We start from the raw sequence: 72,089 nt of genomic DNA on the forward strand, positions 1-72,089 counted from the left end.
TACAAACGATCTGCCATTTTGTATTCTCGTTGTATGTGTATTTATCTGCGCATGCGTATATCCCTGTGTGTCTATTTTTAGTAAGTGTGTGGGAGGAATGTGCCTGCAGTCTCAGTACCCCTTGTTTGTACACGTTCGTTTAATTTACTTTTATTTATTTTATTCATTTGTTTATATCTGCTTACTTTACTCTTCTTTCGCTTTTGTATTAATTTAATTTAATTTATTTTGTTTATGTATATAGTAATTTAATTCCATTTATTTATCTGTGTATTGTAATATTTTCATATCAATATCAGTTTATGGGGATCTTATTCTGTCATAGGTTGTGGAATGTGTGTGGTGGTGTGCTAGCCCAGCGATAATAATATTTAATTCTAAAAATATAATAGGTTTTTTTTTTTTAACATCGAATGGCTAGGAAGGGCCATCTGATTAAAATAGGAATCAAAGGTAAAAGTGGTCGAAAAAAACTGTGAATCGGAACATCGGCGGTATCTTACTAACATATGGAATGGACACAAAAAATCATTTGCTTATCAAATTGCCAGTTATTTGCAAGGTTTGCAATACAAGAGAAATAACCATTAAAATTTCGTTTTGGGAGTTGGTTAACAAGATTCTTTATGCGAGTTCGTGTGTTGAAGCATATTCTGTTGTGTCTGGGGAGAGTCATTCTCTTTTAGGGCATTACAATTTAACACACTCACCGGTAAAATTTCTACTCATTTCCTTCTTTATATTTCTAAAATTTTCGTTGCGTCTTGCAACTTTTTCGATAGTTTTGTTTGTGCGCATGTGTGTTGGTCAGTGTGTGTGTGTGTGTGTGTGTGTGTGTGTGTGTGCATACACATCTAAGTAAAGTGTGTGTATATACATGGTCATGTGTTTTAGTCTTCATTTGTGTATCTGTGTGTATGTGTGCTTGTCTGTTCATACAACCTATGTACCTATCCGTGTGTATGTTGTTCTGTTTACTTTGTATTCCCGTTGAATGTGTATTTATCTGCGCATGCGTATATTCCTGTGTGTCTATTTTTAGTAAGTGTGTGGGGGGAATGTGCCTGCAATCTCAGTACCCCTTGTATGTACACGTTCGTTTACAAACAAAATGCGTGGCACATTCGGCAAGTGTCTTCTACTATAGCTTCGGGCCGACCAAAGCCTTGTGAGTGGATTTGGTACACGGAAACTGAAAGAAGCCCGTCGTGTATATGTATGTGTATATATATATATATATATATATATGTGTGTGTGTGTGTGTGTGTGTGTGTGTGTGTGTTGTGTGTGTGTGTGTGTGTGTGTCTGTGTGTTTGTGTGTCTGTGTTTGTCCCCCCAACATCGCTTGACAACCGATGCTGGTGTGTCTACGTCCTTGCAACTTAGCGGTTCGACAAAAGGGACCGGTAGAATAAGTGTTAGGCTTACAAAGAATAAGTCCTTGGAGTCGATTTGCTCGACTAAAGGCGGTGCTCCAGCATGACCACAGTCAAATGACTGAAATAAGTAAAAGAGTAAGCAAAAGACAAATGATAGTTCTAGTTATAGTATCTAAATATCAAGAAATAAAAACAAACTCGGTGGTCGTGACTGTAAACCTTCTTAATTATAATGTTTACGTGATCAGACTTTACCTAGGACTGTATATCGACAACAAAAATGATATCAACAACAACCCCAACATATACAGGCATTCGTTATAAATAATTATTTTATTCAACATAAACACTTATATCCTTTACAACGTGCGTGACAAGAAACACACACGCTACCTAATGACTTCAATTCAAGAATCAAATTTCAAAAAAGGTCAACTAAAACATTCAGACGCATGCTACGGTTATCTGTTTATACCTTTAAAGTGCTATTTTCCCCATTATTTATATTTTTTTATTATCGGCACGCTTTAAAGCTAATTAAAAGTTTTGTAGAACGCGGTATATGAAAAAAAAACGGAATAGAAAGTGACTATAGGGAAAATATTCAATCACTTTAAAAATAAGTGTCTGCAAATTTAAGAGAAAACGAAATATAAATCTTAATAACTGCTTATAATATTTGTTTCTGCTTTAGGCACACGGTCAGCAATTTTGAAGACAGGAGAGGAAATCTGTTGAATATTTCGGCCCTAGCACTTGACCGTTGCTTCTCATTTCTTGATTTAAGAGGGATAGAAAGTAAAACAGACTTCTATGAAAGTTGAACTCAACGTAGAGAACCAGCAGTAATACCTATTTCTTTATTACCCACAAGGGGCTAAACACAGAGGGGACAAACAAGGGCAGACATAGGTATTAAGTCGATTACATCGACCCCAGTGCGTAACTGGTACTTAATTTATCGACCCCGAAAGGATGAAAGGCAAAGTCGACCTCGGCGGAATTTGATCTCACAACGTAACGCAGACGAAATACCGCTAAACATTTCGCCCGGCGTGCTAACGTTTCTGCCAGCTCGCCGCTTTAAGAGAAAACTAAATATAAATCGTAATAACTGCTTATAATATTTGTTTCTGCTTTAGGCACACGGTCAGTAATTTTGCAGACAGGAGAGGAAATCAGTAATACCAGCAGTAATACCTCAAAGCATTTCTCCCACGATCTAACGTTTCTGCTAACTTCCTACCTTGATAATTGCATATACTAAGGTGTAGTAGAAGGGATCTTTACCTTTTGACCAACAGATTTAAAAAATAATTTTTTGTAACTAAACACTTTCAAACTTCGGACACTGGTAGAATGTGTCACATAAAACATCTTTTACTCTTAGTATTTTTGAGAAAAACTTATATTTACGAAGTTATTTCACGTTAAAGTAGTCGTATTTCGGTGATTTCAACCAATCAATGACGTGTATTCAGCTGAATAAAATTACTGCCGATGTTTGTCAGCAACAACTATCGGCGGTGTATACACAGAAAAACAAATCAGAATGGTAATCTGTGTCTCATAACGCCCAAAGTTTGAAGAAAAGTTCAGCCATTTTACATACATTCTGGGGGTAAACAAATAGGAAATAACAGTTGCTACCCAAGGACAAAAATCGTATTACTCAGTGTAATGTTAGGTGGCGACAACGACCTTTTCAGATTATACGTTTAATAACGATGTGTGGTCAAAGGAAAACTGCAGATATACAGTCTACTAGAAGCACTCGACACTTTCCAACTTAAATATTCTTAAAGCTTCTTGAGAAAGTATTCAGAAAGATATCCTGGAACAAACGTAGTATGCACACGTACACAAACACACACACATATCTATACACACATTCTTCCCTTCTGTTTTGTGGTTTACTACTCACTTTAGAAAGTCCCTCCTCCTATACCTTTTTTGTACCCATCCCTTAATACCACTCTAACATATCAACCCCGCTCACACACCTCACACATATTCATTACTTACATTCTTATCTCTCCCTACCCTCCCCTACTCCTTTCCCATCCGCCCTCTTAATAACTTGACCACCAAAACGCCTTTTTTCATTTTTTTACTTTTGTTTTCACTTCCTTACACTTTTTCATTTTCTCTTCTTGTTTTCATTTTCTCTTCCTCTTTCCTTCCTTCTTTTCCCACCTTTTCCTTTAACCTCTATTCTTAATATACACATCTCTTCTCCTCTCCCTATCCACTTAATACTATCGCTGCATTTTCAAATTTTCATTCACACCACAAGACCCCTTTGAATGAACAGCACATGGAATCTACGTCTCCACACTTACCATCTGTGGAATTTACATACCCCAAACAGGAAGCATTTATACCACTTCTACACACAACTTTACTTGGATATTGGAACTGCAACTATAACATTTTTATACATTTTTATTTTTTATTTTTATTTTATTTCTTCATTCATTCTCCTAGTTAACCATCTCATATCGTCTCTGATGAAGGGATATCTCTAATATCCCAGAAACAGCTGTAAGACTTACATTTTCTTTATAAATGTTCTGAAAACTCCACACAGCCTTGGCGTTGTCTTATTTTGTTTAAGAGTCAAATCGGAGAATAAGGGAAATTATAGAACGAACACATCTAAGCAATCAATACAAATTCCAGAGCATAATTTAAAACACACGTGGCTCAAATCAACGGGACTCACATTTAATGGCGCTTTTTAGGGCGTACCACAAGTACTTATCGATGATGGCTCCTGCAAACGCCCTTTTCACTAATTCTCTAATCCGTTCAGGAGCAACAAGTTTAGCTTCCACTAACCGGGGCCCTGTCCACAAAATTTATCTAAGTCAAGCTTACAGATCACAAACTTGTGATCCGTATAGCTGACGATCTGAAAATGTGGATAACTAACGCTAGATTTCTCAGCTAACCTAATAATACTCTAAGTAGGATCTGAGAGACACGGAGCTGTTTGTCCATGTCCACATAGGAGCATTCTGGTGATCGATTCTAAACCTGTCAGGCAGTTGAAAGCGATTGAGAGGTTAGTGAGGCAAGTATTCCCTTTTCTATTTCGAACTGAGCCAACACAATCCACACGTGCAACTATCATTGTGTTAAAGTCACCAACTAACACTAACGTGCGCGACGTCCTACGGAAAGGTTCTAGGCGTCTGAAGTAGTCGGATTGCCCTGTGACGTTTGGGGCATAAACTGCAACCAGTCGGAAGGCGCTGCCATTGCTATGTGTCGCGTCCAGGATGACCAGCTTGCCTTTTTGGTCCACAAAGATTGACTTGATTTCTAACTCCAGGCCTCTCCGGAATAAAACCTCAATATCTCTGCCTCATCTAGGCTGGCTTGGAGATATGTAGATCTCATAACCATCGGAGAGGGGCGAAAGAGCTTGTGACCCAGTCAGCCTGGTTTTACTGGTGACTATGACATCGAAATCCCATTACCTGAGATTGTTTAACAAGCGCGCTTGCTTCCAATACGATCCCAGGCCACGCACATACACACTGCCAGGTTTGAATGCAACCATGATGAGTAGATTTAATTACTTACTTGGTGATGGGGAGGGGATATATCTTCCCTTTCCGTTGTATCTTGTGTTGAGTTTTGGAGATTGAAGAGGGGTGTGGACTTATCCTCCCCTTTCTTGTGGCTTGTGGGACGTTATTAATTAAGTTCCGGTAAATATGTTTAGTGATATTTAATTGTATTGTTCCAGTGTAATTGACAATCGAGTTTTATTAATTGGGTGTCTTTAGGAATTCATGAATGTGAGGAGGTGGCGTTGAAAGGTGATATGCGAGGATTTTTATCTCAATTTTGCTAATTGTGTGTTCTTTGTATTGATTGCCGTGATGCTGATGACAGATTCTGGAGTATCAGGTTCAGATTTGGGGGTGTTCAAGACTAAATGGATGTAAGTGGTGCGAACGGTGAACATGAATGTGGCCAACTTGAACGTACTACCGTAGTCTCCTGCGTGAGAGCAGTACTGGGTCGTGGCTTGTGGGGTCTCCACGCTCAACATTTCATCTTGTTGTCTCATCATTATATCATTATACCATTAATGTTTATCTTGTTATTTCTTTTTGTTTTTCCATCCGCCCATTCAACCCCTTGTAGACCCCTAATTGTTCTTGTCTGATCTGCATTGTCCCTCCATGTCGGCTCTAGTGGCTAATAAAGAATCAAATTTCGATCGAACAGACATATTTTTTCTTCTCGTGAGTTTTGTTTATATAAATTGTGTTATTTTTTGTGAATTTTGTGTGCGATCGACTCTGAACCTTCAGACCAGGAGAACTGTCAAGTCTATAAATTGCAGCTTTAAAGGGCGAAGTGATGTTTTGCGCTTTTTCTCCTGTAATTTATTTACGCATTTTTGAAATTATGGCTTCCAGCTAAAACACTGATAGAACACTCAGTATCAACAAACTTACCGAGGTGTACCGGGTTGAGTTTGTTGAGTTTGTACCGGGCGTCGTCATAATTTCAAAAAATGTATAAATGTATTGCCTGAGAAAAAGTGCAAAAGATTTCAATTCGCCCTTTAAAGGGGGAATTTCTAGAATATTAATACATCGTTTCACGACGGAAGAGTCCATCGTATAGATAGATAGATAGATAGATAGATAGATAGATAGATAGATAGATAGATAGATAGATAGATAGATACATACATACATACATACATACATACATACATACATACATACATACATACATACATACAGACAGACAGACAGACAGACAAACAGAAATATATATATATATATATGTGACCTCGTGTGTACCGTTGGCGATTTTTTTTCCTCTATCTTCCCTTCTCTGGATCTTTCCTTCTCCTATGTTTCCGACGAACAGCTCCGCTCGAAACGTTAAACCCTCCTTCTTTCCTTCTTTCCTGAGCGTCCAATAATACTATATTTGTTCCACGTCCTCGCGTTGTTATGTTTTTTTGTGCTTTCTTGTTTGGATTAACTTTATATATATATATATATATATATATATATATATATATATATATATATATATATATATATATATATATATATATACATATATATAAGTTAAATTAGAGATAAAACCACTATTAGGCAAATCAAACAGTGAAAAACATAAACCAAAACATATAAATAGAATTGATCAATATAAAATTGTTTAAATTTAAAGTTAAAAAATTAAAATTATAAATTTATACAATTATTAATTGATTTGCCTAATAGTGGTTTTATCTCTAATTTAATTTATATTTATACTGTAAAATTAGATTTAATCCTAATCTAATTTTTCCCTGTAAGTTTGGATTTACTCCCTAATATTATTATTATATACATATATATATATACATATATAGAGATATACGTGAGTGTATGCCTGTGTGTGTCTATGTATATATGTATGTATGTATGTATGTATTACGTATGTATGTATGTCCACGTAAGTCCAAATACTTCAATGTATGCTGGGAGATTTTCTTAGCCCGTTTAAATCGCCAAAATACACTGATAGTTACTACAGAAATCAACCATCCGAAGGCAAACGGGCTAAGAAAATCTCCCAGCATACATTGAAGTATTTGGACTTACGTGGACATACATACATACGTAATACATACAAGTCGACCTCGGTGGAATTTGAACTCAGAATGTAGTGACGGATGAAATGCCGCTAAGCATATCATGAAGCGTGCTAACGATTCTGCCAGCTCGCCGCCTTGATTCAATTCCTAGAATCGTCTGCCTTTAGGTTCTGAGTTCAAATTCCGCCAAGGTCGACTTTGCCTTTCATCCATCTAGATCGATTAAATAAGTACCAGTCACGCATTGGAGTCGATGTAATCGACTTATTCCCTTTGTCTGTCCTCGTTTGTCCCCTCTATGTTTAGCCCCTTGAGGGTAATAAAGAAATAAATATTTAATTCTAAAAATATAATAGGTTTTTTTTAACATCGAATGGCTAGGAAGGGCCATCTGATTAAAACAGGAATCAAAGGGGTCTATAGGTAAAAATGGTCGAAAAAAATGCAATAAATTATTGTTAATCGGCGCAACGGCGGTATGGTATCTTCCTAATGTCTGGCATGTACACAAAATCATTTGCTTAGCTAAGTTTTTTGTAACGCATACAACACAAGGGAAATAACCATTAAGATAATCAGCTAATAATGATCTCCCTTTACTCGACGAATTTATCCATTGCCTTTGAAACATTAGTTCCAATACAGTATTTTGCCCGACATCTCGTTCACATATTGTATTATAAAAGTAGCTGTAATGTTTGTGTTATTGAATCTGCTACAAATTACTAAGATTGAGCATGAAACCATTGTTGCTGCATTGGTAAAAGGCAAAGGGCTCAAACACAACTGAGGAGAAACTTCATGGAAAAAAAAGCTCTGCCCTCTATCTGATGGGATTGCAAAGGAGTAATTCACTTTGAATTGTTACCACCAAATGCAGCAATCAATGCTCAAGTCTAATGTCAGCAATTAGAGCGTTTGAAACAAGCTTTGAAGACAAAAAGACCCGCTTTAGTGAATCGAAAAAGAGTGATATTTCATCAAAACAATGCGTGACCCCACATTGAAAAGATCACATCAGAGAAGATCGAAGAGCTTGGTTGGGAAAAAAATTCTTTATCCACCTTATTCTCCCGACCTTGCTCTTTCAAACAACCATTTGTTTCGTAGGTTACAGAATCATTTGGGGGAGATAACTTTCGCAAGCCAGGAGGAGGTCGAAACTGACATTTCAGAGTTCTTCGCTTTGAAACCAAAAGAGTTTTACATTGATGGGATTAAAAAGCTTGTAAATAGATGGAAGGAAGTCATAGATAATCAGGAAAAGTACATTGATGATTAAATTTCAATTAAGTATAACCTTTGATCACTTGTTTTCTTTATTCAAAATTCGGACAGAACTTATAGGAAGACCTGATATACATATATGCGTGTGAGTGCGTGTGTGTCTGGATACTAAACTGTATCATAATGTATATATTTAACGATGCATGTCACCATTATTTAGTATTTAGAAGGAAAACCTAATGATATACAAGTAAGACATAAGTAACCAAAATACACGTTTATTAATCTTGGTAATTTAATTTAATTATTACTACATTTTTTTTATTTTCTTAAGGGCCAAACTTGCTATAGCCTTTTTGTCAATTTTGCCACTAGCCAAAAGTGGAAATGAGAGAAAATATAAAATGTAATCAGGATGCATAGATACACAATCAAAGTTATCTGGATCCGGCATTGAATCCGTACAAAACTTTTTCAATTCTTCTTCATTGAACTCGTGATTTGGCCGAACGGTAACGCACGCGCATACACGTTCTCCTACCGCCTGGTCAGGGATTGGCACAACAACCACAGCATCTACACTCGGATGACGTCCGATGTAATCTTCAATATGTTTAATAGATAGCTTTACTGTACACTTCTTAATAAAATCTGTGCTTCTTCCAACCATTATGAGGTCACCATCTTCAGTTAAGTAACAAATATCTGATGTTGGATACCAACCATTTTCTAAGCATGAAGTACCATCCAGATGCGTTTTTGTTACCCATTTACTTCGAAAATACAAATAGCCTGTCTTTCCAATATCCACAACTCTCTTCTCCTCGTCAACAATTTTGATTTCTGTTCCTGCAGGTGGTCGCCCGAGCATTCCTTGTCGATGTTCTGAAATATTTTCTGGGGTAAAAATTCGAAGAGATATGAGGAAAGCTTCAGTACTTCCATAAGCAACTAAGAAACTATCTGCAATTTTAAACGTATGTTCTATTTCATCTCGGGTAATCACATCTCCACCTGATATTACCATATTAACTCGGAATTCGCGATCGCTAAGTCGTTTCAAATCCTGTGGCGAAATACCAACTAAGTTGCATTCTTCACTCTGCCATATCTTTATAACAAAATCGAGGTTCTTCGGATCATTCAACATTTCTACGTCTCCACCGACATGCACTGATCCTCTGGTTAGCACAGACAAAGGATATCCTCCAATATATCCCATTGGACGACTATTAAATGAAGTAAAATAAGAAGTCTCCTTAAAATCTGAATCTGGCAAGTTTAAGTAATTAAAATGGCTGTGACAAATACATTTAGGCACACCAGTGCTTCCTGAAGTCTGATTGATGGAAGCAATATCTTCCGGGTCAATGTAAGGAAACTCAACCTCGTCATCGTCGCTTACTTCTGCCATCAATTTAGCAGCAGATAAAGCATTGGCTGGCCCATGTGTATTGGATACATCAATGGCAAATCTCAAATCGGGACACGCTTCGCTAGATACTTTTCCATTATCGCTTATTTGTGCAATGGATAAGAAACTGTCCCAAATAGATTTGGATCCAAATACAACAGCACTACATCCTTTTATAATAGATTTCATATCTGCTAATCCAAACATTAATCGCATAGAATATGCTCCCGTCATCATGATTCCAATATCGTAGCTCATCCATTCTACACAGTTAGGAACACAAAATGCAATCTTGTGTCCTTTTTCAATGCCTAGTTTCATCAAAGCCTTTGCGAACTTCACAGCTCCATCGTACATCTCTTTCCTGCAAAGAAAAGTGACATATTTAACATATATGCTCCTAAGTACATAGTTGCATAATATAGTAGTTTTTTACATTTCTATATCATATTAAGAAAGTGCAAATAATAGTCTAATCTACCAAGAGAAATCTCAGCGATTTTTATCATGTGGTATATATGGCCAAGGTAGTAAATCCTGAATTCACCACCACCACAGTACACTTCGACCCTCTTTGCAATCAACTGAATATACACACATGTGTGTGTCTGTATATATGTATGTCTGTAGCTCTTATCTCATGCTTGTTTCACTCACTGGACTGCAACCATACTGAGGCATTTCCTTGAAGTTTATCAAATCGGAACAGTTATTTTTCTTATTCAATCCGTCATTTTGCCGATCCGCTAGTATACTAGGACGTAAATATATCAATACCGGTTGTCAAGCAGTGGAAGAAACAAACACAGACGAAAATACACATGCACACACGTACACACGCATACATGCACATGCGCACGCACACACACACACATACACACACACATTGACACACATTCATATATGTGTCCTTTTGCCGAGTGAGCCTCAGCCATGCTATTGAGTGCTCTTTTTTCAGTCAGTTGATATTGAGCAGATAGATAGATAGATAGATAGATAGATAGATAGATAGATAGATAGATAGATAGATAGATAGATAGATAGATAGATAGGTCTGAAGGTCTTCCGTACAGTTTCCGTCTACTCAGTTCACTCACAAAGCACTGGAAAGTCCAGGGCTACATTAGAAGACACTTGATCAAGACTAAACCGGGTTCTTAACCACAGAGACCTGCCTGCTATTATATACATACGTATATATATATATATATATATATATGTATATATATATATATATATATGAAAGAAGGTTTGAAAATGCAATTTTAAAAGATGTTTATTTACTTTACCGGTTTCACTTTTTAGAAAAGATTGTCAAAAGTAACATGTAAAAGTTTGGTTGTGTTAATTATTGGTTGTCACAAAATGCTACAATACATGCTTTGGTAACAAGAACATGTTAAGAACATAAAAAAGTTTAACAAGTTCATAAAAATATTGGGCACAAAAGATTACAACATATATATACATTCTCAAGAAAATGTTAAAGACAGTTTCCAGAAGGAATTATTAAAAAGTTCAGTAGAATATTGGTATTGTATCTGTATATACATATACGCACAGAATATGGTTGTCACAAAATACTACAATACATATATGCATTCTTTGGTAACAAGAACATGTTCTTAAGATGTCCTGAAAATTTGACACAGCCTTGGTTTTGTTGTCTCATTTTATTATTATTATTATTATTATTATTATATATATATATATATATTATATATATATATATATATATATCTATATATATATATATATATATATATATATATATATACATATTTATATATATGTACAGTTACGTTCCTAGACCACCTGCGAATATTGGACGTAGTTCATAAAAATACCAATAATGTCAAAATATGACCTCATATATGTGTGTGTATATATATATAATATATATATATATATATATATAATATGTAGAAAAATACAAACTGGGACATGAACTAAAACATTTAGAAGACGATACAAAAAACACGGACGGGACATTCGAAGCCTTCAATCTTCAGTCAAGAACCGGATCATCCTAGCAATTTCAGCTGATTAATCTTGAGATCGCTCCGATCCGGCCAGCCCCAAGGAAAAACTAATCTACGAGCATTAGATTTCTTGAAAGAAGGATCGAATGTATACGAAACAGGGACAGAAAAACGGACGATGCCACACGAATATAAAATACAAAAAACAATAATGATAAAAACAGGACAAAAACAGTGGGTGTCTTACGACTAATAAATAGTACAACAAGTTTAGCTGGCGTATTTGGAAAAATGCCTTTATCGGCAGACGAAGGCAACAGATGTTCTCACGGCAGTGGTCGGAGGCCAAAAGGCTGATTTTGACCAGCGGTCACGTGAGAGAAGAGAGAGAAAAGAAAGGGGGCAAAGGAAACAAAGGGAGAGAGAAAGAGGGACGAAGGCAACAAGGGGGGGGGGCGGGAGAAGAGAGAGAAAGAAGGAATTAAAGAGGGGAGAAGAAAGAGTGCGTGCCAAGGAGGGCTAGTGAGTGCAAAGTGAGAAAGATAGAGAATTGTGAGAGAGTGGGGGAAGAGTAGACCAAAGAATCAGAGGCGAGAAAAGAGAAAAGGAGGAGAAGTAGAGAGAGAGAGAGAGAGAAGGGGACAGATCAAAGTAGAGTGAAAAGTGTGAAAGGCAGAGAAATGTAGGAGAGAGAGACAGTGTGTAGAGTCGTACCAAATTTACAGGAATATGTACTTACATAAGGCCAACGAGGGTACGGACGTCGCTATGTATATTATATGTAGAAAAATACAAACTGGGACATGAACGTAAAACATTTAGAAGACGATACAAAAAACACGGACGGGACATTCGAAGCCTTCAATCTTCAGTCAAGAACCGGATCATCCTAGCAATATATATAATCAAAATAAGCAACAAGAATATCTTCGGTAATTTGGTACGATCGTTTCACGCTACATCATTTTGTTAAACATTATAAGTATTACAGCAGTTTTAAAATGTTGAGTAATCATCAGCCATTTATAGAGGTTTTCCATTAATACATATTTTCATATTAATTTATAACATTGTAGAGAGGGTAAATATATAGACAGAGATGTCGATTTGAATTTTAAGAACATTAAGGTAGTAGAATTTATCTTCTGACTGAACAATATTCTTTAAGTTATTTTGAACTTTATGATATATATATATATATATATATATATCATATGTAATACTAATTTAATAAAAAAAAAACAAAGTAAAATGTACGGTTACATTCACCAGTCTCTATATATATGAAGCTGAAGTTGTCTGTGTATGGCAGGTTTGGTAGCCTTCAACTAACACTCCGAGACCCTGCGGCACAAGTTGACCAAAGTTGAGAGTATGATAGAATGCTTGCTCTTCCTTCCGTAGAAGAAAAAATCCAAATCGGACCAAGTTAACACCAAAAATTATTTACATCAAAAAGGTGCTTTTTTTCTATGAAAATCCCTATTTTTTACGATTTTTTTACTGCGGTGTCGCCATTTTTCGGTGTATTTCAACCAGAAAAATGTTCACTTAAAGAGAATAACAAGCTGTATAATGTGAAATTTTTGCTTTTCTTCAAAAATTCCAATTCTGAAGGTTCGAAACAAACCCGAGCGACGCCGGGCGATACTGCTAGTAATGAATAATATTGATTTACGACGATGATGATGAAAATAATGGAGGTAATGACTGCTCACCAAAGAAGATTTAAAGCTCTTCGGGTGTTTTAGTAGGTGTCGTATCTTCGTGGAAGGCCTTCTTCGTGGTCTTGAGAAACATTGTGATGGGAAGTTGCTGTTCTTGTTTCTTCGTGTTGGTGAGGAGAGTTTTATATATCTGCATGGCAGCATCGATGGCATTTTTTTTAAATTGGAGAGACCGAAGCATATAGGGATCCTATGCTTACGTCTTCCCTCGCAATTCTTTTGCTGTCCTGAAAAGGTCGGACAGACCATCGATTGCCAGGCCCCCTCCCCATCCTCCTATTTCTCTGGAACTTGTACTTCCTTCACTGGCATACCTCATTAACTCCAACAAATCTTCGTCCGCCGGGTTTCAGAGTGGGCATCGATGAGGTCGTTGACCTCATCTTGCGTGATGTCCTCAAAACGTTCGCCACCAAGTACCTTTACCAGTTTCAATGTATTGTAGACAGCCTCATACCGAATATCTTCAGGTGAGCAGCTCTCGTAGTCCGGCATACACTCTGGCCACATCTTCCAGCATGCGATGGGAGTTCCTTTTTTCATGTCTTTAAGGGCAGCGTGGATGACTAACAGGCACGTTGCGATCGTAAAGTTACAGCAGTATTCCTTTAACTTGAAATTCTCGTTTGATTCCGTTGCGTCCTCAAAATGTTGGAGATTTCCGAGTGCAAAATGCTTTGAATGCATGGATCACGCCCTGATCCATAGGCTGGATGTGGAAGGTGGTTTTGGCAGGCAGGAACTTGACTTGGACTCACTCGTGATTCAAATCGAAAGAGTGATCACCAGCATTATCCATAACAAGCAACACCTTGAATTCCATGCATACGTTTTGTAGGCATTCCTTGTCTTTAGGAATGACGCATTGGTGGGACCAATTCAAAGTTAGACTTTTGGTAATCCAGGCCTTGGGAATGTGCATTCAGTGGACAGACAGCAGATTTTTTATTCTTATTTTGGAAGGCCCTCGGATTCGCGGACTTGTAGATAAATCCTGGTTTTATCATGAAGCCATCAGCATAGCCACACATAATTAGCGTCACTCTGTCCTTCTGTGCCTTAAATCCTGGGACTCTGGCTTCGTCCTTCATGACATACGTTCTGGAATGTATCTTCCTCCAGAACAAGCCAGTTTCGTCCATATTGAAAACCTGTTCCGGCTTGTATCCCTGGTCCTCGATGATCTGCTTGAAGGTCTCGAGGTACTTCTCAGTGGTTTCTTCGTTGGCTGATGCTGTCTCTCCATGCAAGGAAACGCACTTTATTGTAAATCGTTTCTGAAAATTATCAAACCATTCCTTGCTGGCTTGAAAATCTTCGGGCTCCGGTGCTGTCATTGGTCTTGGTTACGGTTCTTCGGTGCCTTCTGCTCCGTTTTTTCTGTCGAACTGCTGGTATAATTTCAGCGCTTTCTCGCGAATGATGTTACCATCCAATGGGATTTTTCCCTCTTCCAGTGCTTGATCCACAATGCCAAGGCAGATTCCATCCTAATGAAGTGCTTATTTCTCATTATTGTTATCTTTTTTGGCACTTTCATAGAAACTTACTGCTACGGTATTCCTGATCGCCACCACATTCTTCTTTATATAGAGTATGGTGTTTTCATTGACAACATAATACCGATCTACTGCAGCATAACTTTAACTTTCCCGGAAAATATGCAGCAGCTATACCTTCTCACGGAGTGTCATAACCTTTTTCTGGCGCTTAGGTTCCCTGCCAGAAGCCTTAGAAAGTGTAGGGCGTTTGGGCGGCATCTTAGAGCTTTAATAACACGCTGCAAAAAACACAGCACTCAACAAAATACTCGAGATAGCTACTGGATGCAATTTTACCAAAATACCTACAAAATCCTCCTCCGATGGGAGATTGAGAAGAGATTAAAAATAATCATGGTTTTGAAAATTTTAATTTGTATTACCACTAGATACAGTAATCTATAATACACCAAGAGAAAGAGAGCAGCAAGTAACCTATATATATATATATATATATATATATATATATATATATATATATATATTGGCCTGCTCGCTTAGCCAGCAGGGTGGCGTCATTTGAAGGCTAAAAAAATATGCGCAGCGCATTGTGACCAGCGATGTGTAGCAACATCTGATAACCTGGTCGGTCACGGTGATCACGGTGATATATATATATATATATATATAATATATATATATATATAGAGAGAGAGAGAGAGAGAGAGAGAGAGAGAGAGAGAGAGAGGAGAGAGAGAGAGAGAGAAAGAGAGAGAGAGAGTACATATATAAAGTATATATATATATGTACTTTCATTACAATGAGAGGTTGTTTTTGAGAGACAAATTCAGCGAGAGAGGGAGAGAGTGTGTATGTGTAAAGCATAGATAGATGTCGCTATACTAATTAGCAAGCTTTGATTGAGAGCAGGAATAAGAGATACAGTGTACCTGTATCTAAAACAATCAAGCGACGTGATGCGCGGCCATTCTAAATGAGAGGAAGCTTCAACTGCGAAGGGGCGTCGAGTAAACCGGAAAATATGGTATATTGTTATTAACAATTGAAATGTGTGAAAAAATATGCACTGCCACGAAAAATGCCATAAAAAATTGCGGTCGATATTTACGATTCCGCAAATATGCGGTGGTTTCCGCGAACAATTGCTAGTTCCGCGAATAACCGGGAGCGCGAAAGTTGTTAACAGCAAACATCTAAATTTATCGTTTGGTTCCTTGGAAGCAGCTCAAAATACACAACAACTTTGTAATCCCACCAAATTGACAGCATGGGATTTTTTTAATGCAATTTAGCTTTCGATGTGGTTAGTGCTAGTTCATTCATTACGCTTGGACCACGATCGTTTTCGATTGAAGTTATTATAGACAATCCATTTTTCACCACCACTGATGATTCATTAAAAAAAAAAAGGTCGATTTCATTGCATTCGAGATGCATATCGAATATATTGATTCATTGTGTTAAGTGAATCTCTTTCAATTTATACTGAACTTAAATATCGAGCCTCTTAACGCATCCAAGAACTTTTTAAGTGATTTTCAACCGTTGTTTGTGATACACTTAACCTCTCTGCAATCACTCGCAGTTATATGAGAATCAAATTCAATTATGGCTTTGATTCGGTCATCATCAACTTCAGTAGGTGGACCAGAACGTTGATCATCTTTGAGTAAAAAATCTCCAGAACGGAATTTTTAAACCATTTCTGACATGTGAGTTCTGTTAATTAATCAACACCATACACTTCACATATCTCTTTGTGAGCCTCAGCAGATTTCTTGACTTTGCGGAAATAAAAAAAACAAAGTATGGTGAGAATGTCCGTGTTTGCACTCCATGTTAAAATTGACACTGAACGGCTGGAAACAAAATTACGCGAAATTTGCTTCTAAAGTAAGCTAAAAGTAACGGCAATCAAATCTCAAAAGGAAACAATCATAGCTTTGACAAAAGTCATACAAAAAATCGTAACTCTATCTATTTGCGAAAAATGAAATTACTTTCTTGCCAACCCAATATATAAACTTGAAGCAATCCAGCGAAGATACGCGAAACATATAAGCTACTGGGAAAGACTCAAGAGATTGAGACTCTATTCCCTAGAGGGTAGGCGTGGAAAAAAGGCCATAATGTGCATCTTGAAAATCCTGGAGGAACTTTCACAAACTTTGACATTGAGAGTTACACTAACGCTAGAACTAAGTGCCACTGCATAATGCCAAAGACTCTAACTTTGCCATCAAAATATAGGATAATACATTACCCAATCTCATTAGTAAATGAAGGCATCAAAAGAGCTAAGGAAATAGATATACAAAGGTTAAGGAAAACTAGCCGAAATACTAAACAAGACTTTAAAATACTCCCGTACATCACACATAACCCCAGAAACAACGAAGCCTTCAACATCATCACCCAAAACCTTCCCATCCTCACAGCAGACAAAACAATGAACGAAATTTTAAGCTCATATAAAATTATAAAAAGCAAAAAGCAACCGAAGTCACTGAAAAAAATATTAACCAGCGCTAGACTTTACTCACTAACAACTGAGCCAAAAGTGACAAAATGTAGACGTTCTAACTGTGGAACATGCCCCCACCTTCTGGAGGGTTCAGAATTCCAATTCAAACAAGGAGAAATATTTAAGATCAAATCAAATTTCACCTGCGCCTCAGCAAATGTAATCTATGTCATGACATGCATAGGATGTGGTAAACTCTATATTGGACAAACAGGAATTTCGCTCCGTCAAAGAATCACCATTCACAAAGAGCAAATCCGTCACCCACAATACAGACAGTTAAAGGTGAGTGAACACATAGAAAGATGTGCCAGGAATCTTAATCCCAATTTCCAAATATTTCCCTTTTACCAATGTTCACAGAACACCACAATGCAACAAAGGTTGAATAAAGAGGCATTTTTCATCAATAAATTTCTCCCCCAACTAAATATGAACACACAACTCAATACAGAACGTCACTAACTCTTCAATTGAAACCACTAAACCCTATACACTTCCTACACCATTCACATATCTAAATCTAGAACTACTTACCTCCCTTACAAATAATCTTTGTTCTCAGGAACTATTAGACCTGACACCGTGTATTAACCGGTGTTGTTCAAACGATGAATAGATTTGCGTAAACCATGGTCCGTTTTGTTCTCTTACTTTATTATCATCTTATAATCATCTCATGATAATGACTTTTATGGCTCGTATTAAAACCTCAGTCAATCCAAATGTATATATTTGTCGTTACCTGTCATAAATAGCCTTTTTTATTTGCAATGTGCATTTTCGTTGATTTTTCTTATTTTACCCCTATATATATATATATATATATATATATATATATATATATATATATACATACATACATACATACATACATACATATATATATATATATATATATTATATATATATATATATATATATATATATATATATATATATATATATATATATAATACAAATAAGAAAATGGAGAAACAATTTAGTTGGTTCATCGGCTTTCGGATATTAGAATGTTTACTTTTTTTTAAACAAAAACGAGAACCTTAATAACATACATACATTATAGTTCAATACATATAAGATAAGAAAACAATTATAAAAATCTTAATATAAATTATTGAAATCATTAAGCTAATTAGAAGATATATTAACCTCGTAAAGGGGTGATTAGATCCAAGAATACAATAGTTCAATGCCTTATATCTTTGGGAAATAAATTTCCCTAAATCAATAGGTATATATTAAGCATATAATCCATATTCAATCAAGAGGAGAAAATGGACAGTTAATGTTTAATAGTTATTTATCAATAAACTGATAATAATTCATTCCTACACTTGTTTCAATGTACTCATTCAATAAATGACAAGTTTACGCAATAGACCTGCATTTATAAGTTATGAGCAAAATATCATCTGGGAAATATAAGACATTAAGAAATTACATGCTAGCCAATCCGTTCTTTTCAGCAGACTAAAATATGGAATTGTTTTATATTTTATTCTTCAGTTTATGCGTGTGAAAGCTAAAATTTGGATGTTAATTTTAACCTTGTAACTGGTAAATATGAACTCTTCCACAAATCAAATACGAATTCAAGCTATATTAATTTCGGAAGTAATCACCCAGGATTGATTCGAAATACTTTAATTTCTAATATAGGGAAAAGAATACCAAATTTATCTTCGGAGTAAGGGATTTTTATGAAAAATAAAAATTATTATAATATAGCTCTAGCTAAAGCAGGATATAGAGATAAAAAAAAAGTAGCATCGATCCAATGATAATAATATAGATGATAGAATTAATCATACGACAAGAAACATCTGGAAATAATAGTAATTCGATTAAAAGTAAATCTACGAGTAGAAATAAACAGAGAATTAATAAAATAGCTAACAATGAAATAATAAGCAGTAACGATAAGCTTGAAATAAATAAACATCAACTTAGAAATATAGACTATAATATAGAAAGAACAAATATTAAATATCCTTATAAACCTATAATAAATAATACGCAGCTTAAAAATAATTATTATTTTTATACTGACAAATACGCAAATAATAAATCTGTAATTGACTTGAGTACTTATACCCTTGATAAACCTTGTAAAATTAGTAATATCAAAAGTAAACCATATACTTCTCTCATAATATTTACGAAATCGAAAACTGAATATAAATACTCAAAAAATAATCCTAATTAATCTAATAATATTTTGTTTATTATTCCATATGCAAAACAAATTTTTAATATTTTAACCAAAGCTATATGCAGGTCTATTTACAAACATTTTGATTGAAATAATAAATATAGCGAAATTATAAATATATTAAGACTGGTTATTGTCTAACTCGTAACCTGTTCAGAATTATATCATTTATTAATAACAAAAAATTGGATAATTTATACAGTATTAGTAATGTTATTTATAATAACACTTCACAACACCAACAAGATTTCAAAAACCTAATATAATAACGTTAACGGTCATACACACCTTATTGATGAAAGGGAAATAACCCATATTAATTTCCTTCCTAATAATATTTCAAATAAATCTATACTTAGAGATGTAAATGAAACCTGTGACTGTAAAGTTAAAATCAATTGTAAATTTTAAAATTTATGTAAGAATGATAACTTAGTTCACCAAAGCATAGGAGAATCACAAGGAAAACAGTCCTACTATATAGGGTCAATAGTAAATAGAATTAAACTTACGGTCGCCAATCATTTGCATCGCTTTAAAAGTAGACAAAAAATGAACAATACCGGATCACGTAAGTTCATATGGGAATTAAAGGATAATAATATTGAATTTAATCTTAAATGAGAAATTCTTAGTTTTGTCCAAACATACAAAATCTCAAACAAACGATGTGAGTTGTGTACAGAGGAAACATACAAAATTCTTATGTCTAAGAACCATCTTTTCAACTTAAAGAATGAAAAAAATTGTCTTCTGTTCTCGCCGCGAAATGTGTTTTTACTAAATTTAATTAAACTATAAAATTGTTATAAAGTAATACAAAGTTCCTCTTTATTGGATGAATTTTCTGAATCCATTGAGGTCATAAGTTTTCGTAAAGAATAGGCTTAATCTATATTCATAAATAACAGAATATTATATCTCTTATAATAATGTGTCTATATGTATGTATTTATGTATGTGTGTATATGTATATATATGTATATGTATATATATATATATATATATATATATATATATATATATATAAATGTGTGTGTGTATGTATGTATATATATATATATATATACATAATTTAATTGTAACATATAGATTATATTAACATATATATTATATTTAATTTCATAAATAATTTATCAATAATCAAACTCGTTTAATTGTAAACTCATATTCAACTATATATATATATATATATATATATATATATATATATATATATATATATATATATATGAATATAAGCATACATGTACACAAACACATAGTTTTACGTAAATAAATTAGATCGTAAGATTATACAGTACCTCTTCTTGTCTTCATCGCGGCATCATCTAGTCAGGCTAATTGCCCGGGACTGCCTGACTACCTCTCTTCATCCCTCCCAATCTTTCATTAATGTGTTCAGGTCTTTAACTTGGAATCCAGCATGTTCTGCAAGCTGTTCTATATAGGTCTTTCGGGGTCTTCCAACCACTGTGGTACCATGATTTGGTGTCCACAGCAACACATTACTCACAAGTTCTTTACTTCTCCAACATTGAGAAAATAACATCTAGAATAATAGTTGCCAATTTCAACGGTAAACCTTCCACTAAAGTCTCCCGCTGCTACAGCCCAACAAATGTCAGCGATTTATCATCTCTTGTACGATTTATAAGAAAACACAACATCCTCAACATTGGCGGAGATATGAATGCACAATAGGCCATGATAAATACCCCATCATAAATACTCGTTCCATCAAAACCTCAAAGTGAAATGGAGAATACTTAGAGCACTTCTTGGTAGAAAACAAACTTCAATGCCTGAACACTTTATTTTCAGAAGCGATCGGGAAAGAAGTGGACCCATACTTCCCCAAACGGATTCAAAGTTCAGCTATACTATCTTGTCATGAACATAAATTGGATTAACAGCTGCCACAACTGTGAAGCATGCAACACTTTCTTTGGTGTATCATATGACCATCGAGTAATAACATCTAAGCTTCAGGTATACGATAAAAGCAACCTCAAGACCGCCCTAAAACTGGCATATTCTGACATACAACGAGAAAGTCCGAAATGATTTCGCGATCAAACTCAGAAATCGCTTCCATGCGATACAAGATTCAATCGAAGATCATACCCCAAACTAACATATCTTAACTTCGTCCAAGGTCTTTATGACGCTGCTGAAAAATGCATCCCTTTGAGAACAAAATTGAAATGAAGAGCCCCTTGGGAAAGCGACACAGTGCTTGCAAAAAGAATTAACATAAAGGAAATAACCAAACAGTACAACAGAATCCTACGAGAAGAAACTTAAACAGAAAAACGAAGGTACTGAAAGAACCTGACGTACTATATCAGATGAAACAGCAAAAATACATTCAAAGTCAAATCGACAAAATCAAAAACGCAGCAGACAACAAAGCGTCTTCTTTGACGTGGCAGACAGTAAACGAAGTGAGTAGTCGGGAGAAATCTTCCAAAGAGACGTTGAAAGCCTCTAGCCCACAGGAGGGACTGAGTAAGTGAAAAGACCATTTTCAAAACCTTCTTGGGAAATCACTGAATACATCAAACCAGCTCATCCATCGTATAGTTGAGGAGGTCCTGGATATCAAGCAGGGGCCCTTCTCGATATAAGAGCTTGAAGTCGAACTGAGGAAAATCAAAAACCGAAAGGCTGCAGGATTTGATGACATCCCTCCTGAAGTCTGGCGATTTCAATGACATTCTTCTCAAAACGTGCAACTCAGTATATCATCAAAGCGAGATAAAAGTCTGAACAGGAGGATGTATTCTGCCTTTCTCCGCTAAAAGGGAATCTGGGCCTTGCCTTAAACCACAAAGGAATTACATTAACACCAATTGCAGCGAAGATTTACAATGCATTGCTACTCAATCGAATCCGACCTCAAATTGAAAGAGTTCTTAGGAAAAATCAAAATGTATTCGGGAAGAGCCGCTTTACATCAGGTCAAATTCTCATAGTTAGGAGGATGCTGGAAGAGGTACGAGCCAAAAACCTTAATGCAGTTTTGTACTTTGTTGATCACATTATTAATTAAATTATACGAAAATTAAAACCAAATACCATTGAGTTGAATGTTGTAATGATCACACACACACATGCGCACAGAGATTCACACACACACACACACACACACGCACACACATATATATATATATTGTTCAAATGTACAGAAAACTAAAGACAATGACAGGTGAGAGAACAACAAGCAGCCCCAGAACAATGGAGAAGTCTTTGGCAGAAAGGGATAAGGGGGAGAAATGGAAAGACAGCTAAAAAACGGAAACAGCAAAAATTGTTTGTTGAGATTAATTGTTCAACATGATGAAATGACCCGAAGAAAGAGGTTGAGTGAAGGGGAGATAATAAGAGTGAATGTATGTATGTATGTATGTATGTATGTATGTATGTATGTATGAATATTTGCATGTACGTATGTATGTATGTATGTATGTAAGCATATACACATATAAATATATTTAACGAAGCATGTCGCCTTTATTTAGAAGGAAACCTTAGCACGTTAACATGTTAAACATGGAAAACTAAAATACACGTTTGTTAATCTTGGTAATTTAATTTATTACTACATTTCTTTAATTTTCTGATAGGCCAAGCATTTTATAATCTTTTTGTTAAACTTGCCACTGGCCAAAAGTGGAAATGAAGGAAAATATAAAATATAATCAGGGTGCATCGATACACAATCAAAGTCATCTGGATCCGGCATTGTTTCCGTACAAAACTTTTTCAATTCTTCTTCATTGAACTCGTAATTTGGCCGAACGGTAACGCACGCGCATACACGTTCTCCAACTGCCTGGTCAGGGATTGGTAAAACAACCACAGCATCTACACTCGGATGACGTCCAATGTAATCTTCAATAAGTTTAATAGATAATTTTACTGTACACTTCTTAATAAAATCTGTGCTTCTTCCAACCATTATGAGATCACCATCTTCAGTTAAGTAACAAATATCTGATGTTGGATACCAACCATTTTCTAAGCATGAGGTGCCATCCAGATATGTTTTTGCTATCCATTTACTTCGAAAATACAAATAGCCTGTCTTTCCAATATCCACAACTCTCTTCTCCTCGTCAACAATTTTGATTTCCGTTCCTTCAAGTGGTCGACCCAAAATTCCTTGTTGATGTTCCGGAATGTTTTCTAGTGTAAAAATTCTATTAGTTATGTAGAAAGATTCAATACTTCCATAAACAACTAAGAATGAATCTGCAACCTTCAAAGCATTTTCTATTGTATCCCGGGTAATGATGTCTCCACCTGACATTATCATATTGACACGGAAATCGCGGTCGCTCAGTCGCTTCACATCTTGTGGTGCAACATTAACCATGTTACATTCTTCACTCTGCCATATCTTTATAACAAAATCGAGGTTCTTCGGATCATTCAACATTTCTACATCTCCACTGACATGCAATGATCTTCTGGTTAGCACAGACAAAGGATATCCTCCACCATATCCCATTGGCCGACTGCTAAATATGACAAGAGAAGTGTCCTTAAAATCTAAATCCTTGTTGTTTAAGTATTCAAAATGGCTGTGATAAATACCTTTGGGCACACCAGTGCTTCCTGAAGTCTGATTGATGGATGCAATATCTTCTGGGTCAATGTTAGGAAACTCAACTGCGACATCGTCGCTTACTTCTGCCATCAATTTAGCAGCAGATAAAGCATTGGCTGGTCTGTGTGTATTAGACACATCAATGGCAAAACTCAAATCAGGACACGCTTCGCAAGATACTTTTCCATTATCGCTTATCTGTGCAATGGATAAGAAATTGTCCCAGATAGATTTGGAACCAAATACAACAGCACTGCATCCTTTTATAATAGATTTCATATCTGCTAATCCAAATATCAGTCTCATAGAATATGCTCCCGTCATCATGATGCCTATATCGTAGCTCATCCATTCCACACAGTTAGGAACACAAAATGCAATCTTGTCTCCTTTTTCAATGCCTAGTTTCATCAGAGCCTTTGCGAATTTCACAGCTCCATCGTACATCTCTTTCCTGCAAAGAAAAGTGACATATTTAACATGTATGTTGCTAAACAAGTAGTTTCATGATATAAGTTATTTACATTTCTATATTATATTATGAAAGTGCAGATATCTTAGATGATAATAGTTTAATCTACCAACAGAAATCTCAGCGATATCAATGTTCAAGATAGTAAATTCTGAATTCACTAACACCACAGTAAACTCCCCACCCCTGTACTCTTCGACTCCACCCTCACCCCACGCCCTCTAACCAACTGAACATACACACATGTGTTTGTTTGTATGTATGTATGTATGTCTATAGCTTTTATCTTTTAGTTTTTTCAGTCATTTGAAAGCAACCATACTGAGATATTAGCTTGAAGTCGATAAAATCAGCAACAGTACTGTTTTTATTCAATCCGTCTCTTTGCTGATCCGCTAGGTCACGAGGACGTAAATAATTCAACACCAGTTGTCAAGCAGTGGAAGAAACAAACACAAATGAAAATACACAGATACACACACACACACACACACACACATATATATATATATATATACACATATATATATATATAATGTGACCTCGCGTGTACCGTTGGCGATTTTTTTCCTCTGTCTTCCCTTCTCTGGATCTTTCCTTCTCCTATGTTTCCGACGAAGAGCTCCGCTCGAAACGTTAAACCCTCCTTCTTTCCTGAGCGTCCAATAATACTATATTTGTTCCACGTCCTCGCGTTGTTGTGTTTTTTTGTGCTTTCTTGTTTGGATTAACTTTATATATATATATATATATATATATATATATATATATATATATATATGTGTGTGTGTGTTATTTTACCCGAGCCAGCCTAAAGATTTCCTGGCTTTAAGTGCATCGGGAGAGGCATCACTGGAGGCCCAGCCTCCCGGGTTCAGTTACAAGGCTTAAAAAAACTGAAGGTAGCTGCAAAAAGTGTGTAAATCTGAGAATAAAATCGATAGGACATTTCAATGCAAATTCTCGTATAAATGTTATTTTCTGCCATAACTTTTAAAGTTTTCAACCGATTTTCTTGAAATTTTATACACAAATAGAATATGCGTTAAGGATGAGTTGAGACCAATAAATTGTTTTACGCTCTTGCACAAAAATTATGACGACATGGGTTCACTACCAGAAACTGGTCATTTTTGCACCATATTGGTCCTACCCATTAATATAGTTTTTAATTTGACGAAAAATGCCGAAATTCGACGAAAAATGTTTCATGGGTACAAACAGGCATCTTATTAACGGTAATTTCATTAGCATTTGCTAATTCTGCATTTCAAAGTGAATTATATAGGTAAGTACATATCATTTCTCAAGCATTCTCTATTCAGTATTTCATGCATAACCATATATATATATATACTGACAATCAAACTACATTTATACACACTACTACTTATATACAAGGTTCAACTTATCATTACAGTAGCCCCCCGGTATTCGCAGGAGTTATGTTCCTAGACCGCACGCAAATAATGAAAAACCGCGAATATTAAACGTAGTTCATAAAGATGCCTATAAATGTCAAAATATGACCTAATATATGTATATATATATATATATATATATATATTATCTTGTCTAGTTTCAGCTCACGAGCTGTAGACATGCTGGGGCATCATATGTAATACTAATTTAATAAAAAACAAAGTAAAATGTACGGTTACATTCACCAATAATGAATAATATTGATTTAAGACGATGATGATGAAAATAATGGAGGTAATGACTGCTCACCAAAGAAGATTTAAAGCTCTTCAGGTGTTTTAGTAGGTGTCGTATCTTCGTGGAAGGCCTTCTTGGTGGGCTTGAGGAACATTGTGATGGGAAGTTGCTGTTGTTTCTTCGTGGTGGTGAGGTGAGTTTTATATATCTGCATGGCAGCATCGATGGCATTTTTTTTAAATTGGAGAGACCGAAGCATATAGGGATCCTATGCTTACGTCTTCCCTTGCAATTCTTTTGCTGTTCTGAAAGGGTCGGGCAGACGTTCGATTGCCAGGCCCCTCCTCATCCTCCTATTTCTCTGGAACTGGTACTTCCTTCTCATCTTCACTGACAGACTTCATTAACTCCAACAAATCTTCGTCTGTCAGGGTTTCAGAGTGGGCATCGATGAGATCGTTGACCTCATCTTGCGTGATGTCCTCAAAACGTTCGCCACCAAGTACCTTTGCCAGTTTCAATGTATTGTAGACAGCCTCATACCGAATATCTTCAGGTGAGCAGAAATCGTAGTCCGGCATACACTCTGGCCACATCTTCCAGCATGCGATGGGAGTTCCTTTTTTCATGTCTTTAAGGGCAGCGTGGATGACTAACAGGCACGTTGCGATCGTAAAGTTACAGCAGTGCTCCTTTAACTTGAAATTCTCGTTTGATTCCGTTGCGTCCTCAAAATGTTGGAGATTTCCGAGTGCAAAATGCTTTGAATGCATGGATCACGCCCTGATCCATAGGCTGGATGTGGAAGGTGGTTTTGGCAGGCAGGAACTTGACTTGGACTCTCTCGTGATTCAAATTGAAAGAGTGATCACCAGCATTATCCATAACAAGCAACACCTTGAATTCCATGCATACGTTTTGGAGGCATTCTTTGTCTTCAGGGATGACGCATTGGTGGGACCAATTCAAAGTTAGACTTTTGGTAATCCAGGCCTTGGGGATGTGCATTCAGTGGACAGACAGCAGATTTTTTATTCTTATTTTTGAAGGCCCTTGGATTCGCGTATAAATCCTGGTTTATTATGTGTGGCAGTATTGCCACACATAATTAGCGTCACTCTGTCTCTCTGTGCCTTAAATCCTGGGACTCTGGCTTCGTCCTTCCTGGCTTACGTTCTCGAAGGTATCTTCCTCCAGAACAAGCCATTTCGTCCATATTGAAAACCTGTTCCGGCTTGTATCCCTGGTCCTCGATGATCTTCTTGAACATCTCGAGGTACTTCTCAGCGGCTTCTTCATCGGCTGATACTGTCTCTCCATGCAAAGAAACGCACTTTATTGTAAACCGTTTCTGGAAACGATCAAACCATCCCTTTCTGGGGTTATATATATATCGCTATGGGCTCCGTGTGAGCAATCATCTAAAAGTTTTTTGTGCATTTTGATGTTGACATAAGTTCCTTGCTTTTCCTGATGAGAAAGCGGCATAATGTACTCCTTATTCCTTCGCAATTAGGAATATGCAGCCTTCGAAACATATGTCGAAAATAAAGGAATTTTGTTAATTCGTCGTTCAGCTCCATTCTTTCATATATTTATATTTTTAAAATATATATATATATATATTTATATATATATATATATATTTATATATATATATATATATATATATATATTATATATATATATATATATATATATATATATATTATATATATATATATAAATATATATATATAATATATATATATATATAAATATATGTATATATATAAAAATATATATATAAATATATATATATATAAATATATATATAATATATATATATATATAATATATATAAAAAAAGAATAAACAAAAACAACAAAAACAAAATACAAATTACATGAACATATATAAACAGAAGATACAAATATTACAGGCATCCCCCCACATACACACACTAAATAAACATAAACGCACATAGAGATATAAGCATGCGCAAATGAAGACATACAATAGAAATACAAAATGGCTGACGGTTAGTAAGGAGAGACACAAATAAGAAAGAAGAAAACAAAGGACCACTGATGCGGTCACAGGAGTGTGACGAAAGAACTCTGGCCGAAATAAGATTAAGATTAATGTAAAAAATAAATAACACTGAAGCAAAATAACACCAAATATATAGTGCGTGTGTTTTTATTGGCTAAACTGGCATAATGACCATTCCGAAATATAACAATATCTGTTACAACACACGACTTCACATAAAAAATCTTGCACAACAAATATTTAAACGTATATATATATATATTTATATATATATAGTAGGTATCCGTTGGTCTCGAGAGTCCATGGATCTGCTTCCGAAGAATTCGTGTCAGCTGCTGATGGTGGTGCAGCGTCTGTTGTGGCTGTACATACGAGAATGGCAGTCATGCATACAGCGACTGCATTTGAAGGAGCTCTCTGACGGCGCTACCGGTTTATACTTCCGTTAAGTCCTTTTGTTTTTGATGGCGATTTCCTTTTTGTCTTCTGCTCGCTTGATCCCCTCGCAGTATTTGTCTCCAATATCAGCGATCATTTGGGCCCTCCTCCCATCACAGGACGTCTAGATCAAGTGACTTCATATCCCTCCTACAAACGTCTTTGAAACGAAGATAAGGTCGTCCTCGTGCTCGTATGCCGGTGACCAATTTCCCATGCAGGAGGTCTTTTGGGATCCTCTCATCAGGCATGCGATGTATATGACCGAGCCAGCGCAGACGACACGGCTGGAGCAGGGTGAGAATGCTGGGTATCCTGGTGCAGCTGAGGACTTCGGTGTTGATGATGTGGTCGGTCCACTTGTTATCCGAGATGCGTCTCAAATTACGAAGGTGGAAGACGTTAAGACGCCGCTCCTATCTGGAGTAGAGGCTCTATGTCTCACTGCCGTAAAGAAGCGTACTAAGAACGCACGCCGTATAAACAGCAATCTTAGTGTTTGCAGCCAGTTTTCTATTTTTCTAGTCTCTCTTTGTGAGCCCGGCAAATATGAAGGACGCTCGTTCAATTCTCCCTTTGATCTCAGGGTCCATGGAGAGGTCGTCAGTGATGGTAGGTGAATTCATGGACTACTTCCAGCTTGTAGTTGTTGATGGTGATGGTGATAGTGATGGTGGAGAAGGGTGCTTAGCACCTTGGCCCAGCAATTTGGTCTTCTTCAGACTGATAGGCTGAATTCCTGACAGACCTTTGAAAATTTGTCCACGAGGTGTTGTGTATGTATGTATGCATATATGTATGTATGCGTGTGTGTGTGCGTTCTTGCGCCATTCGAACAATATGGCCACTCCATCTCATTTGGGTTTTCCGAATCATCGCTTTAATTGAGGTGATGCCAGCTGACGCAAGGACATCTGTTTTGGAGTAAAAGAACTCTATTTAATGTTTAAAATGCGATGAAAGCATTTTTGGTGGAATTGTTCTAACAGTATGAAATGTCTTTCATAACAAGTCTACGTTTCAAAAGAATACGGCAGGGATGGTAAGACAAATGATTTGTAAAGAGCCAATTTTGTATTGTTATTTACATGTCCTTGGCGCCAAAAGCGTGACGCCAAACCAGCAAATGCTTGTGCTGCACTTTGAATTCGTAGAAGTATTTCCACCACCTATAGTGCCTATATGTTATTCCAGAAGGTCTACAAATCTAACGGAGGCCTCAAACGACATTTTAAGATCTAAAAACATCAGAACTTAACTACAGCTCTTGGTGGCCCAAATTGGATAGACAATCTATGTAGGTGTCTTTTCAAAACATTGTCCGGTTTAAATAGCCACATCAGATGACATGATGGTTCAAAAGTGTAGGTGAAGTATAGGTAAATGTATATTTTAATATTTAAGTGTAATGAAAACATTTTTACATTAATCTGAAAGGTTACTCCATAATTCTGAAAAGTGTAAATATGTTATTTTTAAACAAAAATAGTGACTTCGAAGAGTTGGACTACCCAATGATGGCTTAGCTAGCCGAAACTTCGTAGTCACTGTGAATCCTATTCTTCAGTTCTATATTTAAGAGATGATGAATTATGTACATTATTTACAACTGACGGATATTTGTCCTCATCTTGTTTGTTGTTAACACACCGTTTCGGCTGATATACCCTCCAGCCTTCATCGGGTGTCTTGTGGAAATTTAGAACCTGGGTTCTCATTCCTAAGGTATTTTTCGATGTTATTATTATTATTATTATTATTATTATTATTATTTTATTATTATTATTATTATTATTATTATTATTATTATATTATTATTATTATTATTATTATTAATCTAATATTCTCTTATCCTTCATTAATACCGGTTCCCATATGCTGTTCATATCTGCACTCGGTCTGTTTAGGAGGTTGTGTCCTAGCATATTTGCTGCTTCTTTTAGTTTTCGTATTTTCCAGTGGTGTTCTCTGTCTATTATTTTAACTTCATCCCACAGGAAGAAGTGGTCTCCATTTTTCCATACATGATCAGCTGTACCCGATTTATCAATATCTCCACGTGCCACAGCTTTGTGATGTTCCTCTACCCTTATTTTGAGGGGGCGGCATGTTTCGCCTTTGTATAACCTACCACAACTGCATGGGATGGAGTACGCGCAGTTCTTAGTCATATTCTCTTCTATTGGTGGTTTTACTCGAAGGAGATATTTGCGAAGTGTTGTATTACATTTGAATACTTTCCTGATGTCATATGGGCCGCATATCTTTTGTATCTTTTCGGAGAGGTCTTTCACATAGGACAGAGAGACTGTGGACAGCTTATTGGTTTCACCTTCTCTTTTCTTCATAATTGGAGTGGAGAGTATGCTTTTGGGATTGTTGTTGCTTAAAAGATTGTTGTTGAGCTTGATCATTTCTTCGTAGTGGGTATCACGATCGCTACTTATATTCTTTGCTCGATGTTTTAGGCACTGAGCAATCCCTCTCTTTACGCTATATGGATGGTGGGAGTTGAAGTTGAGGTATCGTCCAGTGAAAGTCGGCTTGCGGTATACGGATGTCCTGAATCCATACTTGGTGCGTGTTATTAATAAGGCCAGGAATGCTAGCTGATGGTCTTTTTCCTCTTCCATTGTGAACTGTATGGATGGCTTTATTGAGTTCACATGATCTAACAGCTACTATTCTTGATGAATAAACACACACAGACACACACACAAATACTTACATATCTGTGTGGTATTTTGTATCGTTTATTTGTTTCAAGGGGCATCACCTTCGAGATTATAGTCTTAATCGAATGAAATATATGTGTGTGTGTGAGTGTATGTATGTATGTATGTATGTATGTATGTATGTATGTATGTATGTATGTATGTATGTATGAGTGTATATATGTATGTGTCTATATATGTATGTAAGAATAAATGTATGTATCTATGTATATATGTATGTGTATATATATATATATATATATGTGTATATATCTATGTATGAATGTATATATGTAAGTAAGCATACACACATATAAATGTATATTTTTAACGAAGCATGTCACCTATATTCAGAAGGAAACCTTAGCACGTCAACATGTTAAACATGGAAAACTATAATACACGTTTGTTAATCTTGGTAATTTTTACTTATTACTACATTTTTGATATTTTCTTAAGGGCCAAACTTGCTATAGACTTTTTGTCAAACTTGCCACTAGCCAAAAGTGGAAATGAAGGAAAATATAAAATATAATCAGGGTGCATCGATACACAATCAAAGACATCTGGATGCGGCATTGTTTCCGTACAAAACTTTTTCAATTCTACTTCATTGAATTCGTGATCTGGCCGAAGGGTAACGCAGGCGCATACACGTTCTCCAACTGCCTGGTCAGGGATTGGTACAACAACCACAGCATCTACACTCGGATGACGTCCGATGTAATCTTCAATAAGTTTAATAGATAATTTTACTGTACACTTCTTAATAAAATCAGTGCTTCTTCCAACCATTATGAGATCACCATCTTCAGTTAAGTAACAAACATCTGATGTTGGATACCAACCATTTTCTAAACATGAAGTGCCATCCAGATATGTTTTTGCTATATATTTGCTTCGAAAATACAAATAGCCTGTCTTTCCAATATCCACAACTCTCTTCTCCTCGTCAACAATTTTGATTTCCGTTCCTGCAACTGGTCGCCCGAGCATTCCTTGTTGATGTTCTGAAATGTTTTCTAGAGTAAACACTTTGTACGATACCGTGAAAGATTCAGTACTTCCATAAACAACTAAGAATGAATCTGCAACCTTCAAAGCATTTTCTATTGTATCCCGGGTAATCATGTCTCCACTTGACAATAACGTAGGGACACGGAAATCGCGGTCGCTAAGTCGCTTCACATCTTGTGGTGCAACACCAACCATGTTACATTCTTCACTCTGCCATATCTTTATAACAAAATCGAGGTTCTTCGGATCATTCAACATTTCTACGTCTCGCTGACATGCAATGATCCTCTAGTTACCACATTCAGGAGATATCCTCCAATATATCCCATTGGCCGACCACTAAACATGATAAGACGAGAACTCTCATTAAAATCTGAATCAGGTGAGATTAAGCATTCAAAATGGCTGTGACAGATACCTTTGGGCACACCAGTGCTTCCTGAAGTCTGATTGATGGATGCAATATCTTCTGGGTCAATGTAAGGAAACTCAACCTCGTCATCGTCACTTATTTCTGCCATCAATTTAGCAGCAGATAAAGCATTGGCTGGTCTGTGTGTATTGGACACATCAATGGCAAACTTCAAATCTGGACACGCTTCGCAAGATACTTTTCCATTATCGCTTATTTGTGCAATGGATAAGAAACTGTCCCAAATAGATTTGGAAACAAATACAACAGCACTGCATCCTTTTATAATAGATTTCATATCTGCTAATCCAAACATTAATCTTATAGAATATGCTCCCGTCATCATGATTCCAATATCGTAGCTCATCCATTCTACACAGTTAGGAACACAAAATGCAATCTTGTCTCCTTTTTCAATGCCTAATTTCATCAAAGACTTTGCGAACTTCACAGCTCCATCGTACATCTCTTTCTTGTAAAGAAAAGTAGTATATTTAACATATATGCTCCTAAGTACATAGTTTCATAATATAGTATATTGTATATACTTAATATTTCTGCATTTCCTTGAGAGGACTCAGAGCATCTTTGTTGATAATTGACTGATCTAGCAAGCAAAACTAACCAGAAATTGATGTAGATATCCTCAATCTGGAGTCTGCCCCAATGTATGCACAATAACGGACTCTGCTACAGACATCTAAGATGCCAGATGGTGATACCTGTTTCAGGATTAAATCTACGGTCAAGTAGAGTGTTTCGAGATACAAAATAAGAACGCAAAAATATATTTACAGAAGAAATCCTGCAAGATATGTGAGCCAACATTTTCCCAGTTCTACAAATCTACCACCAGGGACTGAAACCTTTTACTAATCTTGGAAGGATGATAATCAACTCAATCGGATTTGAATTCAGAAACAGAAAGTAGCAACAAATACCACGAGATATTGCTTCCGTGACAGTAAGTAATACATAGTTCAAACGTACAGAAAACAAAAGACAAAGACAGATGACGGAACAACAAACAGGTGTATTACTTTAATGCATGGAAAGATTGGATAAGTCTTTGACATTACGGGCCTATGTTCATATATATATATATATGTATGTATGTATGTATGTATGTACGTATGTATGTATGTATGTATGTATGTATGTATGTATGTATGTATGTATGTATGTGTGTACCTAGGTATGTATGTGAGTATCTCGGTATGTATGTATATATGTATGTGTATATGTATGTCTATATATCTATGTATGTATGAATGTATATATGTATGTAAGCATACACACATATAAATCTATATTTAACGAAGCATGTCGCCTTTATTCAGAAGGAAAGCGTAGCACGTTAACATCTTCTGATTGATGGATGCAATATCTTCTGGGTCAATGTTAGGAAACTCAACTGCGTCATCGTCACTTATTTCTGCCATCAATTTAGCAGCAGATAAAGCATTAGCTGGTCTGTGTGTATTGGACACATCAATGGCAAACTTCAAATCAGGACACGCTTCGCAACATACTTTTCCATTATCGTTTATTTGTGCCATGTTAAACATGGAAAACTATAATACACGTTTGTTAATCTTGGTAAATTAATTTAATTATTACTACATGTTTTTTATTTTCTTAAGGGCCAAACTTGCTATAGTCTTTCTGTCAAACTTGCCACTGGCCAAAAGTGGAAATGAAGGAAAATATAAAATATAATCAGGGTGCATCGAAACACAATCAAAGTTATCTGGATCCGGCATTGTTTCCGTGCAAAACTTTTTCAATTCTTCTTCTTTGAACTCGTGATTTGGCAGAAGGGTAACGCACGCGCATACACGTTCTCCAACGGCCTGGTCAGGGATTGGTACAACAACCACAGCATCTACACTCGGATGACGTCCGATGTAATCTTCAATAAGTTTAATAGATAGCTTTACTGTACACTTCTTAATAAGATCTGTGCTTCTTCCAACCATTATGAGATGACCATCTTCAGTTAAGTAACAAATATCTGATGTTGGATACCAACCATTTTCTAAACATGAAGTACCATCCAGATATGTTTTTGCTATATATTTGCTTCGAAAATACAAATAGCCTGTCTTTCCAGTATCCACAACTCTCTTCTCCTCGTCAACAATTTTGATTTCTGTTCCTGCAGCTGGTCGCCCGAGCATTCCTTGTCGATGTTCTGAAATGTTTTCTAGAGTAAACACTTTGTAAGATACGAAAATAGATTCAGTACTTCCATAGCCAACTAAGAAGGAATCTGCAACCTTCAAGGCATGTTCTATTGTTTCTCGGGTAATCATGTCTCCACCTGATATTAGCATATTGAGACGGAAATCGCGGTCGCTAAGTCGCTTCACATCTTGGGGTGCAACTCCAACCATGTTACATTCTTCACTCTGCCATATCTTTATAACAAAATCGAGGTTCTTCGGATCATTCAACATTTCTACGTCTCCACTAACATGCAATGATCCTCTGGTTACCACATTCGAAGGATATCCTCCAATATATCCCATTGGCCGACCACTAAACATGATAAGACGAGAACTCTCATTAAAATCTGAATCAGGTAAGTTTACATATCCAAAATGGCTGTGACAGATACCTTTGGGCACACCAGTGCTTCCTGAAGTCTGATTAATGGATGCAATATCTTCTGGGTCAATGTAAGGAAACTCAACCTCGTCATCGTCACTTATTTCTGCCATCAATTTAGCAGCAGATAAAGCATTGGCTGGTCTGTGTGTATTGGACACATCAATGGCAAACTTCAAATCTGGACACACTTCGCAAGATACTTTTCCATTATCGCTTATTTGTGCAATGGATAAGAAACTGTCCCAAATAGATTTGGATCCAAATACAACAGCACTACATCCTTTTGTAATAGATTTCATATCTGCTAATCCAAACATTAATCTCATAGAATATGCTCCAGTCATCATGATTCCAATATCGTAACTCATCCATTCTACACAGTTAGGAACACAAAATGCAATCTTGTCTCCTTTTTCAATGCCTAGTTTCATCAAAGCCTTTGCGAACTTCACAGCTCCATCGTACATCTCTTTCCTGTAAAGAAAAGTAGTATATTTAACATATATGCTCCTAAGTACATAGTTGCATAATATAGCAGATTATATATACTTAATATTTCTGCATTTCCTTGAGAGGACTCAGAGAATTTTGTTGATAATTGACTGATCTAGCAAGCAAAACTGCCCAGAAATTGGTGTAGATATCCTCAATCCGGAGAGTGACCCAATGTATGCACAAGAGCGGACTCTGCTACAGAGACCTAAGATGCCAGATGGTGATACCTGTTTCAGGATTAAATCTACGGTCAAGTAGAGTGTTTCGTGATACAAAATCGGAACGCAAAAATATATTTACAGAAACAAATCCTGCAAGATATGTGAGCCAACATTTTCCCAGTTCTACAAATCTACCACGAGGGACTGAAACTTTTTACTAATCTTGGAAGGATGATAATCAACTCAATCGAATTTGAATTCAGAAACAGAAAGTAGCAACAAATACCACGAGACATTGCTTCCGTGACAGTAAGCAATACACAGTTCAAACTTACAAAAAACAAAAGACAAAGACAGGTGACGGAACAACGAACAGGTGTATTACTTTAATGCACGGAAAGATTGGATAAGTCTTTGACATTACGGGCCTATATTCATATTTATATATATATATATATGTATGTATCTATGTATGTATGTATGTATGTGTGTATATATCTATGTATGTATGAATGTATATATGTATTTAAGCAGACACACATATAAATGTATATATTTAACGATGCATGTCGCCTTTATTTAGAAGGAAACCATACCACGTTAACATGTTAAACATGGAAAACTAAAACACGTCTGTTAATCTTGGTAATTTATATTTACTTATTACTACATTTTTTATATCTTCTTAAGGGCCAAACATTTTATAGTCTTTCTGTCAAACTTGCCACTGGCCAAAAGTGGAAATGAAGGAAAATATAAAATATAATCAGGGTTCATCGATACACAATCAAAGTTATCTGGATTCGGCATTGTTTCCGTACAAAACTTTTTCAGTTCTTCTTCATTGAACTCGTGATTTGGCCGAACGGTAACGCACGCGCATACACGTTCTCCAACTGCCTGGTCAGGGATTGGTACAACAACCACAGCATCTACACTCGGATGACGTCCGATGTAATCTTCAATAAGTTTAATTGATAACTTTACTGTACACTTCTTAATAAAATCTGTGCTTCTTCCAACCATTATGAGATCACCATCTTCAGTTAAATAACAAATATCTAATGTTGGATACCAACCATTTTCTAAACACGAAGTACCATCCAGATATGTTTTTGCTATATGTTTACTTCGAAAATACAAATAGCCTGTCTTTCCAATATCCACGACCCTCTTCTCCTCGTCAACAATTTTGATTTCCGTTCCTGCAATTGGTCGCCCGAGCATTCCTTGTTGATGTTCTGAAATGTTTTCTAGAGTAAACACTTTGAAAGATACCAAAATAGATTCAGTACTTCCATAGGCAACACAGAATGAATCTGCAACCTTCAAGGCATGTTCTATTGTTTCTCGGGTAATCATGTCTCCACCTGACGTTATCATATTGACACGGAAATCGCGGTCGCTAAGTCGCTTCACATCTTGTGGTGCAACATTAACCATGTTACATTCTTCACTCTGCCATATCTTTATAACAAAATCGAGGTTCTTCGGATCATTCAACATTTCTACGTCTCCACTGACATGCAATGATCCTCTGGTTAACACATACAAAGGATATCCTACAATATATCCCATTGGCCGACCACTAAACCTGATAAGACGAGAAATCTCATTAAAATCTGAATCAGGTAAGTTTAAGCATTCATAATGGCTGTGACAGATACTTTTGGGCACACCAGTGCTTCCTGAAGTCTGATTAATGGATGCGATATCTTCTGGGTCAATGTAAGGAAACTCAACTTCGTCATCGTCACTTATTTCTGCCATCAATTTAGCAGCAGATAAAGCATTGGCTGGTCTGTGTGTATTGGACACATCAATGGCAAACTTCAAATCTGGACACGCTTCGCAAGATACTTTTCCATTATCGCTTATTTGTGCAATAGATAAGAAACTGTCCCAAATAGATTTGGATCCAAATACAACAGCACTACATCCTTTTATAATAGATTTCATATCTGCTAATCCAAACATTAATCTCATAGAATATGCTCCAGTCATCATGATTCCAATATCGTAGCTCATCCATTCCACACAGTTAGGAACACAAAATGCAATCTTGTCTCCTTTTTCGATGCCTAGTTTCATCAAAGCCTTTGCGAACTTCACAGCTCCATCGTACATCTCTTTCCTGTAAAGTAAAGTGACATATTTAACATATATGCTCCTAAATCCATAGTTTCATAATATAGTAGATTATATATATTTAACATTTTTGCATTTCCTTGAGAGGACTCAGAGAATTTTGTTGATAATTGACTGATCTAGCAAGCAAAACTGCCCAGAAATTGGTGTAGATATCCTCAATCTGGAGTCTGCCTCAATGTATGAACAATAACGGACTCTGCTACAGACATCTAAGATGCCAGATAGTGATACCATTTGGAGGATTAAATCTACGGCCAAGTAGAGTGTTTCGAGATACAAAATCGGAACGCAAAAACATATTTACAGAACAAATCCTGTAAGATATGTGAGCCAACATTTTCCCAGTTCTACAAATCTACCACGAGGGACTGAAACTTTTTACTAATCTTGGAAGGATGACAATCAACTCAATCCGATTTAAATTCAGAAACAGAAAGTAGCAGCAAATACCACGAGGCATTGTTTCCGATGCTTCAACTTCTCTACCAGTAAGCCTCCTTTATAAACAATGTACATCGATTTCCATTTCTAATAGACCATAAGTACGCCAAACATTTAAGATGAGCGTGACTCGAGTATGAATGTTTATGCTTCTACACACAAGAAAATATATTGGCATACAAACACAGGTACAATGAACGTTGCACGTCACCTGCTCTGTCATGCGTTGCCTGATCAATAAGTATCAAGTCTTGCTATAGTAACGAAGCTGAAGAACGCAGAATAAAGCTACTTAGCACAGAATGACCTTGAACTCTGCTGCGCATGTGCACTAAGTTTTAACATACTAGCTTAGTTCCTGTTTACAACAGTTCCTGGAAGGAAAGTGTGTAGTGTGTGATCGTCGCTCTGACCATGATAGAGAAAGTTGAGCAGAGAATCTGCATCAAGTTTTGCCAAAAGCTTGGTGAGACCTGCTCAAAGGCCTACGCAAAGTTTTCAAAAAAGTTTTCATCGTTCTCGACACAGTCAAAGAGATCTTATTCAACTGAAACCCGAGTGTCTTTTTGGTCTGCTGAAAACAGTTTTCGCACAATCTTGGGAGATACGCGTATCATACCCAAATCGTCGGTGATAACGGACTAAACTGAACCGTAACTAATCTACACAGCGCCCCATAACTCATGGATGGTGATTCGATGATTTTCCCTCAAAGCTTCACGCACATTTGCGATATTTTTCTCAGTTCTGCTGGTCTCCCAGAACGTTCATCAATATCGACATTTTTTCGGCCATATTGGAAACGTCTGGAACACTTGTACACTCGTGTGCGGCACATACACCCCTCTCCATATACCTTTTGCAAATTTTGTAGATCTTGAGCGGGTTTCGCCATAACAGCTTCATCCGACATGGTCAATGCGAATATCACACGTTACACACCTAAGATCCATGGTGGTAGAGTTGGAAAATGTAGAAACTCCCAATGGTAATCCATTTGGGTTGATGGTTAGGTGGATGAGGATAGATACCTAAGGTTCGAGGAAAAGGTAAGAGAGAGATGACGGCCCATAAGTGGTGGAAGTTCAGTCAGGTAGGATCAAACTGTGATAAGCAGGTGAAAGTATGTAATACATAGTTCAAATGTACAAAACACAAAAGACAAAGACAGGTGACGGTACAACGAACAGGTGTATTAGTTTAATGAACGGAAAGATTGGATAAGTCTTTGACATTACGGGCCTATATTCATATATATATATATGTGTGTATGTATGTATGTATGTATGTATGTATGTATGAACGTATGTATGTATGTATGTGTGTGTGTGTGTATATATATCTATGTATGTATGAATGTATATATGTATGTAAGCATACACATATAAATGTATATATTTAACGAAGCATGTCGCTTTTATTTAGAAGGAAACCTTAGCACGTTAACATGTTAAACATGGAAATCTAAAACACGTTTGTTAATCTTGGTAATTTTTACTTATTACTACATTTTTTTATTTTCTTAAGGGCCAAACTTGCTATAGTCTTTCTGTCAAACTTGCCACTGGGCAAAAATGGAAATGAAGGAAAATATAAAATATAATCAGGGTGCATCGATACACAATCAAAGTCATCTGGATGCGGCATTGTTTCCGTACAAAACTTTTTCAATTCTTCTTCATTGAACTCGTGATTTGGCCGAAGGGTAACGCACGCGCATACACGTTCTCCAACGGCCTGGTCAGGGATTGGTACAACAACCACAGCATCTACACTCGGATGACGTCCGATGTAATCTTCAATAAGTTTAATAGATAATTTTACAGTACACTTCTTAATAAAATCAGTGCTTCTTCCAACCATTATGAGGTCACCATCTTCAGTTAAGTAACAAACATCTGATGTTGGATACCAACCATTTTCTAAGCATGAGGTTCCGTCCAGATGTGTTTTTGCTATCCATTTACTTCGAAAATACAAATAGCCTGTCTTTCCAATATCTACAACCCTCTTCTCCTCGTCAACAATTTTGATTTCTGTTCCTGCAACTGGTCGCCCGAGCAATCCTTGTTGATGTTCTGAAATGTTTTCTGGAGTATAAACTTTGTACGATACCGTGAAAGATTCAGTACTTCCATAAACAACTATGAAATAACCTGTAAGCTTCAAAGCATTTTCTATTGTATCCCGGGTAACCATGTCTCCACTTGACATTAACATAGGGACACTGAAATCGCGGTCGCTAAGTCGCTTCACATCTTGTGGTGCAACACCAACCATGTTACATTCTTCACTCTGCCATATCTTTATAACAAAATCGAGGTTCTTCGGATCATTCAACATTTCTACGTCTCCACTAACATGCAATGTTCCTCTAGTTACCGCAGTCAAAGGATATCCTCCAATATATCCCATTGGCCGACCGCTAAATGTGATAAAACGGAAACTCTCATTAAAATCTGAATCAGGTAAGTTTAAGCATTCGAAATGGCTGTGACAGATACCTTTGGGCACACCAGTGCTTCCTGAAGTCTGATTGATGGATGCAATATCTTCCGGGTCAATGTAAGGAAACTCAACCTCGTCATCGTCACTTATTTCTGCCATCAATTTAGCAGCAGATAAAGCATTGGCTGGTCTGTGTGTATTGGACACATCAATGGCAAACTTCAAATCTGGACACGCTTCGCAAGATACTTTTCCATTATCGCTTATTTGTGCAATGGATAAGAAATTGTCCCAAATAGATTTGGATCCAAATACAACAGCACTACATCCTTTTATAATAGATTTCAGATCTGCTAATCCAAACATTAATCTCATAGAATATGCTCCCGTCATCATGATTCCAATATCGTAGCTCATCCATTCTACACAGTTAGGAACACACAATGCAATCTTGTCTCTTTTTTTAATGCCTAGTTTCATCAAAGCCTTTGCGAACTTCACAGCTCCATCGTACATCTCTTTCCTGTAAAGTAAAGTGACATATTTAACATATATGCTCCTAAATCCATAGTTTCATAATATAGTAGATTATATATATTTAATATTTCTGCATTTCCTTGAGAGGACTCATAGAATTTTGTTGATAATTGACTGAACTAGCAAGTAAAACTGCCCAGAAATTGATGTAGATATCCTCAATCTGGAGTCTGCCCCAATGTATGAGTGTTTCGAGATACAAAATCGGAACGCAAAAACATATTTACAGAACAAATCCTGCAAGATATGTGAGCCAACATTTTCCCAGTTCTACAAATCTACCACCAGGGACTGAAACTTTTTATTAATCTTGGAAGGATGACAATCAACTCAATCCGATTTAAATGCAGAAATAGAAAGTAGCAACAAATACCACGTGGCATTGTTTCCGATTCTTCAAATACTCTACTAGTAAGCCTCCTGTATAAACAATGTATATCGATTTCCGTTTCTGATAGACCATAAGTTAAGTACGCCAAACATTTAAGATGGGTGACAGAGGAAAATACGTCACTCGTGTATGAATGTTTGTGCTTCTACACAAAAGAAAATATATTGGCATACAAACACAAGTACAATGAACGTCGCACGTCACCTGCTCTGTCATGCGTTGCCTGATCAATAAGTATCAAGTCTTGCCATAGAAACGAAGCTGAAGAACGCAGAGTAAAGTTACTTAGCACAGAACTTTGCTGTGCATGTGCACTATCCTCTGTATGCTTTACCTTTATTACTATGGCAACAATTTGTATACTTACTAATCAGACTTCGTATTTTGGGTTCAAATATTTCATTCACTTTTGCATATACTTACATGGTTATTTGGTGCCTTTTGAATTCTGCATCATAGCAAACAATTGTTACTCTGTCTGGATATTTTTCAGCTCTCTTACGCAATCTTTCAGGAATCGTCTCATACGAAACTTGCGAATCCTCTTTTGTATGAAGGTAACTCGACATTTTGAAAAACCACAAACTTCACGTTTCTTATTTCTATCAACTGGTGTTGTTCTATAACCAGACATGAAAAAAAAAAAAGAAAACAGGAACTATTAATACGAACCATTTTAAACAACCATAAAATTTATGATTTTATTAATTTCTAAACAATCAGAGACAAATCATAAATTTAAGCGTCAGTAAGAGAACATTTGACTTTCCTCATTATGGTTATATCATCGTAATAAGAATGCAAAATACATTTCTTATTACATAGGAGTAAAAACTAAAATGTTGACTTAAACAAATAGAAACTTCTTCTTTTAATTAAATGCCAACAGAAGCAGTACCTACAGAGCACCTTCACGTACATTACAATGTCAGATCAGAACAACCGCCTAAATACACAATTGAAATATTATATTAATGTTTTATATCCAAAGTAGAAGATCGCATATTTTGGCGAATGGGAAGCACTGGAAAGCATCGAAATTGGCTCCTTCCTTTTTTTTTTGTATGAATCTAATATTTATTTTTTCGGAAACAAGGTGAAATGTTAATTCATTTCCAGCAGGATTTGTCCTGAATTTTATTTTTGCATGTATATCGTGAAATATCGTGTAGAGAAAATACCAAAGAGTACCATCCGCATGAAGCATACCATAGCTGAAGAAGCCGGGGTCTATGGTACTTAATGTATTGGATAAAAATATCCTCAGAGTGGCTGTGTGGTTATTTGCCAACCACATGGTTCCGGGTTCAGTCCTACTGTGTGGCACCCTGGTCAAGTGTCTTCTACTATAGCCTCGGGCAGACCAAAGCCTTGTGAGTGGATTTGGTAGAGAGAAACTGAAAGAAGCCCTTCGAATATATATATATAATATATATATATATATATATATATATATATATATATATATATATATATATATATATATATATATATATGTATATATATATATGCGTGTGTATATGTATATGATTGTGCGTTTTCGTTGCGTCTTGCAACCTTTTCAATAGTTTTGACTCAAGACTATTGAAAAGGTTGCAAGACGCAACGAAAATTTTAGGAAAATAAAAATAAGAAAAAAGTGGAGTGTGTTAAATAATAAGGCACAAAAAGAAAATGACTCTCCCCATACACAACAGAATATGCTTCAACACACGAACTCATATAAAGAATCTTGCAAACCAAATCCAAAAACGAAAAAATATATTCTAGTTATACTAAAATAATAAAATATGATTATAAATTGTATCTAAAACTTATGACTAAATTGTAGCTAATTTTATTTCCGGCTTCTAGTTTTTTTTTTATCACTTGCCTTACACGATAAATATATAAAATAGCAAACATATTTTAAGAACTCTTAAATGTTAGTAAGAATTATCTCCCCTACACCGGAGCTCTCAAGGTTGGATTATACGTTGTTCCCTTGGAAGCCATGATTAATTCGTGGCGAGGAAATTACCAAAAAGATAAGTTAACATTCTTTTTTCCTATTTTTATTATTTTTCATTCCTCATTTTTGTTCCTTATTTAGTAATGAAAAATTATTTCGACAATTTCTAGTTGTATAATTTTGATTGTCATGTCTTTATATTTGATGTAAATAGTAAAATAGTTCTATATAATCCAGACCTGAAGATTAGCAGTATAGTCGGATTGATATGGTATTGAATTTCGAGACCTTCTATGAGAGGAATACCGATAGACATTGTCATGAAACGCGCGTAGTCTATATAATTTAATATAGGATTCAGAATAAGAATTGTAGATGTTAATTTTCATAAAATTTTATCTTATATATCTCTATCATAGATAATGTCGTTCAATGTGGATTGAGTTGCTTGAAGGTGGTTCTGTCTCTTAAACCTATCTATCTATCTATCTATCTATCTATCTATCTATCTATCTATCTATCTATCTATCTATCTATATATATATATATATATATATATAATATATATATATATATATATATGTATATATATACTAATCTACCAAGTATCTGTGGAGGGGAGGAGTCATTTTTGAAAGAATAACACAATGATAAAAATAGAAGTAAATACATCAATAATACATAAACAAATGCTATATATGCTTCGACAATAGAAGGAAAGAAAAGATTAATAGAGTTGGATAAAATCGCATTCCGATTTGTTCTTAGAACTATGACGTCTTCACAATATAAAAGTACGTATTTGGACGTTTCTCTGCTATTAAGTTGTAAGGATATAATTTGAACAGATAAAGCATTTGTGTCATTCAGATATGTTGTAAATATAGTATATATGATAAATTATGTGTGAGTAATATATATATATAATATATATATATATATATATATATATATATATATAGAGAGAGAGAGAGAGAGAGAGAGAGAGAGGAGAGAGAGAGAGAGAGAGAGACGGACAGACAGACAGACAGACAAACAAAGATAGAGAGGGAGGGTAAGAGGAGAAGATGTAATAATACTAGCAATGTTCGTATATAGGCGCAGGAGTGCCTGTGTGGTAAGTAGCTTGCTAACCAACCACATGGTTCCGGGTTCAGTCCCACTGCGTGGCATCTTGGGCAAGTGTCTTCTGCTATAGCCCCGGGCTGACCAATGCCTTGTGAGTGGATTTGGTAGACGGAAACTGAAAAGAAGCCTGTCGTATATATATATATGTATGTGTGTGTTTGTGTGTCTGTATTTGGCCCCCCTAGCATTGCTTGACAACCGATGCTTGTGTGTTTACGTCCCCGTCACTCAGCGGTTCGGCAAAAGAGACCGATAGAATAAGTACTGGGCTTACAAAGAATAATTCCCGGGGTCGATTTGCTCGACTAAAGGCGGTGCTCCAGCATGGCCGCAGTCAAAATGACTGAAACAAGTAAAAGAGTAAAAAGAGTAAATATTGTTCCTCCCTAAAATTTCAAACCTAGTGCCTTTAGCAGAAAGGATCATTATTATTATTATTATTATTATTATTATTATTATTATTATTATTCAGTAGTCTTATGTTTATATCGTGCTTTCACTTCACTACCGAGCGCAGCTCTGTGTGCCTTGGGTATGTGCTGTATTTTGTTGTAATGCTCTTATTGTTACTGTACTGAAAGTGTTTTACGTAGGATGTGTGCGGTGCCTAGTAGTGACATTTTCTGTATGTTATATATACTTATTAGTCCTTGTGTTTTTGTTATGTATTTGTCTGAATATTTTTTTCATAGCTAATGCACCTACTATGATAGGAATTGTTTCTCTTTTTAGACTCCACATTCAAGTTGCCTCTATTTTGAAAGTTTTTCCATTTCTTTTAGATAAAGGTTGTCATCTGTTAGTATTGGAGCATCGATTAGATACCATTTTTTTCTTAGTCATCTCTGACAACTATATCCGGCATATTGGCCTTAATTTCTCTATCTGTGTGTTTTGGCATATTCCATAGTATGGTTATTTTCTCATTTTCTGTGACCTTTTCTGGCATGTGCCTATACCATCTTTTTTCTGTTGTTATTCCATAGTGTTGGCATAGCTTCCAGTGTATGTAGATCCCAACTCTGTCTTGTCTATGAACATATTCCTTCTTAGCTAGGACGGGGCAACCAGAGACAATATGGTTTATTGTTTCTTGTCCATCTCCACGTATTCTGCAGTTACTTGTTATGTTTCATTTCATTATATGGTTTTGGTAATTTCTGGTGGGGAGGCTTTGGTCTTGTGCTGCAATTAAAAATCCTTCAGACTCTGCTTTGAGTCCTGAGCTTCTCAACCATTGTTGGGATTTTGCTCTGTCTGATTGTTTTGCGTTTTGCTTCATCCAGTATTTGCCATGAGGTATTTTTCTTGCCATCGTTTTATCCTGATACGTTGCTGTTCCAGTTTCCGTTCAGATTTCAGTTGTTTTACAGCTTTTTTTTGTTTCTTTTTTTTCTTCATAGCTGTTAGGTACTATGACTTCTTTTTTGTATTCGTCAGTTTCCTTTAAAGCCTGAAAACTGGGAGTTTTTTCGTGTTTTGTGGCTATTTGTATTAGGTTTCCTCGCTTCTGAAGTAGGTATTTTTGTAGTCCTATGGTGGTTATTTTGTAATAGTTTTCTAGCTGTATAATGCCGCTACTACCTTCCATACTTTGGGTGGCGCATCCCAAATCCTGTCATTATATTTCTTGTCTTCCTTTCTATTTTGGTTAGTTCCTTTACAGTCCAGTTAAGGAAATTGTAGCTCTAACTGGGACGGCTAGAGTGTTGATAGCTATTATCTTGTTTTTCGCATTGAGCTGTGTTTTCAGTGTCAATCTAACTCATCTATAGTATTCTTTTTTTTATTTTCTCTTTTATTTGTGCGTGTTGTATCTAGTTCATTGATTCCTGAGTATTTGTATGTCTGGCTTTGGTCTAATTCTCTTATTTCATTTGTTTCATTTAGTGTGATGTTGCTAGTCTTAACTAGTTTTCCTCTTTTCAAAGTTGCTTTTGCACATTTTTCTAAGCCAAATTTCATGTTTATTTCTTTAGTAAATCCACGAACTATCTGTAGTAATGTTTCTAGCTGTTTATCATTTGTAGCGTACAGTTTTGAACCATATAAGAGGTGGCTGACTGTTTTGCCGTAACAGTTGTATCCACATCCAATTCTGATTAACATATAAGATAAAGGTGTCAGTGCCTAGCAGAAAAGGAGTGGTGAGAGTGTGTTTTCCGGGAATATTCTTCTTCTAATGGGGATAGCCTTGGTTTTTAAAAGTCACTCTTTCGTCTGCATCTGTAACACTGTCTGCCATTTATTCGTGGAATGTTTTATATATTTTATGATTATTGGTGCTAACATGTTCGTGGTTAATATTTCTAAGATCTATGTGTGGAGAATACTATCATTAGCCCTTCAGTAATCGATCAAGGCCATAGTTAGACCCACCTTCTCCTTCTTCTTCGTATTATTATTATCATTATTATTATCATTATTATTATTCAGTAGTTTTATTTTTATAGCGTGCTTTCACTTCACTACCGAGCACAGCTCTGTGTGCCTTGTGCATGTGCTGTGATTTGTTGTGATGCTCTGATGGTTACTGTATTGAAAGTTTTTTGCGTAGGATGTGTGCAGTGCGTGCCCAGTAGTGCAATTTTCGCATGTTATATGTATGTGTAAGTCCTGATGTTTTTATTATGTATTTGTCTGAATATTTTTTATCATACCTAATGTTCCTACTAAGATAGGAATTGTTTCTGTTTTTAGATTCCACATTCGAGTTGCCTCTATTTCTAGATCTTTGTATTTTAAAAGTTTCTCCACTTCTTTTAGAGACACGTTGTCATCTGTTGGTACTGATACATCAATTAGAAAGCATTTTTTCCTTCATGATCTCTGACAACTATATCTGGCCTGTTGGCCTTAATTTCTCTATCTGTGTGTATTGGCATATCCCAGAGTATGGTTGCTTTCTCGTTTTCTGTGACCTTTTCTGGTGTGTGCCTATACCATCTTTTTTCTGTTATTATTATTATTATTATTATTATTATTATTATTATTATTATTATTATTATTGGCGGTGGACGCCTTTTCTTAAGTTATGTAAGTCTCAGTTTCAATAGTTGTTAACAACAACTATAACAACAACAACAGCAATTCACCAAACATCAATGACTGCAAACCCTCTTTCGCAAATGTAGTAAAACAAAAAGAACTGTTCTAACTCTCCCTAGAAGACAAGCAGCGTAGGTTAGAGCAGGTGGCACGTTATAGAAAGTTTGAGAGGAGGAAGGCATTAAAAGAACTCTCAGAAGACTTCACAAACGATGTGTTAAGAAGAACCGTATGCCACATGTTCAGCTCTGAGAGAAGCCGTTGCCTGGAGACGGCATCAAATGTTCTGGTGAAAAGGGTCCTTTAAAATATGTGGAAGGACATTTAGTATATATCCTAGTCAAGACGGACGCACACGATCTGCATCACTTGGGTTGAAGTACAGCCCGAATAAAAATTCAAAATATCCTACCAGGATACGACATTTGGAGCCTTGTATCTTGAATGATGCGCCACTTGATGTCCAAGGAGCGGAGTAGATATTTTCTGGAGCCAACTTGGAAACACTCCTACATATAAAACCAGAGGTCTGGAAAAATCGCAGATGCTATCTCCCTGAATTGGGAGGAGCTGGATATGGTTGTGGAAGGCGGAAAAAACAGATGCCTTGTATATGAGGCCAACAACCACCTCAAGGATTTCTTCCCCCACAAACACAAGAGAACGAGAGGAAAGAGAGAACCCCTACTACTGCCAAAACATCACTGCAACAAGTGGTAAAAAGCACAACAGCAACAGTAACAAGAGCAAATTGAAATAAAGAAAAGTAACAATAAGACACACCAACACCAATAATAACATCAGTGGCAGCACCGATATTTGCAATGGTAAGAACATCCGCAACAGGGCTACAAGCAGCAGCAACATGAAAAGCAGCCACAGCAGCAACGACACTTTCAGCAGCTAAAGCCACCACCTAAGGGAAATCCCAATCAAACACACACACGCACAATCTCTCTCTCTCTCCCTCTCCCTCTTTCTCTCTCCCTCTCCCTCTTTCTCTCTCCCTCTTTGTCTTCCTCTCTCTCTCTCTTCATCTCTCCATCCAACATGCACAAAAACAGACACTCATACACACGAAAGCATACCACTGTCCCCGTCCAAATCGGTGCTTTCCGATTCAGCAACCTCATCTTGCAATGAATAAAGAAATCAAAATAAAAATTATAAAGGAATAAATAAAAACATATACAAATTACTCCAGTGTAAACGATAAAACCACTCCACAAGTATTACCGATCCAACAACAACGTTGTTCAGGGGATAATAGTGACGTGTGGTATATGCTAGTCACCATAAATTAGGTGACGTCGGTCGGTATAAGGGGAGGGTACGAAGTAGACGTTCTTAGTCGTGTCTTTTCTGGTCCAGCAACTATACTACTATACCGAAGTGGACGTTGTAATAATTCGGTACTTTAAGGAATACAACATTAGTGACATAGGTTACAACAGTGGTGACGAGGAATTAACAAACTCACAAGGACTTACGAAACTCACAAACGTTTTTTGTGCGAATTTTACGGGGAAAAAATCGTAAAATTATGGAAAATTTTTGGACCGGTTTGCTCGAGTTACAAAAACTGCAACAACAGCAGCAGCTACAGCTACTAGAACAATAGTAGAAGCAATTATTAATATGTGATGGTGTACCGATGTATGCACAGGGAGTAGTGATACCTGAAACACTACAAAAGAAAATGTGGAGTGAATTTTATGTTGGATATCCTGGCATTTCGAGGATGAAAACTTTAATGCGTAGCTGTGTGTACTGGCCAAAAAGGATAGAGAAATCGAAAATTTAGCGAAAGGGTGTAGAGGATGTACTCTAGCGACAAAATTACCTACGATAAAAATTGAACCTTGGCCAAAAGTAGAGGTTCCGTGGTCGAGACAACACGTTGATTTCGCTGGTTCATACTACTTAGTGGTAGTTGATAGTTTCTCTAAATGGACAGAAATTTGTAAGTGTAAAGAACCAACCTCCTCAACTGCGACAATCTTTTTTACATGAGCTGTTTGCAAGATTTGGTATCCCAGACGCGATAGTGTTTGACAATGGAACACAATTGGTGTCTTTTGAATTTAAAAAGTTTTGTAAAATGTTCGCGGTTGAACATATAACTACTGCGCTATAACGGACAAGCAGAATGCTTTGTCGATACGTTTAAGACAGCCCTAAGAAAGTCGAATAAGGAAGTCACGGATGAGGTAACTCTACAACAATTTGGTACCGTGCGATACCAGATCCAAATACACCAGCAGGCATGTTACCATCGGAGCTGATGTTTGAGAGGAAAGTAAAAATCAGTCTTCGATAAATTGCTACCGGGCAAGAGAAGAAAAATTGCAAGGGAAAATACAGCAAGATTTTAAAAAATTTGTGAAAAGGTATTTGTGAGGACATATAAGAGCGGGAAGATGGCGTGGTTACGAAGCGCATAGTAAAAATGCTATACTTGGTAAAAAGTAGAAAAGGCGTATACATGAGACACATGAACCACCTGAAAATAAGATTAGTTGACAGCGAACCCAAGAGACCGGAAGAACTATTGGAATGGTTATATGACACTTTTCAAGTACCGACGCCATTACAGGCGATTGAACCCAGGCGAACATGCGTAAGAAAAAATTTGTGGACGTCCTCGATGTGGATGCTAAACGGAAAAAAATATTAAATGTGTAACTAAGAAAAAAAACTCAAAGAAGGGAGGTGGAGTGATATAAAAATTACTGTTATTAAAAGAAATAAAATTATACTTCCTAAGAAAAAAAAACTTAAAATGAGAGATGTAGCGATATTAGTATTAATGGTACACCCCTCCCACGTGACGAGAGGTATATTCTAGTCGCTATAAATAAGGTGGCATCGGTCAATATAAGGAGAGAGTAGGAAGTAGACGTTCTTAGATAGTCGTGTCTTTAATGGCCTAACAACAATACTGTTATATCGAAGTAGCCGTTATAACAACGACATTTTAAGGATTACAACAAACACATCCTCACCACTCACAACCACCACCACCATCCACAAACAACATCCATTATCACCATCTACCCTCCTACATAACACCATCCACCATCACCACCATCCGTCGCCACCATCTCCACTAGCAGCAACAAATACAAAGTACACAACTGCACTCAAACATACAGAAGAAGATAATAGCCAGACTTTGTGCTAGTCGGGGAAAACAATTAAAATCTAATGGCAGGAAGGAGGGGACATAGAAAGAGGAGGAAAAACTTTAACCCAAATCAAGATCTCAGTCCCTTATGACCTCCGAATGGTTAGGCTCACTTAAAAACTTATAAGATAATGAAAGAAAGGTTCTCCTTATGAGGCAGGGTCTGCCTAGGTCAAAGCTACCACTAGGCTTTTGAAAGACTTTCCCGTGGAACCCCCAAGCAAGCATGGAAGCAGACGCTCCTGTTTGCTTTGCAATATAAACGCTAGGTAGGTGACCCTTTTTCTTTCTCTTTCGCTCCTACCATCCCGATATCTCTGAGAGAAAGGTGTGTCGATGTACGTGGTCTGGGGTGGGCTTGCAAGCAGGGTCGCCTATTCTACGACCTCGGATCACTGGTCTTGGATGTGGTAAAGACCAAGATTCCGGCAACCAGTTTTGACAACTTTGTGATCTACGCATCCCCTGGAATGGAGAGAGGAGAGGTGTTGTTGTTCCGGAAAGGACTGGATATCAAGGTAAGGCTGATCTTCCTAGACTCGGACGGTAGGGTGGTGATTCTGGACGTTGGCAGCAGCAAAAGGAGTAAAGTTGTTGCTACTGAGAAAGGGCCCGTACAAGAGGGACCATATCGATAATTTTAGGCCCATAATTCTGATAAACGTAGATTACAGATTTTTGACTAAGGTGTTAGCCAAGAGGTTATTGTTGATATACTGGTCGCTTATGAGTAAACATGCGCTTTCCCAAACAGATCTATCCATTCCGGGCTACATCAGGTAGGCCCCGCCTATGCGAAGTAAAGAATCTGGCATGAATGGAGTCTTGATTGATTTGGATCAAAATTGCAGGTTTCCAACACAGCGATAGGTTTCGGTCCTATTTTCAGAGGTTAGATCGCGGCAATATATGGCGACGTCTACACGGAGGTCAAAGATGATGACCAACGATTGTAATCACTTATTAACGCGTGTTTCGGTCCGTCAAGCATGCCCACTCCCCCCCCCCCCTCTGTACTAGCTGGCTCTCGAGTGACTGCTACGGAAGCTGGGTGTTTCGATGCGCATCACACGTGATCTAGGATGCAGAAGATTGTGTCAATTTATGTGAAGGACGTCACCGTAATAGTTCCGGATGTCTCCGAAATTCAGGTGATCAGCACTATCCTAAGGTAGTACGAAGCAGTGACAGGAACAAAGATTAATCAGAAGTCGGCGGTACCTAGAGACGCAGGTCCATGCCGCCCAATAGCGTCGTAAGACGCTGGACGGAAGCAACAGTTAAATTGCTCGGGGTCTGGTTTGATCCGAACCTCCAGGTTTACAAGAAACGTACGATCGGGGTGGCTTGTCTCATCCAGAAGTGGGCCAAGTGGAAGCTTTTCGTGAAAGGTGGGGTGGAAGTGGAAAATGCATATATCGCTTTTGTCATCCACCGCTGCATGACCGTCGATCCTTGTTCTGCTTCATTGCTGATCAAGTTGCTCACAGCCCTCTCTCAGTCGAGCAATGCGTCTGACAAAATGCTCCAATTTTACGTTCTGAGTTCGAATTCCGCCGAGTTCAGCTTTGCTTTTCATCCTTTCTGAGTCAATGAATTAAGTACCAGTTGCGCACTGGTGTCGTTGCCTTACCATTCCTCTCAAACTGTCATCCCTTATGCTTATAGTGGATGGAAGCACTCCGTCGGTTACGACGACGAGGGTTCCGGTTGATCCGAATCAACGGAACAGCCTGTTCGTGAAATTAACGTGTAAGTGGCTGAGCATTCCACAGACACGTGTACCCTTAACGTAGTTCTCGGGGATATTCAGCGTGACACAAAGGGCCACAGCCGGTCCTTTGAAATACAGGTACAACAGAAACAGGAAGTAAGAGTGAGAGAAAGTTGTGGTGAAAGAGTACAGCAGGGATCACCACCATCCCTGCCGGAGCCTCATGGAGCTTTAGGTGTTTTCGCTCAATAAACATTCACAACGCCCGGTCTGGGAATCGAAACCGCGATCCTACGACCGCAAGTCCGCTGCCCTAACCACTTGGCCATTGCGCCTCCACATGCTTATAGTACAAAGGACTACTACCACCACTACTACTATTACTGCTGCTACTACTACTAATGCTGATTTGGTAGCAGTGACGACCATCTGCACAAGTACTTTTTCCTTTTCTTTATCAGTGCTGTATTCAACCCCCAAGCCCTGTACATTTTCCTTCCTTCTCCGAACGTCGGCCGTTTAGAATTCCCTTCTTGCGTATGTTTTTCCAAAAGCCGTCCTCTTCCTGCTGTTTATACAGTGCATTGCCAGCTTCTTCCTCAAAATCCATGGATAAGCTCCTTCTTCTAGATCAACTAAAATCGAAAGCTAAGTAAAAAATATTTTAATGTTTATAAATAAAAGGGTTAAACTGCGTACGTGTGGAAAACTTCAAATTGCTTGTTTGTTTTTTAGTTAATTAATTTGTCTATTTCTTTGTTTTGTTTTCAGGGAGAAAAATGCCGTTAACATGTAACAGCTAAAAAAGTAAATTTTGAAAGCCTATACTTAAAAGGAACTAGAGAAGCTCATAAGATTTATAGATCGTAAAATTTATTCTCGGTAAAAAGAAGTTGTTGGTTTTACGAAGTTGAAAGAAAGCGTTCACGTCAGACTTTGTTAAGTAATTTTCCTTTGTCATATCTTCGCTTGAGTGTCAAAAATACCAAACCAGAATGTTGTATTATACAAAATCAGATTAATGACCACACCCAAAAATTTATGCATTTACCTAATATTGACATGTGTGCTTAAAGGTTTTCCTTGCATATCTAAACATCTCAAGGTTTATTCTAGTCTATTATTAATAGTGGGGAAGATAACACCAGAGAACCGAGAAGTAGCGCAGGGGACGCAACTACCACAACCTCTATCTCGACAGGCTCGGGCCGAGAAATCGCTAGATACCCTAGACAGTAGCCAGAATATAAATGATAGCAGACCGATAGAATATATCTAATACGAGCACCACTAACATAGATAATGATAAAAGGGATTACATATTTGTAATTATGGAAAACTAAAATCTGTCCCTTGGATTCACAAAGTTTGAGGAAGAACTTAAGGATCTTTTCGGTTTGAACGGCAGTTTTTAACATAATTTCTAGGTAACTAAAAGATTTTAAACTTCGTATACTGGTAGAATGTGTTTATAAAACATCTTTTTCTCTTGGCTTTATTGAGAAAATTCTATAGTTTGTAAGATATTTGTTGGGTTTTTTTTTCTTCAATTTCTGAAATTTCAACCAATCGGTGACGTCTATTGAGGTAAAAAAAAAACCAACATTCTGTGCCGTATGAATATGTCCCTCGTTTAAGAAACAGATTGGGTTTATTTACATTTGTGAAGAAAAAAAGATACCCTGCCTCCCACCCCGATACTAGGGTCATAATTATGGGTGACAATTTCATATGACACCGCTAGAAAAAACTGCCGTTCAAACTGAAAAGATCCGAACTTAATATATCGATGTAAGATTAAATCGGGGGGAAATTCTTACATCTCTATTGGTAGTGGGATCTCGACAGCTTTAAATCGAGACTGGCAAACACGTAAGTTGTTTAAGGATAGAAATAAGATGAACAGGACAAGCTTAAGCAAGTTCATCTGGTAGCTTAAGACAAACGCGAGTTAGAATGGGATAAAATTAGTACAGGTACACTATACAGAACAGGGGAAAAGTTATGTGGTTTGTGCATAGAAGAAATGCACCAGATTTTTACATCGAAATACCAGGCTAGAACAGGCCTTGAGATGTTTATTCATGCATGGAAAAATCTTTAAGCATTTTCATACTGGTATCAAGTGAACTGATATCCTATACACAAGAGGGAAAGGCGGAATGGAGGTATAAGTCGGGACATTATCTGGCCTAAATTTCAACAAAATAGCATGATAATCACTAGCTTGTAATATTTTCCTTTCTCCCAACTCTCTCTCTCTCTCTCTCTCTCTCTCTCTCTCTCTCTCTCTCTCTCTCTCTCTCTCTCTCTCTCTCTCTCTCTCTCTCTCTCTCTCTCTCTCTCTCTCTCTCTTATAAATCATAGCAGCATATATACGTATGGAAACTTATTAATGACAAAAAAACTCAACTAGAAAGTGCACAACCACTAAATATATGGACAGAACTCCGTCGACGTAACTGTTAAACATTAGTTCAATTCAATCTCCTTTCACACTGGGAAAAAAAGCCTGTTAAAACACGCAAATATACATTGACCTAATTCAACATACATTCAACTCCAAATTTCTTCACTGCACGGCTGTTAAATTGAGGTCACCCTAAAAATAAAATTTATAGCCACATGAGATTTCAACCACCTATCACTTTCTTTGGTATCTTAAACTAACCACAAATAAAGAAATTAACTCAGTTCGCTTCGAGCCACGTTTGTTGAAGACCCTAAATGAAGGTGCACAGAAGAATTTGCTGAGTTGTATGTGCAACTGCACATACTGTGTGGCAGTAGAAAAACGTGTCGGTCATTGTAACCAAATAATTATGCTGTATGACCAACTATAAAATTAAAAGAAAAATCTGATGATGTGCCAGTCTCCGTATTCTTTATAATTGCTTGAAATCTACATTCCGGATGGTATTCATAATCCAGAAAAGCAAACCCGGAGTTACTCGTCAGATGAATTACAGCGAAGTTGCTAATACCAAGGGACTATTGACACTTAGTATTACTTGATGAAGTTATCAGTAACCTGAAATATATCTGAAAGCTACCACGGTACCCGCCCGCGTAATTTTATCCTTATACATTCCACTCACATTGTGTGTGTGTGTGTGTGTGTGTGTGTGTGTGTGTGTGTGTGTGTGTGTGAGAGAGAGAGAGAGAGAGAGAGAGAGAGAGGGAGAGCACTTGTCTGTGTGTGAATGTGTGTATGTATACATATTTGCTTTATTATGTTATTGGTTAAAGTCATCAGGCTGCAGCGGTGCTGAACGACCACCTTCATGATTTTAATCGTTCTTGGTGCTGCTACGAATAGTTATTGCCAGCTGATGCTCCTTATCGTATATGGCATTGCAAAGTCTATGGTCTCATGCTGTTTGTTTATTTTCTCCTCTGTGTTCATTTCTGGTTTCCTTGCTTCAGTAGTATGTTCGGTCTTTATGGAAAAGTCCCAAGAGATTCTATTGTTCTTCCTTTTCTCTTTGAATCTTCCTACTATGTCAGTAAATTTTAGGGCATCTCTAGCTGCCATTGGTATTCTTTCTTTACTTCGCACAACATAATTTTTCAACCCTAATATCGCGGTATTAACCTTGTCTTCTACGTGTAGTAATCCTGTCTCCTTCCTTTTCTTTTTTTTTTTTTTTGGTAGGTAGAGTCTATCGGTATAATTTTTAGGGTGGTGTATGTTGTGCATTGTGAGCAGTATTGTAGTTCTTCTATCCAAGTTCTCTAGCTCGGCTTTTATCCATTTCAGAAAGGGAGCAAAGAATCTCAATACTAGCAAGCCCGTGTATTTATTACTTTAATTATATTTCCTCTATTTAATTTTGTTTCGATCATCTTCCTATCTCCCCTCTTGTACTCTTTAGAAGTATAATTAATCTGCTACGAGGCCAATTAATAACATCCAGTTTGATGGTAAACATACAACAGGTCTATAATTGCTGATTTCCTCTTCTTTTTTTTTTTTGTTTTGTCCTTCTGTATCAGCACTATCCTTCCTTTTATCATCCTTGTTCTCATTCCATTTTCTATGCAGTAAAAATAGTTGTATATGATTGTTAACACGCGGAAGATTTTTTAGCCAGAATCAACTGAACTCAATCTGGTCAGGGGACTTCACAGTTTGGTATTTTCTTTATCATCTATTTCACTTTTTTGTTTGTAATTGTTATGTTATTGTTTCTCTTTCAAATTCGCGCAACCAGTCTTCGGTTATATTATGTTAGACTTTCTTTGCTCCAGATTTCTACTCAGAACCTTCTTTCTGTTTCAGTATATCCTCTTCTTCAGATGCTCTTCTTCCTTGTTCCGTTGTTTATATAATTTTAGAATTTTCTTTCGTTGTTCCTGAAGAGTCTATTTTACTGAAAATTATTTGTTCTTTGTTGGTATTTGTATTGCTTCGTTTTTTACCTGACACTATTATCGTTGTTGTTATTTCATATACGCACAACATATTAGACTCTCGAAAAAGAAAGATTCATAACATAGGTTTAACCTTAGATGCCAAAAACTCTCCTAAGTATTCTAGCTGTCCCTAATAACACTGTTTTCTGTTAATATTTAGCAGAAGTGACAGGGTGACTCAAGGTCCGAGAATCTCCTTCGTTGGCACTTATATATATATATATATTTAATATATATATAATATATATATATATATATATATATATATATATATATATATATATATATATATATATATATATATATAATATTATATTAAATTAGAGATAAAACCACTATTAGGCAAATCAAACAATGAAAAACTTAAGCCAATACATAAAATTAATTAATTTATATTATATATATATATATACCGGAGTAAGCACATAAATGTGAAACAAGGTGGAAAAAAGAGTACTCAAATACCAGAAGTAGAGTAATATGCTTTATTTAAAAGCAGCAGAAATATAACAAAAGCTGTTACTCACGAGTTTCACGTTCCCGTTCATCGGACGGTTTTAACAAAACTGTCCGACGAATGGGAATGTGAAACTCTGGGTAACAGCTTTTGTTATATTTCTGCTGCTTTTAAATAAAGTATGTATATATATATACATACATACATACATACATACATACATACATACATACATACATACATACATACATACATACATACATACATACATACATACATACATACATACATACATACATAACGAACCTCTGCACAGCTTTCCCCCTTCCGAATTCCCCTCACGCGATAGCAATCAAGTGGAAACTGTTATAAATAGCATGTTTTGTAAGCAATAGGATCAAAGTTGTTTGCCGGAACGAATCCCTTTTCAGGAAGTTTTGCACATTCCTTTAACATCCTCGCCACTGCTAAATATACAGTGAACCTGTGAAGATGTAAATTTGCGGCGGTGGTATAACAGAAACAATCGGAAGTTGATTATATCTTCTCTTCTTCCGGTGACGATAAAATAAATATCAATTAAGTGCTGCTTTCAAGTAAGTTGATGAAGTTGTGTCTTAAATACTTGTCAATCAACTACATACACATACACGCGCACTTAGACCACACCTCTGCAAAATTCACTTAAAAATTTTTTTTGCGTCGTAAAAGCTATGAGAAAATAATATTGAAAGAAACCAACTTACCCGTTTAGTTGTCCACAATGTAATGACAAACAATCTTACAGTTGAGCTAATATATACGTATTCAATGGTTAAAAAAATAATAATAACCTTGGATTCGAAGTCACGTGACCTACAATTGACATTATTTCACGCTAAAGTTTGGTGATAACGTTTCAGTATATATTATATCATTTCTTCTTCTTCTTCTTCTTCTTCTTCTTCTTCTTCTTCTTCTTCTTCTTCTATTTCTCATTATTATTATTATTATTACTGGTATTTTTTGTCATGCTCTTCCCCTCCTTTTCCTCCTTCTTCTTCTTCTTTTTCTTCGCCTTCTTCGACTGCTACTACACTACTACTTTTGATTTTCTTCCTTTTTCTTCTTTTAATCCCTCTTCCTCTTCTTTTTCTTCTTCTTCGACTGCTACTACTACTACTACTACTACTACTACTACTACTACTACTACTACTATTGTTAATACTAATACTACTAACACTTCTAACACTACTACTTTTACTATTCTTCTTTTCTTCTTTTCTTCTCTTTTCCGTCTTCGGAGAAAATGCGGTATTTTATCCAGTCCTTTGTGTTTTGAGTTCAAATCCCACTTAGGGCAATTTTGCTTTTCATTCCTCCGTACTTGATAAAATAAAGTACCAACCAAGTACTGGGCTCCTATTATACGATTGACCCTATCTCTTCAAAGTTGCTTACCTAGTGACAAACTTAGAAACAATTACAAAAGACAAAGCAATGGAATGGCAACATCGTTACACTGACGGTCAGAATGCGATATAGCATACCAGGCTCAAGTTCTGCAGACTTTAGCTTTGCCATAACAATAGCAAGAGATAGAAATCGCTATTTCGAAGACATCCTTGGTCACAGCTCCGAGAATAGTCGAGGGACTAACCGTGTTCTAGGTGTCATGAGTTGATAACCAGTAAGCCGGCCAAGATAAAGGAGGCCCTTTCCATTCATAGGAGAGGGCCTCCTTTGTCGTCTGTCACCACATCATTTTGTGGTTGCAGACGACAAATGGAGAATAGAGAAAGATGGTAGTATGTCGAGTAAAATTTTTAAAAGTAAAAGGGAAAATCCGAACAAAATATGTGTAAAATACACGAAAAAGACTCCTCTCGTCAAGGGACAATATTAAGTTTGTGATCCTGCAAATAAGCAGCATAACCTTGAGCATGGTAAAGTGCAGTTACAAGGATAATGTGCTAAATGGGGAGAATATAATATGACGTGAGTTTAAAAGACATTAGTCGATAGGAAGGTATTGAAAGTGACTCGGATGATCTTTTTTTTTTAGCACTCCGTCGGTTACGACGACGAGGGTTCCGGTTGATCCGATCAACGGAACAGCCTGCTCGTGAAATTAACGTGTAAGTGGCTGAGCACTCCACAGACACGTGTATCCTTAACGCAGTTCTCGGGGATATTCAGCGTGACACAGAGAGTGTCAAGGCCGGCCCTTTGAAATACAGGTACAACAGAAACAGGAAGTAAGAGTGAGAGAAAGTTGTGGTGAAAGAGTTCAGCAGGGATCACCACCATCTCCTGCCGGAGGCCTCGTGGAGCTTTAGGTGTTTTCGCTCAATAAACACTCACAACGCCCGGTCTGGGAATCGAAACCACGATCCTACAACCGCGAGTCCGCTGCCCTAACCAGTGGGCCATTGCGCCTCCACACCCGGATGATCTATAACTCCGTAAAACAGCAATTTTCTGAGAAGGCTTAATTCTCTTTCTCCAAGTTCAACGCAAGACATCTTCTCGTAGTCTTTGGGTGCAGCAAGTTCTAATATGTGACGTAGCAAGTTGGAAAAGCCGTGGGATACTCTAACCCAAGCAAAGGGCTTCTCACTTGTTTTTGAGCAAGTTGTGGTAATTGTTTTGCTGTTTCTTCAAATCATATCTTTAGACATTTTCTTTGTTTTTATATACTTATCTAAATATTTTGCGTAATTATTTGCGTAATTAAGAAAACTTTAATATAAGTTAAATTTGTGAGACGTGTCAGATCCTATTATTTTTATATAACTTTGTCTCGTGTCTATTCAAATTTTTGTATGCTTTTTGGAACAAGTCTATTGGATATACGAATGTGGGTTGTTGCAAGATAGTTATTATTACCAAAGTCATCATTATTATCATTATCATCATCATCATCAAATTTTTAGACTTGTCCCTACACTTAATGAATTGCATCTTTCAACATTACGTTCATTTTTATATAGTTTGTCCGACTAATTTAGTATGTATTGAACGAATGAATAATACATATAAATGCATTCAATTATTATTATTATTATTATTATTATTATTATTATTATTATTATTATTGCTGTTCTCAAGGCAGCCGGCTTCGGTCCAGTCTTCCGCGGGTGGATCGCTGCTTTATACTGCTTTATACAGCAACATCTGCTCGGTGATACGGGTGATGCCCTCTCTCCTCCCTTTTGTACATATTGACTCTCGAGCCATTACTGCGCAAGTTGGAGGCTTTGAGGGGTATCCCGCGCGATCTAGGAGGCGGAAACAGCGTGTCTGCCTATGCCGACGACGTCACCGTGATGGTGTCGAGCCACAGGCACATTGGCCTGATTGGCGAGACACTAAACGAATACGAAGCGGTGACAGGGGCAAAGATTAACGCGGAAAAGTCTGTGGGCTTGCAACTGGGCACCTGGAGAGGCAAGCCCATGCCGTCCAACAGCGTCATAGGGCGCTGGACAGACGGACCCGTTAAACTGCTCAGGGTCTGGTTCGGTCCGGACCTCCAGGTGGATAAAAACTGGGAAGAAGTGACGAGCAGGGTGGCACGTCTCACCCAGAAATGGGCCGAGAGGAAGCTGTCCCTGAAAGGTCGAGCGGAGGTGGCGAATGCATACATCGCATCCGTCATCTATTACCTGCTCTTCGACTTTTTGTGGAAGGGTCAGGTGCCACTGGTCAGGCGATCCATCTGCTGTCAACGACCGCTGAACGGAGGCCTTGGCATGTCGTGGTTACTGATGCGCAGACATGCGCTCAGGCTGCGACATCTCAAGCGTTTCCTAGACGGTGATCAGGTGTGGTCGTCTTTTGTCAGACGCGACTTTCCGCAGCTCGTCTCTTTGACAGAGCTGCAGACCTGGATCAAACGTAGACCGAGAAAGGGCGCTTGGCACCTCGAGTGCCGTCAAGCTCTCTCCGCCCTCCGTCAGGCGGGCAATGCGATCGGTTTTAGTTCCACTCGCGTTCTATAGAGGGTTAGTGGAGGAAAAATGCGACAACGTTCTCGGGGAAACTCTAGGCGTTGATGATAACGAACTGAGCGGTCTGTTCGGAAGGACTTTCGGGCCGGGGCCAATGGATAATTTCCAGAGGTCGCTCGCCTGGCAGTGCTACCGAGGGGCTCTGCCTGTTCGGGATAAACTCTACCGGCACGGAAGTCCCATCAGCCGGGCATGCCCGAGGTGTTGCCAGGACGACGAAACCGTTCTGCACGCACTCGTCCAGTGCCCGAGTATTGCTGAACTATGGGTTTATGTCGAACAGCTACTGTAGCGTATAGGACGGATCTGGCTATCAGCCGAATCCATAGTGAAGATTGCCCCGCCGACCTCCTTTAACAAGGAGGGCGAGGCCGTTTTCCTGTGCCTAGTGGCTGTGGCGAAAGAGATTGTATGGTGGACCCGTTTGAAAGAGCTAATGTCAGACACTTTCCTCTTTGATCAAGGCCTCATCAACTTTTTCAAGTTTCACTTGAAAAGGAAGATGAGGTTAGAGAGGAGAGTGCTGTCCTATAGCAAGTTTTCTGAAAGGTGGGTGAATTGTGCGAGAATGGCCAGTATAAATGGACCAATTCTCAGGTTTCGCCTGTGATTGAAAAAGGTTTTATAAAAGGAGAAAGGGGCTCTCTACCCACCTTTTGACCAGGCTCCCGTTGGCTTTTATGGTTTTTTTTTCCACCAGGAACCTTTCGAAGCGCCTCCCCCTATTGGGAGTTTTTCATTGTTACAATCTTTCGTTGTTAAACAGTTTTTACTCGAATTTTTTCAAAAACGGACAAAACCCTTTGTAACCTTTCGTCCTGTTTTGTTCCTTTATGTTTACTAATCATGTGTGTCAGCCCTTGTGGCCAATAAAAATAATTTATTATTATTATTATTATTATTATTATTATTATTATTATTATAATTATTATTATTATTATCGTCATCATTATTATCATTATTATATTTGCTGCGAAGTACATCGGGCGAGTTTTCGAACGCTCCAAGTAAGTCCTTTTGAAAACATTTGTTTACACCCGTTTGGTGCCGTTTTTCGGTTTACAGTTTGTTCCAAGTTGTTTATAGAAACACCAGGCACCTGTCAATGGGTTTCGGTGTTTATTTGGCCCAACTTGAAAGAGTTAAGAAAAACTGCTCCTCTCGCAGGTCTAGTAACTGCTGAAAATTTCCCTCCCCTTCCTTCCGTTACCGACAACAATACAGGAGATAGAGAGGAGAAAAGGTGGGGAGAAAAAGTACAAAGTCCACTTTGCAGTAGTAGCAGTGACAACCTTCACAACAGCAGTGATAACAGAGACAGAGAATGACTCCCAAGTGGAGTCCCAGGTTGAAACAGAGGAAGAGTCTCAGGTTGAGTCTGGGCATGAGTCCCAAATTGAAACAGAAAATGAATCCCTGTTTGAGATGGAAAACAAGATAGATGATGGTACTGCTGAAATATCCGATATCACTATAGTCAGGAGAAGGCAAGTCAGGTAACTAGGTTAACTCCGGCATAAAATCTGTGTTTTTCAATGGCTTTCACTATAGCAACTACTAGAGCAGAAAAGAATATTTACAATCGGCAGTCAAATGTGAAGTTAAGCTCTTAATAGAATAAGTATATACTCTTTTCCTCTTCTCCTTGTTTCAGTCCTTTGACTGCGGCCATGCTGGAGCACCACCTTTAGTCGAACAAATCGACCCCAGAACTTATTCTTCGTAGGCCGAGTACTTATTCTATTGGTCTCTTTTGCCGAACTGCTAACACACCAACATCGGTTGTCAAGCGATGGTGGGGGAAAACACACACACACACACACCCACACACACACACACGCACACATACACACACACACACTGTGTGTATATATATATATATATATATATATATCACGTGATCACGTGACCGACCAGACCATCAGATGTTGCTACACATCGCTGGTCACAATGCGCTTGAGTGAGAGAAAGAGTAGCAAAAGAGTACAGCTGGGATCGCCACCCCCTGCCGGAGCCTCGTGGAGCTTTTAGGTGTTTTCGCTCAATAAACACTCACAACGCCTGGTCTGGGAACTGAAACCGCGATCCTACGACCGCGAGTCCACTGCCCTAACCACTGGGCCATTTGCGCCTGATATATTGATTTTTTTACAATGTGGATGCTTCTATGAAATAATTCAAGCTACATGAAATAGCAGCAAATCTTTCCTCAAATCACAGTCAACGTTCTTAAAAAGTAGAGGTGAAAATAAATGAAAACACGTACACTAGAAGACGAGTTGGTGATGACTCGAATGTCTTTGAAATTTAACTCTGCTCTATCAGATCTGATAACAAGAAAGAAAGTACACGCCCGTCTAATATTCAAAAATAAAAATAAAAACAAAAACACTGGAATTGTCATGAAAAGGAATTTTGTATAACTAATAAGCTGACATCAATGCGATGTTAAAATACCTCTAAAAAAATATCAACGTCGTCATTGTCGTCTTCGTCGTCGTCGTCGTCGTCGTCGTCGTCATCGTCATCGTTATCATCATCATCATCATCATCATCATCATCATCATCATCATCATCATCATCAACAACAACAACAACAACAGTGGAGGCGCAATGGCCCAATGGTTAGGGCAGCGGACACGCGGAGGATCGCGGTTTCGATTCCCAGACCGGGCGTTGTGTGTTTATTGAGCGAAAACACCTAAAGCTCCACGAGGCTCCGGCAGGGGTGGTAGCGACCCTTGTTGTACTCTTTCGCTCCAACTTTCTCTCACTCTTTCTTCCTGTTTCTTGAGCCTGGATGCGCATTCATCCATCCGTCGATGCTCACGGTGTCGGGGGTTGACCTGCTTTCTCTTCTGCGGGTTTTACGAACAGCAAAGGACCACGTTTCGGACTTCTCCCACTACAGACAATCCTGAGGCGCGATCTTGCGAGATCTGGGACGAAGACCGCTTCGCTCAACAAACAAACAAACAAACAAACAGCAGCAGCAATAGTAGTAGTGGTAGCAACAACAATGCGAGAAACAGCAACAACTGCAACAGTGGTGGTGGTAGTTACAATAGTAGCAGAGATAGCATTTTTGTTAACAATGCTGCGGATTTTAGCGGGGAAAAAACAGTGCTACAATTGAAGGCGGAGTGGAAGGAAATAGTGGTGATGGTGGTGGCAACGGTTGAAGTGACCTTAACTCCACCAATAGGAACAGCAGCAGCAGTAACAACAAAAACAACAGTAACAACGACGACAACAACAAAAACAATAACAAGAATAAAAGGTTTACTGATGTAGCGAACACAAAGAGAGAAATGTTTGCCATCGCACTCGATGACAAAACGCATGAACTCACAAAAGCGAAAAGCATCATTAAATTTGAGTGGGGAAAGGTAACAGAGCTCGTACCTCCCGAAATAACAAAAGCAAACGACAAGACCTACAAAATCTATTTTAGATGCGTATCAGGCAAAAGTAGGAGAGCTGAATTAGTTTCCATCAGTCACGTTGAGAAGGACCTCAGAGAAATTTTAATAGATGTGGTCCATATACAGAGAGAGAGAGAGACAGTTTGCCAGCATTAGGGTACTCATTAAAAAATTAAGGACCTCGCACGAAGACACACGGTGTCACCCTGGTGGACTGTATCCCACCTGCCTCTCAAAGAGAACGACCAGATCTAGGGAAAATTATTATTACTGAATGAGAAAGCAGTGCTTGCCATCAAAGTGAGCCTGGGGTAAAATATACGAAGCCCAGTATATTCATGATGGTTACCTATCTGATAAGGGTGCACCAGGCACATGCATCACAACTATATGTGCGTGACATAGAGATCTCATATCAAGATTAACAGTGCATGACCTTGCAGGTGGGGCCCAGTTAGAATTTTCTTCAGGTCGACTAGCCCATCCCACTCAAAAGGGCCCTGAATAAGGGTTGTTTAAAAGTGTTGTACGAAACACTCATGTTTCCAGAGGTAAATTATCCAAACCCCAAAGAATTACTCTCAGCACATGACTGTAATGCTCCCCACTACTTCTGCTCCCACTAAGGGACATGCTCAACTGGTTAAGGTCAAACAACTGACAAGTAAATCTAGGGTATTGAGCAGAATATTTTACATATATATTGTGATGAGTTAGTGGTCCGACTGACTTGGTCACCATGTACATGGAAATAGTGTAAAGAATAACGGAGGTGGCATAACCTTTCATTATTACATTTTTTAGTCGAGACCAGTCTTATGTTTCTGACACTATAGACATCTGTGAAGAAATTACTTCCACTTGGGGGAAAAAAAAACATCACAAAAAGACACACACACACACACACACACAAACACACACACACACACACATACACACACACACACACACACACACTAGCACACACAGAGACACAAATACACATACATAGGCACAAACACACACACAGTCATATACACGCATGTACTCAGACACAGATGTACGTAGATTCAGTTCTAGCACTTTTACACTAAGACAAAACAATGTACATGACAATACTTCCAATCAGTTAAGATAAGAAGCCATGAAAGCCACTGCCTGGTACTGTATCAGGGCAATTATGATTATTATTATTATTATTATTATTCAGTAGTTTTATTTTTATAGCGTGCTTTCACTTCACTACCGAGCGCAGCTCTGTGTGCCTTGGGTATGTGCTGTGATTTGTTGTGATGCTCTGATGGTTATTGTATGGAAAGTGTTCTGCGTAGGATGTGTGCAGTGCCTAGTAGTGCAATTTTCTGTATGTTATATGTGTGTGTAAGTCCTGGTGTTTTTGTTATGTATTTGTCTGAATATTTTTATTATTATTATTATTATTATTATTATTATTATTATTATTATTATTATTATTATTATTATTATTATTATTATTATTATTATTCAGTAGTTTTATTTTTATAGCATGCTTTCACTTCACTACCGAGCGCGGCTCTGTGTGCCTTGGGTATGTGCTGTGATTTGTTGTTATGCTCTGATGGTTACTGTATTGAAAGTGTTCTGCGTAGGATGTGTGCAGTGTCTAGTAGTGCAATTTTCTGTATGTTATATGTGTTTGTAAGTCCTGGTGTTTTTGTTATGTATTTGTTTGATTATTATTATTATTATTATTATTATTATTATTATTATTATTATTATTATTATAATTATTATCACCATTTATCATTAGTATATCTTTTGCTGTGGAAGTAAGTGACGCCAGCAAAAACAATGTTTTTTCATTAGTATTTCAGAGTTTCTTAATAATGTTAATTTAGAAATAAAAATAGCAAGTCATGAATTAGACTGAACTTTGTTCATTCTCTATTGATATAAAATTACACGAGTGGAAGCTATAACCCGAATATACAGGTTATTGTTATGAATGCCCTGTGTCATTTATCTTATATGCTAGAACTGAATCTGCGTATATCTCTGTCTGCGTACATGCGTGTATATGACTGTGTGTGTGTTTGTGCCTATGTATGTGTATGTGTGTCTATGTGCGTGTGTGTGTGTTTGTGTGTGTGTGTGTGTGTGTGTGTGTGTGTGTGTGTGTGTGTGTGTGTGTGTGTGTGTGTGTGTGTGTGTGTGTGTGTGTGTGTGTGTGTGTGTGTGTGTGTCTTTTTGTGAGGTTTCCTTTCCCCCCAAGTGGAAGCAATTTCTTCACAGATGTCTATAGTGTCGGAAACATAAGACTGGTCTCGACTAAAAAAATGTAATAATGAAAGGTTATGCTACCTTCGTTATTCTTTACACTATTCCCATGTACATGGTGACCAACTCAGTCGGACCACTAACTCATCACAATAACTTTGGCCATGGGGAGTAGGCTGATCCTACAAGAAACTGAGAAACCTAACACCTGGGCAAGAGGTAGTCTTAAGTTTGCAAGTCAAGAGCCATGCTACTAAAGGAGAGAAATCTCTCTATATATAAAGCTGAAGTTATCTGTGTGCGCCAGGTTTGGTAGCCTTCAACTAACACTATCCCCTCCGAGACCCTGCGGCGCAAGTTGACCAAAATTGAGAATATAATAGAAGAAGGCTTGCTCTTCCTTCTGTAGAAAAAAAAATTCAAATCGGACCATGTTAACACCAAAAGTTATTTATATCAAAAAGGTGCTTTTTTTTCTATGAAAATCCCTATTTTTTAATGATTTTTGACTTCTGCGTTGCCATTTTTCAGTGTATTTCAACCAAAAAAATGTTCACTAAAAGAGAATAACAAGCTACACAATGCAAAATTTTACTTTTCAAAAATTCCAATTCTAAAGGGTCGAAACAAACCCGAGCAATGCCGAGCGATACTGCTAGTAGTCGATAAATTCTAGTACTCAGTATGCAGATTTGTCATTGATATCATTACAGATCAATCAATAAAGACTAGCTTGGTGGTGATGATAATTCTCTATTACCATTCAAAGAAAGACCTAGAAGCGTGGCTGCTCAAGCTCAACAGGTCAGGCTTATTTGGATTCCTCGATATTCTATCTCGCCTTACATCCTATGGCCTCAATGCTAGATAGGAGGAGGAAGAAGAGGAGATACAATGACGCAAGTCAGAATATGATGAACCTTAACTGGCCTGGTCAATGGTGTCTGTTATTGAAGGAGCCGAAACGCCGATGACTTTAGGCCACTTAACCGATGATACGTTCCACCAAGAGTTGTTTCTATTTTCGTGATGCTCTTTAACCCGAAATGGAAGTTGTTATTTCATTACGTAATCAACTAAATGTCATACGACATTTAGTGTACTTATGTGTCCCAGATTTTCTATCAGTATTATACTAGTTTTAAGTTGGCTGACTAAGCCTTACTCAACAATGCTTTAACTTTATCCATCTCTAAGAAAGCATTATTATTAGGGTGAAATTAGGATTGTGGGTCGCAAAATCGCTAAAGTCCTAAATAAGATAGATCTTGCGATATTTACGTTCGTTTATGTTGATTTCTTACCCAACCGAAATTATCCTTGCATATTATATTTCCGTTCGATGATAATATATGCACCAATGGGTTTAATTATATTTTTATGTCTACTCCATCGAATTTGTAACTTCATAAACTTCTGTATATGTAAGTATCCATTTTCTTTTTCAGTATAACTCATCAAAATATCTTTATTATTATTGAGTGAGAGAGCAGCGCATGCCATATCAAAGTGACACCGGAGTGCAAATATACGAAGCCTAATATACCCACCATGGCTATCCGTCTGATACGGTATACCAGGCACATGCATCACAACCGTATGTGCGTGATACGGTGATTTTATATCAAGATAAACAGCGCATAACAATGCAGGTTGGGCTCAGCTGGAATATTCCTCAGGTCCCTAAATACGGTTTGTTTATTCAAAAGGTCCCTAAATACGTTTTTTTTTATTCAAATCCCAAAGAATTCCTCCCAACACATGGCTATGATGCTCCCCACTACTTCTGTCTGTGATCAGAGACGCACATATCGTCAGCCATTAGGGACATGCTCAACTGGTTAAGGTCAGTCAACTGAGCGTGCCCTTGTAAAAAAAAATGGAATTAATGGAGAAGGGCTCTTGCCTTATTGTGTGTTTTTCCACGAGGATCTTAAAGCGCCTCCCCCTATTGATAGTTTTAATTTGTTCAACTTTAATTGTTATTTATATTGTTTACACGCGGAAGATCGTCCTGTTTTTGTCTTTTATGTTATTGCATGTCTTTTAATGTTATTTTATGTGAGCCCTTGTGGCTAATAAAAGAATAAATTATTATTATTATTATCATCATCATCATCATCATCATCATTATTATTATTATTATTATTATTATTATTATTATTATTATTATTATTATTGGGTGAAAGAGCAGTGCATGCCATCAAAGTGACACTGGGGTAAAATATACGAAGCCCAGTATACCCATCATGATTACTCTTATGATAGGGGTGCACTAGGCACATGCATCTCAACCATGAGCGCGACATAGTGATCTCATATCAAAATAAACAGGGCATGACCTTGAAGGTGGGGTCCAATTAGCATTTTCTTCGGGGCGAGTAGCCCATCCCGCTCAAAATGTCCCTGAATAAGGGTTGTTTAAGGATGATAAACAAAGCACCCATGTTTCCAAAGATGAATTATGCAAACCCCAAAGAATTGCTCTCAACACATGGCTATGATGTTCCCCTAACACACACATGGCTATGATGCTACCATACACACACATGGCTATGCTGCTCCCCTCACACACACATGGCTATGATGCTACCACACACATACTATGATGCAGCCCCGCTTATTATTATTATTATTATTATATTATTATTATTATTATTATTATTATTATTATACACAACAGTTCAGACTGTTGGAAAAATTCCTAAAAACAAGTAATCTTAAATGCCAAAAATCCTCCTAAGTATCTTAGCTGTCCCTAATAATACTGTTTCCTGGAGTTGTATTAAATTGGGTTTTATGCCTATTTCCTCTATCCATTTGTTTAAATCTTCAGGGATAGTTCCTAATGAAACCTATAACTACTGGGATATATATTATCCGTACTTTCCCTAGTCTCTATAATTCAATGGCTAGGTCCTGGTACTTAGTTATTTTTCTCCATACTTCTCATATTGATTTTCTCATCATTTGGGACTGCAAAGTCAATTATCTGCCACCTTTTATTGTCTTTATCTACTATTACTAAATCAGGCCTTCTAGCTTCTATTATTCTGTCAGTCTGAATGTTAAAGTTCCTCAACATCTTATATTTCTTACTTCCTATTACTTTACTAAGTTCATATTCATACGATTTATCAGTGTGTTCAAATCCTAACTCTCTACATAATTCCCAGTGGATTACTCTCCCTAGGTTGAAATGTCGTTTCTTGTATTCTTTCTGTGCTAGCATGCTACATTCACTTATTATATGAGTAACACTTTCGACTTTTGGTTTGCATAACATACATAGGGAATCTACTTGGTTTTTATGTTATTTCAACTCCTAAAAGCAAATCTTTTTCTTATGACATGTAATACCGATGCCGATGCATTGATTCCCTCGAATTATACTGGACTTTTTAATACGGAAGAACACAATCGCTAATGTAATCATATATATAAAATGTATATAAAACAAAATCGGGTTAGTCTTTGATTATATATCAGCTCTGTTAGAGCTAACATGCGGTTTAATCAACCCCAGCGGGTAGCATTCAGTGCGTGTATCCAAAGATACAAAAGGTAAGTAATACAGCGCAAGCATGACCGAGTGAATAGGAATATCACTTTGCAAGTATGGGCATCTGGGTTCTATCCCACGGATTGCACCTTGGACAAGAGGTGGTTTTTTTTTTGGTTTTTTTTAACTTTAGCCTCGGGTCGACCCAAGTTTTACGAGTGAGTTTGTGTAGACGAAAAAGTGTGGAAGCCCGTTGCATGTCAACAACAATTGGTACTCCGTCCGTTACGACGATCAGGGTTCCAATTGATCAGATCAACAGAATATCCTGCTCGTGAAGTTAACGTACAAGTGGCTGAGCACTCCACAGGCACGTGTACCCTTTACTTAGTTTTCAGTGAGATTCGGAGTGACACAGAATGTAACAAGGCTAGCCGTTTGAAATACAGTTACTATTCATATTTGCCAGCCGGGTGAACTGGAGCAACATGAAATAAAGTGTCTTACTCAAGAACACAACGTTCCGCTGGAAATCGAACTCACAACTTTACGATTGTCAGTCGAATATCCTGACCTCTAATCCACGCATTATGTCACGCTGATTTTGCTCGAAGACAAAGCTACCTGTAGAAGTGGAATTCTCAGCCATTTACAATATAAATTCGATCATTCTCTGAACAACGAGAAAATTAATCTTTAAAACCGGTATTGAAGATCGAAGTCTTTTTTAACAAGATAAACCAACCATCTGCTTCATAAAAATAAAATCAGTGTTCCTTTTCCCCTCATTTTTCTAAACGTCATTTTTACATATAATTTGATTTAATTTAATTTAATTTTTT

The 72,089-nt window shown here is 37.2% G+C and overlaps 2 protein-coding genes across 10 annotated transcripts; both read right to left on the minus strand.

Annotated features, from left to right (window-relative positions):
- Positions 1–8,488: 8,488 nt before the first annotated feature.
- Positions 8,489–33,047, minus strand: LOC115215164 (medium-chain acyl-CoA ligase ACSF2, mitochondrial-like). Of its 4 annotated transcripts, none has more exons than XM_036505376.1 (2): positions 32,962–33,047; positions 8,489–10,004 (listed from the first exon to the last, which is right to left on the minus strand). In XM_036505376.1, exon 2 carries the CDS (start codon positions 9,995–9,997, stop codon positions 8,537–8,539), a length of 1,461 nt encoding a protein of 486 aa, XP_036361269.1. In that variant the 5' UTR covers positions 9,998–10,004; positions 32,962–33,047; the 3' UTR covers positions 8,489–8,536. The 4 variants fall into 4 exon arrangements, with proteins under 4 accessions (XP_036361269.1, XP_029640201.1, XP_036361270.1 ...); XM_029784341.2 differs by lacking the exon at positions 32,962–33,047 and adding an exon at positions 24,197–24,286; XM_036505377.1 differs by lacking the exon at positions 32,962–33,047 and adding an exon at positions 13,341–13,589.
- Positions 23,129–58,968, minus strand: LOC115215044 (medium-chain acyl-CoA ligase ACSF2, mitochondrial-like). Of its 6 annotated transcripts, XM_036505372.1 has the most exons (4): positions 58,840–58,968; positions 42,616–42,812; positions 35,459–36,042; positions 23,155–24,082 (listed from the first exon to the last, which is right to left on the minus strand). In XM_036505372.1, the coding sequence occupies exons 2-4, from the start codon at positions 42,759–42,761 to the stop codon at positions 23,199–23,201; spliced, it is 1,614 nt and encodes a 537-aa protein (XP_036361265.1). In that variant the 5' UTR covers positions 42,762–42,812; positions 58,840–58,968; the 3' UTR covers positions 23,155–23,198. The 6 variants fall into 6 exon arrangements, with proteins under 6 accessions (XP_029639698.2, XP_036361266.1, XP_036361265.1 ...); XM_036505373.1 differs by lacking the exon at positions 35,459–36,042 and having other exon boundaries at positions 23,152–24,663; XM_029784179.2 differs by lacking the exon at positions 23,155–24,082 and having other exon boundaries at positions 33,969–36,042.
- Between the last annotated feature and the right edge of the window lie 13,121 nt (positions 58,969–72,089).

This window comes from Octopus sinensis, linkage group LG8 (assembly GCF_006345805.1).
Source record: "Octopus sinensis linkage group LG8, ASM634580v1, whole genome shotgun sequence".
In the NCBI taxonomy this organism is placed as follows: Eukaryota; Metazoa; Mollusca; class Cephalopoda; order Octopoda; family Octopodidae; genus Octopus; species Octopus sinensis.

Excerpts from the sequence above, each read along its gene's own strand:
- LOC115215044 (XM_029784178.2), bottom strand. The coding sequence starts at position 42,761 with ATGTCGAGTTACCTTCATACAAAAGAGGATTCGCAAGTTTCGTATGAG. Across the intron at positions 41,788-42,615 it reads AAAAGGCACCAAATAACCAT|GAAAGAGATGTACGATGGAG; the intron begins GTAAGTATATGC and ends TTTACTTTACAG.
- LOC115215164 (XM_036505374.1), bottom strand. The coding sequence starts at position 12,474 with ATGTCCCGTCCGTGTTTTTTGTATCGTCTTCTAAATGTTTTACGTTCA. Across the intron at positions 10,005-12,361 it reads CGTACCCTCGTTGGCCTTAT|GAAAGAGATGTACGATGGAG; the intron begins GTAAGTACATAT and ends TTTTCTTTGCAG.